Raw genomic sequence first — 72,089 nt, forward strand, 5'->3', positions numbered from 1 at the left:
TTTGGATAATTTTGATTTTTTATTTGAGAGTAAAGGGTGAGAAGTAAAAGTTTAGGGGGAAAATAAAAAGTTTTGGAGAATAAAAGTTTGAGGGAAAGTAAATAGGGAGAGTAAAATTTTGGAGGGAAAATATTTTAAAAAAAATTGGAGGGGGGAGGGTTTGGGGTAGATGAGAGGTGGGATGGGAAGAGAATAAAAGTTTTAGGGGAAAAGTGGGAGGGAGTAAAAATTTGGGGGGAAAATAAAAGGTTTTGAGGGTTTTTTGGAGTAAAATTTTGAGAAAAAGTAAATGGGAGAATAAAATTTGGTGGGAGATGGATTTTGGGTAGATTGGGGGGTTGGGAGGGAGGGGAGTAAAAGTTTTGGGGGGAAAGTGGGAAGAAGTAAAAGTTTTGAGGGAAAAGTAAAAAGGTTTAGGAGTTTGGGGTAAAAATGTAAAATATTATAGTTTGATATTCGAATTATTCGAATTATTTAAAGTTATTCAAATTCGAAAACTCAACTCGATTCGAACCCGAAATTTGAAAAAAAAATTCGAGTTGATTCGAATAACTCGATTAACTTAAATAACTCGATTCGTTTAACTCGAAATTCAATTTTTTTTTCAATTTTTTCGAGTCGAATCGAGTTTTGCTCACCCCTAACTTCGACCTCGAGTCAATGAGACATTGGGTGTCACTATATTTCTTCGGATAGATTCAATGAGGTACTGGGTACCAACTTACTTCGACTTGGCCGATGAGACACTGGGTGTCAGCTTTGCTTCGAACTATCCGATGAGGCACTGGGTGCCATTCTGGTGTGTTTGGTTGGATCCGTGTATCCGCCAAAGTCCGAGTCTTGTTAATAGGGGCAAATAATGGAATAGCAAAAATCGAATGAAAATGATCGACTTTATTCATGAAATGGAAAGTGAATTGAAATTGAGAAATGAGAATGAAAAGAATGAATCAAAGATTCATGAAGAGAATTATGTTCAAATGAAATGTTATATGATATTAAATTGATGAATAGCCAAATTGAGTTGTTATTGTTGAGAAATGAAAGTTAAGAATAAATTAGTTTATTTATGAATTAATTGTTATATAATTTGACATGTTTATTTGTTATTTTACTTAAATAATTTAAATTATAGTAATACCACTGAGTATGAAATACTTAGCGTACGGTTGTTTCCGTGCGCAGGTCGATAGAAGTCAAAGGTTCCGGTTTAGCATCCAGATCAATCCCGACTTCAACATAACTTCGGTGATGTATTTTTCCTTTTGGTAAATGTGGCATGTACTTATGTCTTATTAAAGAGTCTTGTAAGTTTTAGTTGTAAAGAATTGGTTTCTAATGTTTGAATGATAAACGAAACATTAAGTTATAAAATGGTATGTTCGGTACTAAAGTTGAAATGAGATGAACGAAGTTTATTAGTTAACTTTTATAAAGTATTATGAATATTGTTGATCAATTTGATAAGTAAATGTTTAGGCATGATTTAAACATGTTTGAGTGGGAAAATGTGTTGGTTTCTGTATTGATTGTAAATTGGTTGCGGTTGAATTTGCAAGGAATGTTAGATAATTATAAAGGGGTTATATTGAATTAAAAAAAAAAGAAATGAATGAAGTCAATTGGTAAAAAAACATATGAATTTATGGTTATATTTTAATATGTTTGTCACTTATTTAAGAATTATTTGTGAATTGTTTGATATGTTCGATAATGCCTCGTAACCCTGTTCCGGCGACAGTTTGGGGTTAGGGGGTGTTACAAAAAACATAAAAATAAATGTTTCCCAACAAATTGAAAATACATTAAAAAAAGTCTTTATACTTAAACAACACTAAGATTGTTACAATTTAGCAAACAAATGCTTCTAAAATAGTAGAAAAATTAATAATAAAATAAAAGTTATACAATATTCAAACAATAACAATAAAATAATAGTAATATAATAGCAAAATGACAATAAAACAACATCAAAATGGCAATAAACAATAGTGAAAAAAATATAGGCAAATTGAGGTCAGATCGAGCTCAAGCTAAAAAATCTTACCACAGGCCTGACCCATTTAGAAAACAAGACTTATTTTTTGTCCAAACTCATTTTTTAGGTTATATTTTTGTTTAAACCCCTTTACTTTTCAGACAAACCTTTAAGCCTGGACGAATGACCCGGCCATAATTAGTTGTAATAATAATCATAAAATAACTATATCACCTACTATCATTACAAATTTAAAGTTTAAAGAAACATTATAAATATCATATTTTTTAATAAGTAATATATATATATTCTTCTTATTCTCTCATTTCTTATTATGTAATTTTATAATAATAAGGATTAGTGTGACATTCGATCTCTGAAATTTATCCGAATAATGTGGTACTCGTATAAAAAGAGAGTGTAATTTAGTACTTTTGTGTGATACAATCCTCCCAAAGTCTTAACATGGTTAAAAACCTAGTTGATTTGGCTGTAGCCTATCACACGTATAGCTCTCTTTTTTTTTTTTTTTTTTTTTTATCTTTTTGCTTATATGTTCTACGCGTGAATAAACCTAAGAAAATTAATAAAAATAAAAGGTTAAATAGTGATTTTCTCCTGAACTGTGCTTGATTCCTCAATGTGGTATTTATGACTTTTTTTACTCCCAATTTGGTACCTGTAATTTTGTGTCATCTAACATATTACACCATATCATTACGGAAAAATGACATGACATTTAGTGGCCAATGATAATATGTGTGACATAATATTTAAAAATATAAATAAAACCATGAGAATTAAGTAAGATGATACCTTAACCAATAGTCGACGGTTCGTACATAAGTATAGAATAATTTTAAAATTTATGATCAACATCTACCCTTTATTTTTCTCTTCAAAATTATCTCACTTTCTTGGGAGCCAAACACTTCCATCCATCACTTGATTATTCTTTCAATGCCTTGTGTCAAGCAAATAAGGAGGTAATGGACTGGTGGCAAGGCTCCATGGAAGCAACTAACCACAAAGGCCCCGCTCGTAAATCAACTCCGGTAACCAACGAAGAGAAGAAGCCTCCTCGTATAGCAACATCGTCGCTGCTCACAGATCTGGTCTTATTAGAGTTTCGTGGCTTTTAAAAAGAATTTTAGAAATCCAAAAGTTTCTTAAGCAATGTCGTTAATGAAGGAAAGATCTGGTTTATCTCTCAAAGTTCTCCATAAATTTCTTAACAAACCCATTTTGAGAAACCCATACTTCAAACAGTTCTGGAAATTTCAATACCCATTAAAAAAGGAAAAGAAGGGATTTGGAGGGAACCGAGCCTTTAAAGCCACTGCCTACAAGTTATACTTCACGATTGTGGTCACTACTCCTGTCTTCTTCTTCAATTACTTTGTTTGAGTTTCAAGTTCGAATTATCGATATTGTCAGGGCTTGGTGAAGGGATGAAATTTAGTGTGATGGAGATGAGCAAGATGAATCATCGAAGTTGAGCGGTTAATCGAAAGGTGAAAGGAATCATAATCAGAATTTAAAAACGAAAAATAGCATTGCCGGAATCTGGGATTTATCGTCAGAATCTGGAAATTTATGAATTTTCCAGCAAAAATATGAAATTTTCGCTGGCCGGAGTTTATGTTCTACGAACAAGGAGAGAAAAATGATGAGTTATATTTTATGTGTTCCTGGAAAAACAAAGAAAATAAATGATCAATTTAAAAAATTTGAACTTTTTTTCTGAAATGATACGAAAAAAGGTAAAAACGTTTTATTGATTGTTTTCTTTTAGATATTATATATTTTTTACTTTAAGCAATGCTTTTAGTAGTAGTTTGGCTTTTTTATTATTATTATAAAAGGACCTAAAACTTTTAATTATTTATAAAAATGATTACTTTAAAAGTTATCTACGTAAATGACTCGTTTTGAATAGTAAATGTCAATGATGTCAATGCCGTGTCACCACCTCCAATCACTGCCTGTTTTTTTAATATATTGAATTGAAGTATTTATATGAAACATTCAATGACTTGATGAAGCAATTATCCTTTTAGATTGGATGAAAAAAAGTTAGAGGAATGCCGTTTTTTTACACAAATAATATAAAAAAATATTAATTTCGAAAATAGGTTTCCCCAAAATTATTTACGGGAATGGTATGGGTAACACGGTGGAGAGTGGTGGATGGGCGGCACAACTACCTTAAAATTGATAGTTTCAATTTTCTAATATGAAAAAAAAAATTAACCAAAGTTGAGCATATGGTAGGCAACACCGAAACAAAAAATACCCCCCATATAACTCCATTTTAAACCTGTTTTACCCGTATAACCCTTTTACCGCACAACTCGAGGAGAACTTGGTTAAGCCTGCCTGACAGGCGGCATCGGAAGTGTTTGTGCCTACTTGACAGGCGGCATCGGTCTGGAACTGAAAGGACTGATGCCTGCTGCTCTGCCGATGGGACGAGACCCTTAAGGATATTGTGAAAATGGATGATAAATGGTTTATCGAAATGTGTTTTTTTCAACAAACTAATTGAACTATTTGTTTAAAATTGCAAATATCGAAATGGGTTCTTTAATTAATAACGATGATCACATATCAAACACGATTAATAATATGGTAATAAATTGTTATTTGTTACTCACAAGTTCCCTTATAAAAAGTTCCACATCATTTACGAAATTAAATTATGACCTTATAAAAAGTTCCACGTCATTTACAAAATTAAATTATGTTATATTAACTATTTCTGTAATTTAATAGTGTCAGGGCCCGTACCGCGCATTGAGGGGTCGTTTGAATGGTTTAGGATATCTCTTGGATAAACGACTAATGCCATACTTGGAGTTAGCCGGATTCGGGTTAGCAGCATTGATCTGAACATTTGATTTGCGGTATGACTTAATATTTGCTTTGGTCAAACGGTGGTGCCCGGAGACCCACACTTTTCATTTGTCGTGTGGGGTGCACTATCACTCTAGAGGATGTAACTCGGGCCTCTAATCGACGGGAGTGCAGTAACGGGCATAAGTACAATCTCTGAGCCGACCACCCTTTGTGATAACCTATTAAGAGTCTCGCTTGGTGATACTAAGTCAAAATTTACAGGTTTGAGGTTTTAATGGCTGAAGGCCAATTTTGAGCATTTCCCAGATCCAATTTTGATATACTTGATTCAAGATCAACGATGACGTTTGATATCTTCAGCCCATTACCACCACAGTACTCCACTTCTCTCAGGTAAACGTTTGGGGCATACAATTTTTCTACTATGTTTAGCATACCTCTAGGTTCGAGTAAGGAGAACATTCATCGTCACAATCACCCACAACGTGAACGCCGACACCACAAAAATATACCTCTAGGACCACACCATCAAACCATCAATTTTAGGGGTTTCTATAATTTAAATAGTCAACTTTGTATTTGTTTAATTGATTCAAGATCAACGATGACGTTTGATATCTTCAGCCCATTACCACCACAGTACTCCACTTCTCTCAGGTAAACGTTTGGGGCATACAATTTTTCTACTATGTTTAGCATACCTCTAGGTTCGAGTAAGGAGAACATTCATCGTCACGATCACCCACAACGTGAACGCCGACACCACAAAAATATACCTCTAGGACCACACCATCAAACCATCAATTTTAGGGGTTTCTATAATTTAAATAGTCAACTTTGTATTTGTTTAATTGTAGTAAAAGATAAATGCAAAATTAGAAAGTTTGTAATTTTAAATGACATGTGTTGGAACAAATTTGGAACATATAAATTATCGACTTACATACATGCATAAATTAGATTCATTGCACCAAACTTTGTAACAAACTTGGAACAAAATTTGTAATATAAATTCGATACATTAGAGTACATTAGCTTAATTCCTACTCGATTGCGATGATTATCCAATATTATAGGTTCGCTGCAAGCATTTACTCCAATTATCCCCAACTATTCTGCATATGCCATAAAGCTTCCCATCGGTTTTCTCCCTAATGTCCATTTCATTATGGATTCTGATTGATTGCGGACAACCTTTCGAATTCCTATGCAACCCTTTGTCTGGGACAAGCTTGAAAGTCGTCGAATGCACCTCTCATGTAGACAAGTCAAGGAAGACGGGAAACTCATTCTCCCAGACATGCAACGTGTGCTCGAGAGTATACACCTCATCGATAAACTGTTCAACATTGAGCGAGGCACGAGCACAGGCTGCTATGACATGTGCATAGGGATAATGAAGTGTTTGGAACCTCCTGCAATCACACCGTATGTTTCTGAGATCAACTTCGTAGGACCTAAGTGGTATATCAGGTCGACGAACGATGGTCTCCGTAACTCGAAACATTTCAAAATGTTGTGAATATATTTCTACATTCATCGACCTCACCCTCCAACGGTTCGCAACTATTGCATCCCTGACATCTTTGACAAATACGTGTCCCACCTCCATCTGGTTGACTTGCTGCTACCCCATTCTTGGCGCTAAGGTAGCCAGCCTATAGAACGTAGCCTAGAACACAGATGAAATTGGAAGATGTTGTGTTTTCCTCAACACGGAGTTAACCCCCTCTTCCAAGTTGGTGGTAATATGATCATATTGAAACCTCTCGTTGAAACTTTAAGTCCATTGTCACAGCTTCATGGTACCCAACCACTGTCGGAAAGGTGAATTCGTTTCACCTTCCATGTCACTCTCAAGTCTAGTCATCCTTTGTCGGAAAAGGTGTGGCTCTAACTCGTACACTATGTATGTATTAAGATAAGGTAAGTTACATTCTCGAATTAAAACATTAAAACATATATTGAAAAATATAAGGCCATCATTTACCTATTTTCACAACTTGTCTTCGCCATTCTGCACTCTTATACTCACAGTGAAAGTTAGTTGCGACGTGCCGGATGCAGTAAGCAGATCTTCATAGTACACCAGAACACCTAATGGTGGCAATTATTCCCTTCCCTCTATCAGAGATGATACAGATATTATCGTCACTCACAGCATACCTCCACAAGTTCGTGAGGAAGAATTCCCATGATTCTATGTTCTCTTTATCTGAAATGGCAAACGCTACCAGGAGCAAGTTTTTGTTCCCGTCTTGAGCAACCGCAATAAGTAAGATCTACGTATATTTTTCATATAGTCAAGTCCCATCAACCTGTACAAATAGCTTGTAGTAGGGAAATGCTTGCACGTATGAATCAAACATTCAGAACATCCGTTAGAAAATTCTTTTTCCCAGTTGTAGTTGGTCATCCGGGCTGTAATAAGGTTGTGTCTCCAACTCAATGGCAATCCCTGACATGTACTCTCACATATCAACTATCCACCCCTGTAGCTCATTGTACAACGCATTGAAATCTCTGTACAACTGCTCCTTTGTCATATTTTTAGCTATCAGTGCTTTTCGGTATAATACTCAATACTAGAACCGTGCTTGCATTTCAATAATCAGTACTGAAACTTTAATGGTCGACATGTCCTTCACCATTGGCATGATGCATATACAAATAGTTTTGAAATCAAGTTTTCGGTAATATTCTGTCATACATGTTGAAGTGCATGTGTGAGGTCCAACAAATTTTCGTATCTCCCACATCTGCGACTTTTGGATAAATGCGGCTCGTACCTACCAATTGTAGCCTTTCGTCGACCTCCAACACTCTCCAACACAGTGACTTTGTAATCCACTGACACATTCATGCTATACCGTTTAATGGGAAATACGCACCTTTCCTTGCTTTTGAATTTCTGGCCCACGAACAACACCTCAGGATCAGAATCTACGGCCAGCAGGTGAGCAGGTAGTATATTAGGGTACTTTGAGAACTCGGCTGCATGCATCGCATCGGGGTTTATGAGCAACATGTGTGCCCCAGGATTATTGTGTATCACAATACGTCGAATCTGATTCTCGTTTGAAGACGCATTAACATTTCCATCATCATTCACGCTTTCATCGTCAATATCATCCAAGACTTCGTCCACATCGGGATCATTATCACTATCGACCTCGTGATCAAAAGGATCATTACTATCATATACATCATCAAAAACCACAGCCGTCTTGGGTGCAGCATTAAGATCGATGTCGGTGTGACGTACAGTCGATTGATTATCAATGTACGATATCGGAACCACCATACACGGCTCTTGAGCTCCATGTTCTTCGCCTAACGGAGTGAGATCTTTAGTTTGTTCCACATCAGATAACTCAGTAAATAACTGAATCGGTGCATTTTGGTCGTTCTGATTCCCACAATAAAGAGCGACCATTATCTCAACGTCTACAAGTTCCATCTCGGTGAATTTGATGGGATCTGTCAAAATTGGAAACTTGTAGAAAAGTTTCAAGATCCTTCTCCTATAACGTCTAACAATTTTTACACTAATATTTTCCTTCATATCATCAACCGATACATTTCTATTAACTTTCATTGCTATTTGTTGACAGCATTCAAATATACATCCAATTGTTATTATCAAAATTATTTCATCAAAATAAACGCATAGGAAAAACTGATTATTCATTTTCAATAATAAATATGTTAAAAAAGAATAAAAATTTTCAATACAAATTCGAATAGAAAAAAAATTACTTTAATAAAAAAAATGACCAGCATTATATCAGTATGCAAAACTTTTCATTCATAAGCTCAAACCTTTTAAGTTTTCATTTCGTACATGTACAACCATATTTACTCTTTTTTTTTCATATTATCTAATCTCTAACTTTTACTTTAACTTCACATTTAACCATATAAACTCATTTCTACGTTTTCTTCCATTTTTGATTTTGTATCTTCTTCCCTGAAATTCTCTATATTAAATTATGAATTCTCTTCAAATTCATCTTCTACAATCCAATTTGGAAATTTCTCAGGATCTTCTTCCTTTTCTATCTTTATAACGGGTATTGAATTTATAAATTATCTTGATAATTTCCTAACAATTAATTTATCCATCCATGGCATGTCAAAGACATTTTGCTTCCCAGTCAACTTTCACGAACCTACACTTTGTCTTGCTATTTTCCTTACTCTATAAGAGATTATAAACTTCACGTAGTATATAATTATATTTCAATAGGTTTGTGGTACCAATGTCTTCCAAAGTTGGTCTAAAATCATTTGATGCTCCCGTTCTATTAATATCCCTCTAAGGGTCAAGAATTGCACTTTATTCTTTCTAATCAGTTCATGACCCTTCCATAACATTTTTTGCATCTTTTGATTTACGGTAATAAGGTGTTGAATGATGTCTTCTTCTGGTTTCATTCTATAATTTTGCACTTCTCTCATCATCCTATCAACTTTCTCCCTTTCTGCTGAAGTTGTTATCTCATCAGGTAATATCAGACTTATTGCCATTTCTTTCTATATCTATGATAGGAAATATTTTTTTTTCAAATTTCAGTATTTATCTATTTTCCTCTAGTGTCATCACTAACTAACAATTAATTTAAAATAATTACTAACAAAATAACTTTAAAATAAATTAAAGACAACATAAAAAATTACATTTATAACAAATCACAATAAACATCAAACTAAACAAATTAGTAACAAAATAATTTCTAATCCCTTCTATTTAAAAAAAAACATACCTTCAACTTCCTCTTCTCTACTACCCTTTCTTTCTTTTTTTCTTTTTTTTTTTTTGCTTCTCATTTCTTTCTTTTAGCTATCTTCCAATATCTACTCTTTTTTTTTACCTTTCTTTCTTCTCCCTCTCTTCTTCTCTTTTGCTTTTTTTTAATTACTTCTCTTCTTCTCTATAAAGGGGGACCATGGTTATAAGGTCCTTCAAATCTGCTTCTCCGGTGTCGCCTATTGATATGACACCACCCTCAAATACATACTATACCCGTATATAAAAGCGGGTATATACTAAACCCAGGGGTGTCGCCTATCAACAAAACTTCACCTATTAAAATATTTTTTTAACTGTTTATGACAGTTGTCAGAAAATAGGGGTGGGGCCGCCTATGCACCACCCCATCTATACCATTTTGGTAATTAGTCCTACATCTATACCATTTTCAAATTTAATTTTTTATTTTATATTATCTGTGTAAAAAGCCGAGGAATGCTTTTAAAATACCAGTTAAGCTATTGGCATCATACTCTAGGAACATTCTGATGAAATTTACAAATTATTTTGCAACATTCTTAGAGAAATATCTCGGAGGGATATCAAGCACTTGAACCCAAAAGGAAGAAAAAATCAAAGGTACTTGCATCGGATCTTTGGCTTCCTTTAACCGATGAATCACTAGAAGATGGTTATTAAACGTCCATGGGGCACCATTAATCACTTGATCAGCATCGAGCCCATGGTAAAATTTAAACAAATAACGTTTCCCTCAAATCTGATATCAAAACCCTTCAAAAATTAACTTAGTCTTTATATTTTTATGAATTTATTAATCAATTCAAATAGTTAATATCATTAGCTTTTCGATTAAAATATTATGTGATTATATATAATAATTTGAAAGTGGGTTTTTAAATCTATGAAGTTAAGAGATTAAATTCTTGAAAATAAAAGTTGGAGGACTAAATTCCAAATATACAAAGTGTAGAGACTTAGAGTCGTGGTTATTTGAACCGACCAAGATACCTGTCTGAAGAGAGGCATCAAACCGGTTGACTCACGAACAAGTACGAGCCGGTAGAACTAGGTTAAAAAATCGATTGAATCGTTTTTATTAAATATTTTATTTGTATATTTTTTATGATTTATTTCATCAAATCATATGAACCAGTGATCTGACCAGTTTAATTATTGTTTTAATTTTAAAAATTTACGTAAAGTATATTTAACATTTAAATTTTTATTCTATAATTTAATACAAATAAATAATCAATTTAGCATAGAACGTTTCACTTCATTGCCTTCCATTTAGCACCATTCATATGATTACACATCAGCATTATATTATTTCTTCTTAGTTAAAACTAGTTTTCTTTGGCAGGAGTTAATCGTGTGTTATTCAATTCTTTTTTAATTTTTTTAATTAGTAATATGTTGAAAAAAATTCGACATATTATAAGTAAATAGATTCAAATGGATAAAAATTGTGTTTATATTTTATACAAAAATAATGATTGGAAATGTGATAACTTCATTTACAAAATGTTATTTAAATTTTTTTTATCAAAAAGTAATTGAATTATTTTAATTAGTAAAAAATGAAAATATAGAATCCTTTTAAACCTAAAATATTTAAAAGTATAAAAATAATGTGAGTAGATAGAATCAAGTTTTTTTCAATTTGAAGTACAATATTTTATTTAGCTCGGTATCAGCCCAACCAAAATTTTAGGCCTGTTTGTTAGCTTAGGGTTCAACTTGACCTGAAAAATAGGCCTAAAATTTTGTTCAAGTCCAACTCGGATAAAAATGTTAAAACTTGAGTCCAGCCCACCCATATTAATTTTTATATTATTTTTAAATATATATAATTCGTCAAAAATACTAAAAACATTAAAATAAATGTTTCTCAGCAAATTAATAAAATAAAAAAAATATGTACACTTAAATAACACTAATATAGGTGCAACTTAACAAGTAAATGTATCTGAAATAGTAACAAAATTAACAATAAAACAAAAGTCATACAATAACAACTTAATAGTAGCAACATAATAGTGAAATGGTAGCAAAATGGTAGCAAAAAAACAAGAAAGTAGCAACAAAACAGTAAAAAAAAAAGAAGCAAGAAAACAATATTTTTTTTGGCATATTCGGACCGAGTTAGGTTGGACCCAAGCTAAAAAGTTTACCCGAGGCCCAGCTCATTTTCAAAACAGGGAAAATGGACCTTATTTTTTTTACCCAAGCCCATTTTTGGGCCTATACTTTTACCCAAACCTTCTCATTTTTCGGGCGAGCTTTCGGGCCGGGCCGAATGATCTGGACCATGAATAGGTCTGAGAATAATGATTTAAAAGAATTTAATTAATACTTACTTATTGCAATTTAATGCAAATAAACTTCCACAATGAAACACTAATTTTTGGAAATTAAAATTATTTGGCACCACTTTTTTCAGCTAATAATTTTTTTAAGAAATCTAATGTGTCATAAAAAAATAAATCTCAAAACTATATATAAATTATGGTCTAATGTGTAATTTTATACATGAATTTTGATTTTATGCAATTTTATACATGAAATTTTGATTTGATCACAAATTGTTAACACAATTATTGATATAGCATCATTTTATGTTTATATATTTCATACACATAATTATATTTATCCAATATATAAATAAATTGAATATTTATTTCTTTAAATGTGTATGATTGAATCAAAATTAAAGTTTCATGTATGCATATGAATCACAATCAAAGTTATATGTATATGATTACATCAAATCAAAGTTCATGTATCAAATTGTACATTGAATCAAAGTTTATATATAAATTTGAGATTTATCCCTAAAAGAAAAAGTATGGGAGTTGTCAAAATTTAAAACTAACTCCAAAACTCAAATTGTGGCCCATTAAAATAAATAATTATAACTATTATCAATTGTAATATTATTCAATATTCCCGTAAAATTCAATTTATTAAGAGGAAGAACTTAATAAATTATATTATATTTTAAAATAATAATATTTTAATTATTAAAATTAAATTTAGTATAAATGTAAATATACAATATAAAAAAATGTTTTAAGTAATTACAATTATAACTAAAATACTATATTAGATTTAAAATAATATTTAAAAATTAATCCATTATTCGTAAAATTAAGTATAACTTTTATAATATATGTAATTAAAATTATTTATAATTTTTATAAATTAAAAACTACTGTTTTATTACGTTAATAAAAACTTACCAGGTATATCAAAGCATGGCATTTGGCATAATCAGAACTATGCCAACTAAGCAAAATTTTAATCTTTGTAACAAAACTTTCCTATAGAATATATATGTATGATATAGGATATGATTTTTTAATAATAATGATATTGTATTGGATATGATATAAGTTGTTGTATTAAAATTTTCCCTTACAATGTTTCGTTAAAGGGACAATTAGACATAATTAATAATGTCGAAAAACAAAAAATTTAGGTTGTCGACTTTAAAAAATAAAAATTGGGAGTCGCCACCAATCTTTCATTAAGGTGTGATTTGATCACCTAAAAAAATAGCTTTGGTCTACGAGTTTTAGAAAAACGGATTCGGGAGTCAGTTACGTTCGAGGAAGGATTAACACCCTCGTAACGCCCAAAAATTGGTACCTAGTTAATTAATTAATGTCTTAATGTCGAAAATTTGAAAAACATAATCCTTAGAAAAAACTCTTAAACGTTACGTATTAAGACCCTTATCATTTTAGAGAAAGAAAATGTCACACCCAATGCGTTAGGGCACGACATTCTAATTTTCTCAAAAATGAATTAGGCCAGAATACTTGTGTAATAAAAATTTAAAAGAATATCCATTTATTCAAGATTTAAGAAATCGCGGCCCAATACGTTAGGGCACAATTCCTCCAAAATCTCAAACTCGAAATATTTCCTTTATTATTTTTTAGAAAAAATTTTCATTTCGAGAAATCAATGCGTCACATCCAATACGTTAGGACACAACGTGTTGAATTCCCAATAATGAGTTCTTATTTTTTTGATTAAAGAGAAATGCTCGATTGTTAGATTTAACGAAGAAAATCGGAACCCAATACGTTAGGACTCAATTTCCTTGAAAATCCTAAATACAAGCATTATCTCAATTTTGAAATCGAGTGAAAAATGATGTGATGCTACATTAAATATACAATGCAATAATAAATATTACAATGGCATAGAAATAATATGAATAAATGAATAAACAAAATCGATAACAATAATCCATGACATGCAAAATATTAAATGTAAACTCAATTATATAACGAAATGAGGAAAGCCAACCAAATAAATGAAGAAAAGAATATATATAATATGAACATAGAAATTATGAAGATTAAAATATACATATGATTTAGAAATAAATTTTTGGGTTATGGAACGTATATATATATATGCAATACATAATATTTATGAATATAAAGAAAAATAGATAAACATATATAGATTATAAAATAGGTATTTAAAAATATATATATTTGAGCCCTTTTTTTAAAAAAGAATAAATATCCATATGGATATAAACAAAACATTTGTTAAAAATATATATACATATGTACATATAAAAAATAATGATAATAATGATTACATTATAGAAAATATACATATATATAGGAAGATAAATGGATACATAAAAAGTATATATATAAATATTAAATAATAATTACAATATTAAAAAATAAATATACGTACATACAAAAATATTTGTTTTAAAAAAATAAATAAATAAAAACAACAAATATATATAAATAAAAACTAATTAAAAAATAAAAGAAATAATTACATTATGGAAGTTAATTAATTTTAAAAAAGAAAAAAACTAAATTGAATTGAATATGAAAAATCTGGGGGAAAATCTGCAAATAAATAAAACCCAAAGGATTAAATTGAACACGCGAATTACATAGAGGGGGCTGGAAGGGAAATTTTCTCCTTTCCTCTAAAACGGCGTCGTTCCAGCTGGGCTAAATTGAAATTGTAAGCAAATTAAAGGGCTAATTCTAAAAAGATAAAAAAAAACTAATTGTAAAACATTAAAAAGGTGCGAATAACTCATAGGGCTCGAATGAGAAAATATCACCATCCTTTGAAACGCGTCACTTTATTAGGGCTAAATAAAATAAATAAATAAAATTCGCAACGGGTATCACATTCTCCCTTTTTTAAAATTGTAAATAAGTAAAAAATAATCGAAAAAGAAAAAAAAACAGTAAGCCACCTTTAAAAAACTGCCAATCGTTCTCCCTTTTTTTTATTGATTCCCTCTTTTCCTCCTTTACAATGAAGGGAGTGGCCTCTATTTATAGTTGAGCCTCCCCAAATCCAACGGTACAGATCAATTACATCAACGGCTAAGATTAAAGGGTATCTACAAACTAAATCTCTAAGATTACAAAATCATATCTTCTAAGATTACATATCATATCTAAGATTGCATACCATATCTAAGATTGCATATCCTCGAAGATTATGTTTCCATATGTGAGCCTGGGCTAAAATTGGGTATTACAGCTGCCCCTCTTTGCTCGTTGTCGTGTAATAGGAACGGAGCAAAGACTTTAGAAATGACCAATTTTTGCCCGGTCACGCTGGATCTTGGTGCTCTTCTTCTTCAAGCAGCCATATCCATCTTACTGCATCTTCAAAGGTATAGGAATTGGTGTCTCGATCCACTCCACTGCAACGTTGGAGAGATAGGATTGGTGACTCGTAACTTTTAATCTGCTTAACTGTAATTTCAGAGAGATAAAATCCATCACTCTAATCCACTCCACTACAACTTAGGAAGACAGGATTTGTTTATTTAGTATGCCCCACTGCAATTTCAGGGGGATAAGGCTTGCTTTCTTGAGTCTGCTCCACTGCAACTTCAGGGAGATAAGACTCGATATGATCTACTGTACTGCAACTTCAGAGAGATAATATCTGTGGTTTTAATCCGCTCCACTGCAACTTTAGGGAGACATGATTTGTTTATTTAGTATGCCCCACTGCAACTTCAGGGAGATAAGATTCGCCATCTTCAGTCTGCCTCACTGCAACTTCAGGAGGATAAGACTTGATTACTTAGTCTGCTCCACTGCAACTTCAGAGAGATAAGATCTAAGGTTTTAATCCACTCCACTACTACTTTAGGAAGATAGGATTATCGGCTTTAACTTGCTCCACTGCAACTTCAGGGAGATAAGATTTGTCATCTTCAGTCTGCCTCACTGCAACTTCAGGAGGATAAGACTTGATGCGATCTGCTCTCTGTAACTTCAGAGAGATAAGATCTAAAGTTTTAATCCACTCCACTGTAACTTCAGGAAGATAGGATTATTGGCTTTAACCTGTTCCACTGCAACTTCAGGGAGATAAGATTTTTCATCTTCAGTCTGCCTCACTGTAACTTCAGGAGGATAAGACTTGCTTGCTTAGTCTGCTCCATTGCAACTTCAGGGAGATAAGACTAGATACGATCTGCTCTCTACAACTTCAGAAAGATAAGATCTGTGATTTTAATCTGCTCCACTACAACTTCAAGGAGATAGGATTGTCGGCTTTAATCTGCTCCACTGCAACCTTAGGGAGATAAGATTTGCCATCTTCAGTCTGCCTCACTACAACTTCAGGAGGATAAGACTTGCTTACTTAGTTTGCTCTACTGCAACTTCAGGGAGATAAGACTAGATGCGATCTGCTCTCTGCAACTTCAGAGAGATAAGATCCAAGGTTTTAATCCGCTCCACTGCAACTTCAGGGAGATAAGGCTTGGTGGCTTGAATCTGCTTCCCTCTATCTTGGAAAGATATGATTTGCCGTCTTCGATCTGCTCCACTACTGCTTAGGGAGATAAGATCTACAATCTTCAACCTACTCTGCTGCTGCTCAGGGAGACAAGACTTGGTGGCTTAAATCTGCTTCCCACTATCTTGGAAAGATAAGATTTTTCGTCCTCGATCTTCTCCACTACTGTTTAGGGATATAAGATCTACAATCTTCAACCTACTCCGCTGCTGCTCAGGGAGACAAGGCTTGGTGGCTTAAATCTGCTTCCCACTATCTTGGAAAGATAAGATTTTTCGTCCTCGATCTACTCCACTACTACTTAGGGAGATAAGATCTATGATCCTCAACCTATTCCGCTGTTGCTCAGGGAGACAAGGCTTAGTGTTTCACCGGTTTGTTCTCTTGGGAACATGACCTGTATAATTCTTTTTATGAACCTATTCATGCCTAGTGATTAGGATGTCATGATCAGAATGAGTCAAATGCTCCTAACTAGGTATGTATGAATGATGTTTGCATGAATGCAGAATGTCATTTTTTTGACAACGATATTTCTTTATCGCTTAAGTTATCATTGCTCGACATTTATTAAGGTTTTATCATTGACACGCCATAACGCCTTCGCTCAGCTAGCATTTCCATTTAGTCAGATTGCCCCTACTGTAAACTTCAAAGTTCAATCCACTAGGACGCAAAAATTTGTACCATCATTCTCCCACTGTAACCCGAGGGAAGAAATATATGGATTTTTCTCCATCCACTCCTATCACAATTCAAGGATACAGAATGTAAAATTCTTTGGTCATTTACACCATGCCTAAGGTGTTGCACCAAAGGCTCATTTGCAAATGAAGGCTTTCTTCTCCGAGAAAACCTCTACCTATTGCCTGGTGATCATTGCTCGCTTGTTTATTTTAACTTTGTCACCAACCTGACATCTTATCATTTGGTTCAACCAATGTTTTTGACAACAAAATCCAAAGAGAAAGTCCTAGTTTAGACTCTTCCTTTTCAGATTTCCAACCTTTAAACCTGGTGCGTTCTAAATAATAGTCATGTTTCTGGCTCCTGTATTATTTAGAAACTTATAGAGTAATATGCAAAAATTCCCTTGTGAAAGTTTTATTAGTCCATTAATCATTATTCCAATGCAACATGCTTGCGAAAAAGGTCATAACAATGGATAAGAATAAAGTTAGCTCTGAGCATAGCTCGAAAGGAATAAATTATCAAAAATAGTAAAGAAGGATAAAGAAATTGATTGGGAATGCGTATCTTGGAAAAGAATGAAGTATTCTGAGAACAAAAAATTCAAAATAAATAGTATGGAGATGAGGTGCCCCAGATATCGCAGCTTGAACTTCTCTGTACAAACTTTCTGAAGACCCTTCTGAGTTTGATGTGTGTTTGAGAGATCTATAGTACTCTGTCGATGCCTCAAGATGTTGCCTACTATTTCCTGATAATTCAGGTATAGCAAGATTTCCACATGCCCCAATCTGGTTAAAATTTGAGTTGCTCTAATCACCTCGTGCCCCATTCTGATCAATATTTGAGCCGCCCTTTCTGGGTTTTCAACTCAAACCCTCTTTGGTCTCAAGGCGCCCTTTGCGGGTTTTCACTTTGGCCTGTCCATTTTCCTTTTCTTTTTCTTTTTCTCACTTTTCCTTCTTTTTTTCTTTTTTTTTTATATTTTGATTTTGACCCCTTTTTTTTTGAATCTGAACTCATAGGATTAGGCAAGTCCTCGTTATCCCTTTCGATCAGAACCAAATTTCTTTCATAGAGCCTTTTGGGGCTAAATTTAACTACGACGAAAACTTTGGATCTTCCCCTTTAATTAAGATGAAATCCAACAATGGAAAAATGGCAACTTGACTTCGACGGGCTAAACCATGATGAGCCAAAGAAGAAGGCATTGTCCCGGTAAAAAATCCTAAATGCATCGTTCATGATGTTAATCTTGAACATATTGTAAATTTTTGATATCGTATTGTTGTTCAGATTACAATGTCAGTGCTTACCCAAGCATATCCTGATATGACCATACGAAGACATCTTTGAACTCTTTGAAGTAACTCAACAAGGTTCTGCTTCATTTCTTCGGTTATGCACGTTCCCTTAAGGTCACAATCTCCATTGTCTCCTCATGAGGTAAGATTTCATTCCTGTTCTATCATCTTCAACAAGTCTGAAAATAGGCTACAATCTATGTCATCTTTAAAGTCATGAGATCCCTCTAAACACAGATCCCACTCAAAAGGAACTTCTGAGTCCGTAACAGCATCACACATGTCATTGATATCTGGGAACCCATAGTAGGTAACAAAGAATATACAAAAGAATGTATGAATAATCATTTGTACAATTATGAATGAAATAAAAGAATAATATGGAAGAAGATTCGAAAGACTGAAAGTATAATTATTCGAAAGGAATGAAAGAATATTGGCTTAAAAAAATGAATGCAAAGATGTATTTTATTAGAATAACGACATTCAGACATGAGCCTATTTCATAAAGGAATTCTTATTGCCTCTAGGCTGAAGGCAACAAGTGTGTTTTGAACATTACTTTGAGTAATCTCTAAATACTACAAGGATTTCTTCTGCAGTCTAATTATTTAGAACACTCCCAAGTCTATAAGGGCGAAAATCTGACAAGGTCCCTTCTTCAGTTGTTTCATCGTGAACACTTCTCGACACCCTTTCATATATTGCATTCAATCATGACTGGGTACTAGATGAGCCATCCATCTTGACAACACCCATGTTGACGAAATTTTCAACTAGCTTTTTGAAGGTAATGTAATTCTCTATAGAGTGTCCCGTAATTCTCGCATGATAATCGCATTGTGCACTTGCGTCGTACCTTTTGGGATACGAAGGCTGTGGAGGCTTCACATGTAAAGGTGAAACAACATGCGCATCGAATAAGCTTTGATACAGCTCCTTGTATGACATTGGAATTGGCGTGAACTGGAGTTTTTCAGTACCTTACTTCACATATGATTCGTGTCTTGATGAACCTTGCTGATTAGTAATCGATTTACTGTACGTGTTCACGTTGTTCACCTCTTTTTCTTTTTCTTTTGAGGCTTGCCTTCTGTTATTTCCTCCAGCATCAATCTTTCCGCTCATTATGGCGTTTTCAATCATTTCACAATTCATGATTATATTAGAAAAGCTTTTTGTGGCACTTCCTAACATATGTGTGATGAACGGAGCTTTCAATGTATTTATGAATAGCATTGTCATTTCCCTTTCCAGGAGCGGTGGCTGAACTTGGACGGCGACCTCCCTCCATCTCTGTGCGTACTACCTAAAGCTTTCATTTGATTTCTTTTCCAAATTCTGCAAGGTGATTCTATCAGGAACCATATCTGTCACATGACTGTATTGTTTTATGAATGCCTGCGCTAAATCCCTCCATGAACCAATCATGGTACGGCTCAATTGATTGTACCATTTAGATGCTGCCCCTACGAGGCTATCCTGGAAACAATGTATCAGTAGCTGGTCATTATTAACATACCTAGTCATCCTCCTACAAAACATAGTTATATGAGCTTCGGGGCTACTAGTTCTATTGTACTCCTCAAACTCAGGCATTTTGAACTTGTAAGGGAGCACTAAATCAGGAACCAAGCTCAATTCTTTAGCATCAACCTCATAATAGCTTTCAATATTTTCCATCACTCTAAATTTTTCTTCCAGCCATTTATACTTTTCTTCGAGCTGTTTTGGCAATTCACCATTCATTTTCTCCTTTCCAGCCGTTTCATCGAAGTCAGGGATAGCAGGATTAACAAGGTTGGCTCCGGGGTTAGAGCCTGATCTTAGCTGAAGATTTATTAGCGTTGCAGCGTCGTCCTGAAATTACTGAGGATTAATAGTAACAGAGGACCTACGCGGGTATATCTCAACTTGCTGGGGGGTAAAGTTTGGAGGATAGACAGGTCCCTCATTGTCTCCCTCTTCAACATTGAGCACAGAGCCTTTTCCTTTATCAGTTCCCTTGTTCAACCATTGAGTTAATTAAGCCATCATACTCCCTTGAGATTCCATCATTTTGTCTATCATTTTTTGCTGCTCATTCATTTGCTGTTGAAGCTGCTCCTGCATTTCCTTTTGGAACTGTTCTAGCCTTTCCATCCTTTGATCCATGTCCCTAGTTTTTGATCGAGTACCGTAGCGGTGTGTGGTGGGTTGGTTGGTTTCCAGATTAACTGAGGAATGATTTATATCAATTAGAGTCTCTTAGTGGACTTTAATGCTATGATATCATGTAATGCGAATGCATGAAATGAATGCATAAAGAGACGTTGATTCTGATTCAATTCCATTTAGAGAACTTTATTAGAAAAAAATCTATTTACATAAAATGAATATTTATACGGCCTTGCCCTCATAGGCGAAGACATTCGATCCTCTTATTCATTCGAGCGTTAAGATAAATCTCACAAACTTTTCAAAAAGAACGTCTCTTCTATCTCCTTTTTGCTCGATCCAGGCCGTAACTCATTGCTCACTTATTCTCGTGATGCTCGTTGGCTTCTCTTTAAGAAAGTTCAGCGGCTCTCAAATAATCTTTGTCATCTTAAATCTTTGGGCAACGAGCCATAATCGTGTAGTCCTCCATTAAATTATCATCATTCTCTTATCATGTGTTCTTGGACCATATTCGGACAACCATATTGTCATCCACTTTATCAAAAAACTCATTTCCTTATGACAAGCTCTATTTAGCAACTGAACGTGAATCAACACCTCTTTTTTTATGATGAAATGAAATGTCATGTCGTGCAATCAAAATAAAACACAAAAAGTCAGTATCATAAAATATAATCAAGAAATAGTAAAACAACTAATCGGATATCTACTAGGGTTCAGTATAGTTCTACCTAAGGTGGATTCCTAAGGTTCATTATATGAGGTTTGGCTTCTAGAGCAAGGGTACTCGAACTAGCAGATTCCTCAATCCTCACCCTTTATAGGCTCATATGGATCGAGTTCAGTTCAGGGGAATACATTTCCCTATGGCTGCACGGAGATGAAAATCTCACGAAGACATAGGTACGGATGTATCCCGGAAGCAATCCATTATCCTGCACGGAGGTGAAAACCTCACGAAGGACTAGTTTCTCGCTCCCACTTAAAGGGTAAAATCATTCAACTCATGAAATGTGTAGTGCAAACAATACTTAAATACATTCAGCAAGAAGATAATGAATGCAAAAAAAATATCATGAATTTTTAAAAAATTACTTTCCCGACCATAAGACAAAAATTAATCAACTTTGTGGCTCGACTCTTTTTTTTAAAAAAAAGTCCCCAATGGAGTCGTCAAGCTGTCGAAATCACTTTTTTGAAAAACAAAAAATTTAGGTTGTCGACTTTAAAAAATGAAAATTGGGAGTAGCCACCAATCTTTTATTAAGGTGTGATTGGATCACCTAAAAAATAGCTTTGGTCTACGAGTTTTAGAAAAACGGATTCGGGAGTCAGTTACGTTCGAGGAAGGATTAGCATCATCGTAATGCCCAAAAATTGGTACCTAGTTAATTAATTAATGTCTTAATGTCGAAAATTTGAAAAATATAATCCTTAGCAAAAACTCTTAAACATTACGTATTAAGACCCTTATCATTTCAAAGAAAGAAAATGCCACACCCAATGCGTTAGGGCACGACATTCTAATTTCCTCAAAAATGAATTAGGCCAGAATACTTGTGTAATAAAAATTTAAAAGACTATCCATTTATTCAAGATTTAAGAAATCGTGACCCAATACGTTAGGGCACAATTCCTCCAAAATCTCAAACTCGAAATATTTCCTTTATTATTTTTTAGAAAAAATTTTCATTTCGAGAAATCAATGCGTCACATCCAATACGTTAGGACACAACGTGTTGAATTCCCAGTAATGAGTTCTTATTTTTTTGATTAAAGAGAAATGCTCAATTGTTAGATTTAACGAAGAAAATCGGAACCCAATACGTTAGGGCTCAATATCCTTGAAAACCCTAAATACGAGCATTATCTCAATTTTGAAATCGAGTGAAAAATGATGTGATGCTACATTAAATATACAATGCAATAATAAATATTATGATGGCATAGAAATAATATGAATAAATGAATAAACAAAACCGATAACAATAATCCATGACATGCAAAATATTAAATGTAAACTCAATTATATAATGAAAGGAGGAAAGCCAACCAAATAAATGAAGAAAAGAATATATATAATATGAAAATAGAAATTATGGAGATTAAAATATACATATGATTTAGAAATAAATTTTTGGGTTATAGAACGTGTATATATATGCAATACATAATATTTATGAATAGAAAGAAAAATAGATAAACATATATAGATTATAAAATAGGTATTTAAAAAAATATATATTTGAGCCCCTTTTTAAAAAAAAAGAATAAATATCCATATGGATATAAACAAAACATTTGTTAAAAATATATATACATATGTACATATAAAAAATAATGATAATAATAATTACATTATAGAAAATATACATATATATAGGAAGATAAATGGATACATAAAAAGTATATATATAAAAATATTAAATAATAATTACAATATTAAAAAATAAATATACGTACATATAAAAATATTTTTTTTAAAATAAATAAATAAATAAAAACAACAAATATATATAAATAAAAACTAATTAAAAAATAAAAGAAATAATTACATTATGGAAGTTAATTAATTTTAAAAAAAGAAAAAAATTAAATTGAACTGAATATGAAAAATCTGGGGGAAAATCTACAAATAAATAAAACCCAAAGGATTAAATTGAACACGCGAATTACATAGAGGGGGCTGGAAGGGAAATTTTCTCCTCTCCTCTAATACGACGTCGTTCCAGCGGGGCTAAATTGAAATTGAAAGCAAATTAAAGGGCTAATTCTAAAAAGATAAAAAAAACTAATTATAAAACATTAAAAAGGTGCGAATAACTCATAGGGCTCGAATGGGAAAATATCTCCATCCTTTGAAACGCGTCTCTTTATTACGGCTAAATAAAATAAATAAATAAAATTCGCAGCGGTATCACCTTCTCCCTTTTTTAAAATCGTAAATAAGTAAAAAATAATCGAAAAAGAAAAAAACAGTAAGCCACCTTTAAAAAACTGCCAATTGTTCTCCCTTTTTTTATTGATTCTCTCTTTTCCTCCTTTACAATGAAGGGAGTGGCCTCTATTTATAGTTGAGCCTCCCCAAATCTAACGGTACAGATCAATTACATCAACGACTAAGATTAAAAGCTATCTACAAATTAAATCTCTATGATTACAACATCATATTTTTTAAGATTACATATCATATCTAAGATTGCATATATCATATCTAAGATTGCATATCATAACTAAGATTGCATATCCTCGAAGATTATATTTCCATATGTGAGCCCGGGCTAAAATTGGGTATTACAAATAAAACTCATATTACATGCATAACTTTGTGATAAATTTATATTGTTATCATATCCATAATTTTTTCATAAATTCATACTTTTATCTTCATGTAAAACTTTTGGAAATTAAAATATCAATCAATTAAAAATTACTAACAGCTTGTGTTTATGTATTTATTACGAATTTGACTGACTTTAATTTTAGTCAAATTATTACCAAATGCATGTTGAGAGTTAATATCTTTTAAATATAGAAAAAATATATATAAAGGGTGTTGGAGATAAATCTGGTTTAAGCAACGAACAAATAAAATAACGAAAGAATTGAAAAGATCGAACACAAATATTTTATGTGAAAAATCCTCCTCTGAAGAGTACAAAAAACCACGAGTAAAGATAATTTCACTAAAACGGCAAAAGCGAAGAGTACTAAAGCTGGATATGTTTTAAACCTCAAAACCCGAAATAAGAACTCTCAAAATGTAAACACAAAATTCTCTAAAGGGTTGTAAAAAGCTAATACCTAAATGTGTAATGGGTTATCTTTCTAGGGTGGAAAAATGACCTATTTATAGGCTACATTTGTTGGTCAAATAATATTAAAATAACCTACACTAATCATATTTTAAGTGAGAAACTAATATTAAAATAGCCTACACTAATAAGAGTTTAAGTGGAAAACTTAAAACAGAGTTTAACTAGGAGAAGAAAACTCAAAAAATAAGATGCATAACTCCACAAATCTCCACATTGACTCGTATTTCCACAATGCCTTCTTTTCCAAAGCCCACCACGGGCTTATCTCAAACTATGTAGGATATTAACTGAGTCGAAGTTGTGGTTAGAAGTTGGAAGATTTCTAATTTTTGACTTGTGCATTATCGAATCAAAAATGACCCGGGTCTAATTTTTGGGAACACAGTGCCCTATTTTTCAAAACTTGCATCCAAAATGAACCTCTCTTATGCGAAACAATTATACTTTTTTCCCTCCTATGACCAAGTTGTCTCCGCTTCAAACAAGTCGACTTCGACTTCTTAACAGACTAGGGACGTCCTGTTTCACAAATCACCGTTGATCCTTCCACAACAAAAAGACTACCAATCTTTTTACCCTTCATCAAAAGGAGAGTCCCACGAGATACCTTAATGCTGCTTGACTCAATGTTAATTCTACAACTCTTCAAGTCCAAAATTCCCAAGGAGGTAAGATTTTTCTTTAAGTTAGGCACATGCTTAACATTTAACAATGTCCTAATTGTCCCATCGTACATCTTAATATGAATAGCACCAATACCGGTTACCTTACTAGGTGAACCTTTCCTATGCGCCCAACTCCGCCTTCAATTAAACTGTATGTGGAGAACCATTTCTTGTTGGGATGCATGTGGAAAGAACACCTCGAATCCAGGATCCACTCGGATATAAGCTCGGAGCTTTCACTTGTTGACACTAACAAGAAATATTCACCCTTGTCATTGGCCAAATTAGCACCAGCTAAATCTTCTTCGCTGCTCTTAGCAACCTTTTTATTTTGCAATTTGTAACAATCTACCTTGACGTGACCTATCTTCTTACAATAGCAACATCTCTTGTCTCGTTTCCTTGATGCTACCAAAATCAAGGCTTGCCTATTTGACTTGCTATCTGAACCAAATTCATTGTCGAGTTTGTCTTTGCTCAACAGATGAATTTACATCCTCGAATGAGAGATTATTTATACCATAAATCAGGGTCTCCCTGAAAGACTTGTATGAAGAGGGTAAAGAGCAAAATGATAGCATAGTCTAATCTTCATTGTCAATCTAAACCTTAACATATTTAAAATAATTCAAAAGAGTAATAAATTGATTGATGTGATCTCTAAGGTGCTCACCTTCATTCATGCGGAACATGTAAAACTGTTGTTTCAACACTAATCGGTTAGCTAGAGACTTTGTCGCGTAAAGGGTTTCAAAGCCTTTTTATCTAACCTATCTCATTTTGATTTATCCATGTCTGCAGACTTGTTCTCTATAAGGACCTTTTCAAGATCACCTTGAATCAAAATTATCGTCATCCAAACTTGCCACAGATTGAAATTTATGATATCATCGAACTTGCTAATATCAAATCTTGTTGCTGCAATCTTTGAATGGGTTTATTGAGGAAATTGAACCAGCTCTTGGTACCAGTTTTTTGGGGATAAACCCAATTTAAGCAACGAACAAGTAGAATAACGAAGAAATTAAAAAGATCGAACACAGATATTCTATGTGGAAAAACTCTTCTGAAGAGGATAAAAAACTACGAGTAAAGATAATTTCACTAAAACGGAAAAAACAAAGAGTACAAAAGATGAAGATAAAACTAAACCCCAAAACCCAAAAAAAGAACCCTCAAAACATAAACACAATAAAAGCTTGAAAAAAGCTAATACCTAAATGTGTAATGAGTTATCTTTCTAACCCTTCAAGTCTAAAATTCCTAAGAATGTGAGATTTTTCTTTAAGTTAGGCACATGTCTTAATTTTCCCATTGTGCATCATGATTTGAACAGTACCAATATCGCTTACCTTATTCGGTGAACCATTCCCTATGTGCACAACTCCGCCTTCAATTGAACGACATGTGAAGAACTAGTCCCTATTGGGATACATGTGGAAAAAACATCTCAAATCCAGGATCCACTCGGATGTAAACTCGGAGCTTTCACTTGTTGACACCAACAAGAAATCAACATCCTTGTCACTGGCCAAATTAGAACCAACTAAATCTTCCTTGTTGCTCTTAGCAGCTGTGACACCCCAAACTCGACCGGGACGGACCGGACCGAATTTGAAGCATTTCATTAGCCACCTAAGTGACTCTCCGGCTAAGAACCACCCAAGACACACCTCGACCTTATAACACCTCAATCTTATCTAATTATTAGTTATTTATTAATGTGAAAGCAAACTATGAGCCAATTTTAAACTTTTCCTAAGTAATTCAACTTAAGGGCATTTTGTCATTTTACCACCTATTGTAAAACTAACCCAATTTTAGATCTAAGTGTTTATCAACCTTATTTTAGTCAAATTATGCATGCCTAAAAAAATTCAGCTTAATTTGAGTTCGTTTACTATGTTTAATTCAAGTTTTTTTATTAGATACTAAATTGTAACAAACACAAACTATTAGGACCTATTCTGAATTATAAATTAAGTGCGTTCCTATCGAATTTTAATCATTATGAGACCAATCCTAAAATTTTACCAAGTTTCCTTATCATCTAAGACTCTAATTAGACTAATCAATTTTCAGAACTAAATTGTAACTTAAACAAATTAGAATATCAATTTAAAAAGACAAAAATTCAAACCCCCAAAACCCACACAGCCATGTCCCCCACACCGTGTTTCATTAAACAACCATGTTCCCATCGTGAAAAACTTTTAGGCCGATCGCACACGTCCGTCTGTGATAGCTCCAATCTCCACACGCCTATGTGCAACCCCTCACACGCCCGTGTGGATAGGCACACACCCGCGTGAAAGCTAGTGCACCTATTTTTGCGAAAAATCATTTTAAAACCCGATTTTGCATATTTTAATGGCCAATTAAACCCGATTTAACTACGATTAACTAACATACAAATACATACACCTTCAATTGAACTTATTAACATCAATTAAGCCTTAATTATATAGAACTAGGCAATCAATTTCAAGCATAACAAACACCAAATAAATCAATCAAGTGGCGTACCTTAGTCTCTAGTAACCCACTTTATGGAAGCTTCATTTATACAATCGTCAGTATAAATTTCATACCTCACACACTACGTTATCAATCACCGTGTTATCAAGCAATAATACACCGTAAATCATTCAATAATTAAACTCAAACATGCCTCAAAATTATTATAAAACCATCTAAAATAAATGTCCAATGTCCAATTACAACCAAAATTAAACTAATTCCTGGGAGTTCCACAGTGCTTGATCACAATCTCTAAAACGTATAATAAAGTCTCTACCAAGCCTAAATCTCTTGGAACTCTCTTGCTCGGCTCCTCAGCTCCTCAAGCCCGACGATTATCTGCACGAATTGTGAGGGTGTGAGCTTTAAAAAGCTCAGTGAATGTTAATAAAAATGACTAGTAAATCAACATCCAAATCATGTTTAAATCACATCCAATCAATCACCAATTATTAACCATAATAATGAAACATGTCAATTTAATTTTCATATGCTTTAACAATATCAAGAATAAATTAATCATGGCTTACAAAAATCGAATGATATAACAATAATCACACATATATATATTGACATACACTTCGCATGGCTTAATCGAGTGATCATACATAAGAGAAATGAATCTTCGAACTCCCACAAATATCAAATACATCCACCGAGTTGAGCGGGATAAAGCACACGCTCCCTTATAGCGCCTCAAATAACCCAATGAGTGGAGACTCATGCTTAACACTCCCTTATTTACTCCAAACAAATTAGTTCACCTAGAGCCATATGCTCACAATGTCACAAATAAAGGTGAGTACTCACAAATCCTATGGCATGCCAGCTATATCCAACGGATCCACCATGCATGTTGCCAATATATTCAGTCAAAGATAGCATATAAATCAGTCATTATTGTACTCAATTTAATGTGACAAAATACTTATGTGTAACATGTAACATAGCTATTCAACATTCAATTAAATCAAGCATTTCATTTGTCATTTTCCAACATTCAATTACCAATTGTAACACCAATATATCATGATAAAAAAACTCCAATAAACATGTTTTAATCATCAATATAGTTAACCTAATTAAATTGCACAAAACCACCTAAATGCTTACTTACCATTATTCAATAAAAATTCAACTCTTGTAAATATAATATCAATTTTGCAAAAATCAGCCATTCAACCATAATTAACCAATTGAAATAATAAATTAAGCTACTAATTAAACATAAATGAAGGTCAATTTACCAAATCATCCTTAGAATCACTCACCACCCAATTTATTCTACCACAAACAAGTGATCAACTAAGCAAATCCAAGCTTCAATTCTGGTTAGCTCAATCCTCTTCAAGATTCGGAGCTTTAACAGAGACAAAATAGATATTACCACCTTTCCAATGCTATAATAAACACGAATTTTAATTAACTATACTAATCGAAATCCTCTCACAAATATACCTTATCGAATTTGTAACATCAAGTCGAAAACTCGATTCCTCACAAAATCGATCTCTCTAGCCCCACTAAACACTTTTAATCATCAATACTAGACCAAATACACTTATCCTAAGTATCAATTTCATTTTTTAAATTAATTTCAAAAAATTTCAGAAATTCGGTTCATGAAGATGATGAAATTTGGATTTCTTTAAATTACCTCACAAATCATGTTTAATCTTGATCAATAAGATCAAAAACCTTTTAATAGATCCATTTTGAGTTGGAACATCCATTGATTTACGGATTTCCTCTCAAAATTCAAGATCCACCATTAAAGAACAATGTGTTCTTGGAAGTAGATGACTTTGATAAAAATCTTTTAATTAACTCTAAAATCATGTAAAAATGTTTCTAATAATCATAAAAACAAGTTTAGTATTGAAGATTACATTTGATTCGCTCTAAATTTGTTAGATTGAAAATCTTGATTCAAGAAACTTGAGAAATTTCAGAATATTTTTGGCTCATTTTGAGAATAATTTCAGGCGAATTGAGAGAATATTTTGAGAAGGAAATTGGTTGGATCTATTTTTTGATGAGAGATCTTTAAAATCATGCAAAGAAAATAAATTTTAAAGCTCTTTAATCTGATGTAGAATGTGTGAAAAGTGGGTTAGATACATTAGTTTTAAAATTAAAACCACCCACCATAAATTTAAAAATTGAGAAATTTGCCTAATAGCCATTCCCACATTTCCCTTACCTTACCATTTAATCATTTCCCTCCAAAATTCTGAATTTTAAGGTTTATTTGCCATATAAATACTTTAAATTTTCCCTTGTTTTACAATTAAATCCTATTTAATTAATATTTAAATTTTACTCAAATTACCCCCCAATAAAAATTATTTTAAAATTCTTTTTCAACCCAAATTTATTATTTTCACTAATAATTATTTAAAATCTTTAAATTAATTTTTTGAAAATATTTTTTTAATTTTCCAGATTATTGTTTAATCGATTTTAGATGAAATTAACCTCCTAAATTAAATTAAATTTACTAGAAACCTTATAAATTCCTAGTTTCACACTTGAAACTCGAAAAATATACCCAAAATTACTAGACTCGGTTTAGGGATATTACAACAACCTTTTTATTTCCCAGTTTGTAACAATCTGCCTTGACGTGACTTATCTTCTTACAATAGCGACATCTTTTGTCTCGCTTCCTTGATGCTACCAAAATCGAGGCTTGTTTATTTTACTTGCTATCTGAACCAAACTTATTGTAGAGTTTGTCTTTGCTTAACAGATGTCTCTTCACATACTCGAATGAGAGATTATCTCTACCATAAATCTGGGTCTCCCTGAAAGACTTGTATTAATGAGGTAAAGAGCAACATAGCCTGATTTTCATCATCAATCTGAACCTTAACGTTATTTAAATCATTCAAAAGAGTAATAAATTGACTGATGTGATCTCTAAGGTGCTCACCTTTGTTCATGCGGAACATGTAAAATCGCTATTTCAGCACTAATCGATTAACCAGAGACTTTGTCGCATAAAGAGCTTCTAACCTTTTCCATAAGGTGAATGTCGTTTTCTCCATCAAAACCTCATGCAACACATTATTTGTTAACCATAATTGAATCGTGAATAGAGCCTTTTTATTTAACCTATCTCATTTTGATTTATCCATGTTTGCATGCTTCTTCTCTGTAAGGACCTTCTCAAGATCACTCTAAATTAAAATTGTCGTCATCCGAACTTGCCATAAATTGAAATTTGTAATGCCATTGAGCTTACCAATATCAAACCTTGTTGTTGCCATCTTTGAACAGATTTATTGAGGAAATTGAACTAGCTCTTGATATCAGATTGTTGGGGATAAACTCGGTTTAAGCAACGAACAAGTAAAATAACGAAGAAATTTAAAACATCGAACACAAATATTTTACGTGAAAAAACTCCTCCGAAGAGGATAAAAAACCACAGGTAAAAATAATTTCACTAAAACAGAAAAAACGAAGAGTACAAAAGATGAAGATAAAACTAAACCCCAAAACCCAAAATACGAACCTTCAAAACGTAAACACAAATTTCTTTTAAAGCTTGTAAAAATCTAATGCCTGAATGTGTAATGGGTTATCTTTCTAAGGTTATTAAAATGGTCTGTTTATAGGCTAAATTTGTAGGTCAAATAATATTAAAATAACCTACATTGACCAGAGTTTAAGTGAGAAACTAATACTAAAATAACCTACACTAATCAGAGTTTAAGTGAGAAACTAAAAATAGAGTTTAACTGGGAGAAGAAAAGCCGAAAATACGACGCATAACTCCATAAAGGGTTTTATTTTATTACCGATTTAATATTAAATGAATTATAATTGATTGATTCAATTAATTAGATTTTACAAATAATATTAGTTAAGCTAATTTCAATAAAAAGTTTTAAGGGAGATGAGGGACTTGAATGAGAAATAAATCATTAGAAAAATTAAATACATCGTGAAGTGAGTAATTTCAATATAAAATGAAAGGGTATATACGCAAAAAAAAAAAAAGAATTATATTAGATTGCATTGGGAGGTGAAGGTCCAGCATATTTACCGACAGGGTGGATGCGTTGGCTGCACATGCTTTCCACCGACCGATTGGATATTATGGATTGCTGCAACCACTGGCTGTGGTATTGCCAGTTGTACATAAAAAATTTGGATGAAATAGAGAGGTCACGTCTGGTTATTGTATCTTCTCATTTTCACCAAAGAAAAAAAAAATTAAGTTTCATTATTAAATAATGTATTAGAATCATCAATTCTTTGTAGTTGGAAACTGAAACACTATAAGGTTGTATAAATTTTTTTTGTAATTTAATATTTTCATGCTATTTTAATTTATATAATTTATAGATTGTATTTTTTATAATTTATTTAACTTAATTATAGATAAATAATGCCAAAAGATTATTATAACAGTCAATAATAACATAAAAATGAACTCAAATACCATTTCTTGGATTCCAAAAACCCTTATTTAGCATCCAGTATGCGTTTTTAACTGAAAAGACACCGGACATAGTACGAGACTATGATTTGAAATTCGGACCAGAAGAAGCCATAGGTGGTGGAACACTAATGATGCGTTAGATGACATCTTCTAGCAACCATACCTGAAAAAAAAAATCAAGATTCCAAGTACCATTTCCTAATACCATCTCATTCACCTTACAATCAAAGTTAATATTTGCATGGTCTAGGATATGTTTGGTTAAAGGTCCTACATTAGGAACCCAAGTGTCATACCAAACACAAACAATACATCCATCACCCATTGGCCAAATCATATTATCTCGTAATAGAGGCTACACCTTAGCAATGGATTTTCACATAAAGGAGCTTCTACTCCTTATGATACACACTGGCAAACTCTCGTTCATTCCATACTTCGCTTTAAGGACCTTAACCCATAAGGCATCAACCTTAGTGACAATATTGTAGCTGAGTTTCGTCATGAAGGCTTTATTTTGGTTGCTCAGACAACAAATCCCAAGACCTCCACATGATCTCGGTTGAAAAATGTTGTCCCACCCAACTAACGACATTTTCCTTTTCCCCTCAAAAGTACCCCAAATAAAATGCCTTGCCATTTCTTCTATTGTGTCACAAACTCCTTTTGGGATCATTATTGACTGCATGAGATAACTTGGAATAGATAACAAGACTGATTGTGCTAGAGTGACCCTCCCCACAAATGAGAGTTTTTTTTTTGGGCATCCCAACTAGAGAGTTTATTGCGAACTTTTTCCACCAAAAAAATTTAAAGTACTTTTAGTTACCCTTTGGTGGAAAAGAAGAACTCTCAAATAGTGGCCCAAATCATGAACTTTTTGAAAGCTAAGGATGAAGCTAATCTTCCCTCTTAAATCCTCCTTAACATTGGAAAAGTAAAAAAGATTTGTTTTCCTAGCATTAACCTTATGTTTCGAGAGGTCACAAAAATTACCCAAAAAATATTAGAAGACCACTGTGCTTCAAATCAGCTTTTTTTAAAAATCACTAAATCATCTGCAAATATTAAGTGTTAAAGATCTAGAGTTCATCGTGATAACCGAATAGGATTCCACTCCCTTGATGAGATGGCAGAATGAAAACAATGTCCCTGCCATTCCATGCACAGAACGAAAAGATATGGAGATAAGGGAAAACCTTTACGAATTCCCGTTACATGTTTGAATTTAGTAGTCGAAACTCCATTCCACAAAACCTGCATAGAAGACGTCGAGATGGCAAACATAATAATCTGTATTAAAATGTTAGGGATATTTACCGCTTTGAGTGAGGCCTCTACAAAGCCCCAACGCACCCTATCATAAGCTTTCTCCAAGTCTATCTTAATAGCCATCCATTGGAGAGTCTTCTTGGTTTTCATAGAATGCAAAACTTCCTGCGCAATTACAACATTATCAATAATACTTCTTCCCGTTATGAAACCCACTTGCTATTGACTTATAATCTTTGGGGAAAATACTCTTGAACTGGTTTGCAATAACCTTCATAACTAGCTTATATAATACTGAGCAGAGGCTAATTGGTCTAAATTGCATGAGATTTTCAGAATTCAAAACTTTAGGTATTAAGACGATAAGGGTATTATTGAATTCTGAATCTATAATACCTCCCTAAAAGATCTTCCTGACCCATTCACAAATGGCTTCTCCAATATTTTCCCACTACTTTTGAAAAAGCAATGCATGAAGCCATCACTTCTTAACACTTTCAGTGGAGCCATATTAAAGAGAGCATTCTTGATTTCTTCATTTGAAGTAGATCTTCCAAGAAATTCTACGTCTTCGAGATCAAGTCGCGGTAAAGCATTTGAAGGCAAGTTACCTAGTGGGCCTAGTACTTCTCCGTACAATCTTTAAAAGAAGTTAACCGCTTCAGATTTAAGGTCCTCAGGTTTGAAAACCCACTCACTATTTGAATTTCGCAAAGTAGTTATTTGATTGAAGTTTCTTCTCTGGATCGTACACCTACGAAAGTATTTTGTGTTTCGATCCCTAATCTCAACCACTCGCATCTTGATTTTTGTTTCCAAAGCATTTCCTCATGGTAAAGGACATTCTCAAGCTCCTCCCGAATCTTCAGTTCGAGATGGGCTAGAGAGTTAGATCCAGAAGTGTCCACGACCTGTTGTATACTGGAAAGCTAATTAATTAACTACTTTTTATGATTGTTAATATGTCCATAAACACACTTATTCCAATCCTTGAGTCTATTAGCGAAACAAGCAATCATATTAGACATATCACCATCAAAGCTCCAGCTATTCGTCACAAACTCTAAAAAATTCGAATGCTTCAACCACCCAACTAAGAATCGAAAGGGTCAACCCTTTAAAAAAGTGGACTCCGACTATAAATTAAAAAGAAGTGGTTGATGATCCGATTTAATTCTTGGAAGATTGGTTACCAAATAGTTAGGAAAAGACTCCACCTAAGCTTCATTCCCCAATGCCTGATCCAGTCTCTCAAAAAGATTGCCCCGATGCCACGTAAAAGGAGGTCCCTTAAACCCTAGGTCATGAAGTTAAGCCTTATCCACAAACTCGCCAAAAAAAGGACATCTCTGCCCTCTCACATGACCATTTATTTTATCATCGACGAGAGCATGACATTAAAATCCCCGATGGCCATCCATGGAAAACACCCTGACAGAATAGACAAACTTAAATCCCTTTAGAGTAAACTTCTTTTCTGTCTATCAGGACTACAATACACAAAGGCGTTAAAGATCACTTGTGATTGGAGAATGGAACAAATGCAGATCAGAATAAATTGGGAATGATTTCCAACTACCTCTACATTAATTAATTCTTTCCAACCTAACTAGATACCTCCAAAAAAGCCAATGGCTTCCACTCAATGAGATTTTCTCAGACTCAAATTTGCAATAATAACATCAGCTTTAGCCTCACTAACTCTTAGCTTAAGAAGGCTAACTATATCCAGTTTGTATTCTGTATTGTACTCACAAAAAATTCTTAGGAATTTTACATTCGGGCACCCTTGCACATTCCAAGATAAAATTGATAAATTCATAATAAATTGAAAAAGAGAAGGAATTAACTTACTACCGACTAGTGACAACATTTTCTGGTCGCTCCCTTTCTTCCTTTGGCAAGTTCTTAATAACTTGCCCATCCAATTCTGAAGAAATAAGGTCCGCTACCATTTTCATGGATTCAGCAAAGGAAACCCGAGAACTTCTGGATGCCTTGAACCTATTACCTAGACATTTTAGAGTTTTATTAATTTTCCACCCTTCTTTTGAGCCGAAAGCTTTGAATCCACTCCCTCTACCATTAACTGTAAGGAATGATTTTTTGAGATGGCCAAACTGTCTCCAACAGCCTCTCTTGATAAATTCAAGTGGGTATTCTCTTTAAATACTACCGCCATGTGATTTTTAGCATCCAAAATCCCTTCATTCACAGCCACATCAACTTCCATCACCTCCTCAGAAGTTGGATTAAAATGTAAAAAATTATCATTTTGGAAGTCGATAGGGATTGAATGAAATATATCCACGCCATCTGTGACAATTATAATCGTAGAAATAGATGAAGAAGAAGAAAAAATTGTAACAGATTTACTTGAAAACTAGAGCGAGCTTACTCAAAGCATTGGACGGCCTAGTGCCATGATCATTGACAGCCTTGGCCTTTGTTAAAAATTTAATAGTTGGCTCCAACCCATTATTACGTTCAACAAATAACTGGCCCTTAAGAGAACTTTTGAATTTGGGTTTTCGAACCTGGCTGAGATTTTGAGCCCCCATCAATTGGCCTAAATTTTCTTTCCTCAAACATTCAACTACTGAAGATTGTTTCGTTGGATGCTACCCTAAATTTCCATTAGTAATTTCTTTCCCATACCTCTTCAGATATGGCGGGATTTCTTTCCCTAGATTTTCCTCCAACATTTCAAAATATAGATTTATTAAAGATGAAACCTCGATCTCGATGATTTCTCTTCAAATCCAGACTTTCCTAATTTGTTAAGCTCCCGAGAAGTGCATTTGGTTCTCCTCTCCACCTGCATCTAGGGGTCGAACTCCCCTTTCCTAGCCGCCGTATTTTCCTGTATGGTTTTAGCTGACGAAACCACTCCTCCAGGAAGCTGATGTTTTTAGACTATGTGGACAAGAATCCTTGTTATGCCCATAATTCCCATACGAGAAACACACCACTGGTAGGCTCTCATACTCAATTCTTTGAGTATTTCCGTTGATTATAACTTTTAAGATCAAGGGTTTATCTAGATTTGCATAAACTGCCATATGCGCATACCATCCTCTCGCCCTACTGTTTGTGTTAAAGTCCAACTTAGTCACTTTGCCAACCATCCCCCCAATATCCCATAAAACCTCCTTCTTATAAAGGTAATTAGGAAGACCTGAGAACCTAACCCAAGTGAGAACCTTATTGGGGTATGGTATCACTGGATTAAAGTCGATTGACTAAGGTTGGATTGTTAAATATTGCCCAAAAATGAGCCAAGGTCCTTGTGTTAATATTTTCTCATAGTCATCAAGACTTTGGAATTTAGCTAAGAAATAGCCATTTTCAATGTCCATCAATTGAAAAGGCTTGGATGGTCTCCCAATTCCATAGAGTTTGTTTTGCAAAGCCACAAACCCAATATTTCTTCCAAGCAACTTGAAAACTACTGAAATGGACATTTCATTGACAAGAAGTTGATGTATTCTTTTCGAGAATTCAATTAAAGGAATACCATTAACCACTGACTTCTTAACATCCCCTTCAAGGAGAGAAAATTCCCCATCAGCATGTTCAACTCCACTCACTCCGTACTATTCAAGAGAACCTTTCCCTGATACCATATCCTTCCAAGACAAGGTTGGTGTTGGCGTTCAATCCACAACCATCACATCCTCTGAATTGGCTGCCGATTCCTTAAAATAGACCTTCTTGGTACTTGGATCATCAGGAGGGCTATCTCCTTCACCATTGCTATCGCAGAGAGAATTTAGATTTACCATTGCTTAACTATCACCTGATCGACATTGTTAATCTATCCTTAATTAACATGAAATTATCGTTGATAGTCAATGAAATTTTATTTTAATAAGGGATCTTCAACTAAAAAGGGTTATTGTGATTGAAATATATATGTGCACATATTAGTTTATGTGATTTAAGTTGATTACTAACTACTATTTAATTTAAATTAAAATAAAATTATGTTGCATAAAAAAAATTTAAAGTGTGTTGGAGGTTGAGCATTATATATTTAGATGGAAAAGTTTTCGAACAATGGAAAATACTTATCCAAATATTAAAAAATATAAGATTTGTTTTACATGAAACAATGCACCCTACATTTAGTTCTACCTTACACCATTAATAGAAATGCATGCTCTCATATTTACTATAACATAATTTTGTTAATAATTTTTTTAAATGATTAATAGTTTATACATCAAGTTTTAGTATTTTATTAAAGGGAAAGGTTTCACTTTAATTATTTAAATTTGATTAATTTTACACCATTTTATAATCATTAAATCAATATGAATATATCAAATTAAAATCTTTAATTTACATTAAAACCTTTTATTAAACATTTACCATTATTTTCCCCATTTCCTCTCCACGGTAAACCAAAACTTATGGATATCAATCACTATGTTGATATACTCCTAAATTGCATTATTTTCTCTGATTAAAAATATATATAGTACACCTTTTCCTTGCAAATATACGACTAAATTAGCTATATATGTCAAAACAAAAATTATTGGCTAAATAGGTCGATTTTTGAAAAATTAGGGAAATAGACCATTTTTAGGTTGAGTAAAAAAGTGCGCCTAGTTGGACGTGTTTTCTCTTTAAATTGTATTTTCTGAATTTTTTAATATAATTAGTTCCTTTAGTTAGATGGTTAAATGCTAGTGGAAACCCACGGTCCGAATCCATTAGTATGGAACATTTTCTTTTCCAAGTGAAATCCTCTAGTATATGAAAGAGTGAAAAAGTGCTTTCGTGAATGTAGGACAGCTATTTGAATGCTCGCTTGGTTTTTTTTTTTTAGTCTCAAGTTCAATTCCTCTCTCACTTACATTTATTTATTTTTATTTCATTTTGTTTTAAGCTTTTTATATTTTTAATTAATGTTTTTAACATGTTAGCTCCTTTGGTGAAATGATTAAATAATAATAATCTCATCCTTAAGACTCAAGTTCAATTCTCCTTTTCTAAATACATTTGTAATTTTTATTTCATGGTATTTCAAGCTTTTTTTAATTTTTAATTAATAAATATATTATTTTCAAATTTTTTATTTTTAATTAATAACTCTTTTATACATAAAATCAAATAATAAATATGAATATTATTATTTTTAATAAATATAATTTTTATATGTGTAATATTTATTTTTCAATCTATATCATGAGTGTAGTAAATTTTAGTATTATATATTATTGCATGTGTATTTAAAATATTTCACATATAAAAATATCTGAAATACCATACCAAAAATGTAGATGAAAAAATAATGATATTTGAAATATTTTACATATAAAAATAACAATTATATTTGAAATAATGACTTCATTTTATAAAATTAAAAATCATCATACCCACAATATGTGTAGAAAATAAATATTTGACATATAAAGAAAAATATATAAAAAAATTAGTTGATGCTTATATTATATATAAAGGAGTTATTAATTTCAAATATTTTTAACATAATGATATATGTAAAATATATTTATTATTTGATTTTATTAGTTAAAAAGACTAATTAAAAATAAAAAAATTGAAAATAATATATTTATTAATTAAAAAAAGTTGAAAATAATATGAAATAAAAATTAGAAATGTGTTTATAAAAGGGGAATTGAATTTGGTTGTCAAGGATGAAATTATTATTATTTAATTATTTAACTAAAGGAGCTGATATGTTAAAAATATTAATTAAAAATATAAAAATCTTAAAATAAAATGAAATAAAAAAATATAAATATGAGTGAGAGAAGAATTGAACATGAGACTTGAGGACAAAACCATCTAACCAAAAGAAAATAATTATATTAAAAAAAAGCTAGAAAATGCAGCTAGTGTTTTCCATAATTGAATATATTTTTACATATATATGACTAATTACGAAAAAAACATTTGCTACGCTAATAATATAAAATGCATCAAAAACGTTATAACACGTGGGAAAATCTTGTCGGAGATGGGACAGTGTCGTTCTCACCACACCTAACACTTCATAACTTAGGGTTCTAAAGAGATCCCCTTCTTGGAATTTTCTCATCCATTTGTTACTCTTCCAAACACCTCCAAAATATACAATTTCTTCTCTCTCCACGCTCCACACATTCTCTTCAATTTCAATAAATTAAATCTTTTATGAAATGTTTCTCTTCTTCTTCTTCTTCCATACTTCCTTTCCCTTCATCATCCTCCTCCGGCCTAGTACTTCCCAAAAACATGTCTCCGATTTCAACTCTTTCCCACCCTCTAGTCTTCAAATTCAATCTTAATTCTTCACCTAAGCTTCTTAAATCGTTTGACCCAGAGTTTTTCCTCCATCTCCGAACCCGCAAAACAAGTTCTCTTGGAGGAATTTTGACCGACAAAACTGGGGTGCGCGACTCTTCAAGAACTATGATTAAAACTTCTGTGTTAAAGGAGTCTAGGGACAGAGACGATGGGATTCAAGCGCTTGAACAAGAAGTAGAAGGTTTCATTGACGGATCAATGCGGGTTCAAGGTTTCGAGTCCACTTTGAATCGTCTGGTGAGTCTATTTGTTTCTATATATTTGGATATATTTATTTGGGCGTGTAATACTTTCCATGTTTACTGAGATGGAGGTTTTGGGTTTGTTGGGTGATAGAGCAAGTGGTTGGTGTCAGCTTTGTTTGGTGGGGTGATACTTTGGAGGCATGACGCGGAGGCTTTATGGATGGCGATGGGGTCGATTGTGAATGCGGTGCTCTCAGTTGGACTGAAACGGTTGCTGAATCAGGAGCGGCCAGTGGCCGGCCTTAAGTCCGACCCTGGGATGCCATCTTCTCATGCCCAATCCATATTCTTCACTGTCGTCTTCGCTATAGCTTCATGTGAGTAGGCCCTTGCTTTCACTTTCGCTTTAGACTGCCAAAACTGAGCGTAAGTTTTTAACGTAGTTCTGTATTTGGTATTTCACAGTATTGGAATGGCTAGGAAATAATGCACTTTCAGTGGGCATTTCCGTTCTGGCTCTGGCATTTGGTTCATATCTTGTAAGTAAAAATTCTGAAAACTATATTAAAAAGATTAGTCTTGGTTGTTTTAGCAGTAGAAAAAAGCTTTGATTTCTGAAGCTTGTGAAAATTGCATCTAATCTAGTTGCTGGTTTACAGTCATGGCTTCGAGTGTCACAAAAGCTTCATACGATGAATCAAATTCTTGTGGGTGCTGTGGTGGGTTCCATTTTCTCAGTTTTATGGTACCTGTCATGGGATGCTGTTGTTTTGGAAGCATTTAGCTCCTCGCTGTGGGTAAGGGTCATTGTTCTTTTGGCTTGTGCTGGATTTGGCCTAGGCTTTCTTACATATGTGATACAATATTGGCTCCAGGATGAAAGATAGACTATGTATTTGCGTTGTAAACCAGTTTTATTAATACAAGTCATTTGATTCCATCTCAACAGTTTCAAACTGTCAGAAATGCTTAGTCATCACAAGCTCTGGCATAAGAAAACAATGTATTTGGAACTATTGACACTATTTGTCTTTACAGAGCACAAAAGAGAAACATAAACATGAATTCCTTGAACCCCAAATATCATTGACTGGTTAATGCAATTATGTTTGGGGCTTACTTTATAATCTTTAAGCTGCATTTAGTCATTTTAACTGAAATGCTTTGGAAGCATGAGCGGCTTCTAACGAGCTCTTTGTCATCGTCTCCATCGCAAACAAGTATACTGCTTTGTTTGCACACAAATCAAGTAGTAATTGTTGTATGCTCAACGCAACGCCCTTATCATCCTCAATCCATTCTCCATTTGCTTCTTATAGCATTACAGCTCCAGTAAATGGTGTTGCCAAATTTTCATGTTCCTTGAAGTTTATCCCCTTGTGAACTCCTAGAAGTTGCCGTCCAGCTGTCTTTTACCATCTTGTCACATTCCTTATCCAGCATCTATCTTGAAGTTCTTCCACCGTTTTTTCTTCTTAGTCTTGGGAAATAAAAGGATTGGACAGTGTTTGATGCAATAGTTGGTTCCACAAAATCAATTCCTGATGGGAAAAGATTGCTCCATGCTTCATTGAAGAAACATCTGTCAGGTGTTTCTTATATGAACTCATCGTTGAAACCACAGTTTGACCAGCGTTTGATGCAATAGTTGGTTCCGCAAAATCAACTCCTCATGCGAAACGATTTCTCCATGCTTCATTGAAGAGACATCTATTAGGTGTTTCTTATATGAACTTATCATTGAAACCATAGTTTGACCACGTAAGGAACCTCCTCAAAGATCGCATTCCATGATTTTACAGTCATCAGTAAGGCTGTTGGAATCACCGAAGATGAAAGAACAAAACCATCTTTAATCATGCTCCCATTCCACGTGTGCGCGGATAATGTTTTTTGAAGGAGTAAAGCTCGTCACATTAGCTGACCACCATAGACCCAAGCCTCTACACGCTACAACCGAAACAACATACAATTAATCTTAAACCACATTTTATTCCTAATTTTCAACACCTTCGATCGTTTATGTTTGGTCTCCATCCGAAACACAATGGAGGGACTATTCTTTTTCCGAGGCTCTCGTAGAGCTAGAATTGCCAAAGTTTGTCCAAGCCTTTCACAATTCCATGCCATGATACTCGCACGATCCATGGGCTCTTCCCCCGTAGTCTTTTTCAGAAACCCTCACGGTTCAAAACAACTTGAGAATTCAGCAGAGCACAACCAGAGTGTGAGACAAGTCCAGCCTAGTTGCTGCTGTTAAATACAGCTTTCAACAAGAAACAATTCGGCTTATGCTTATGTATATAGAAATAAATACGGAAATCAAAGTACTGTTGATAAATGGGAAGGTAATCCAAAGCATTTCTAGGGTATCACTGTGTCTAAGCGTGGAATTTACATATAAGGAAATACGACTTTTTTCCTTTAAAGGGAAAGAAAAATCCAGACATCTTTGAGAATTTAGAATTGCTAGCAAAAATTACATTTGTTATTTTGTAGAGAAAGGAGTTACTTCAAAATCTCAAATCACTTATATTTAGAACTGAATTGGCCCCGAAGCTAATCCATTTTTATAACTCCATTTTACTTTTGAAAGATCGTACATTTGCCGGAACATCCCAAACAAAATTTCATTCAATCAACAGGTTAATAATTTCACACATGCCGTGCTTTTATCACTGATGAGTCTTGCAAGAAAAGATTAATGCCTGAAACGATTAGAGACCTAAAAGCAAATCCATGAAGGTTTTACGTGCGTAACGCACACAATAGGCCAAAATTGGGTTAAACAAAGACCACATGAAAATGTATCGACTCACAGACTGCCAAGGAACAGAACAATTAGTAGTACTCAAAAACTATTATTGATGGTACTGCACATCCTCCGATCGCTCATGGCAGTTTGGACCGCTATTCACAGGAATGAATGTAAGCATATCTTATTTTCTCTCCAACGATGACAGATTCTCGTAGCTCTACTGATTGAATAGTAATCACTTAGCTGCATCATCAGGATTAGAGGCCTGAGGAACATTACCCGAAGATGATCCTTTACCTGTTGGGAGGTAAGACCAAGCCAAGGCTGCTGTCCCAAGGGTAATTGCAGTGGCAATTGAACCCCATACCCATCTCTGCCTTCTTTTCTTCTTTTGTCTCTCTCGCCGTGCCATCTCTGTACAAAACAATGAAACAGAACAAAATAAGGTAAACATACTGCATCATATTCTTAAGTAAATCCACAGCTTGCTGCATATTTCAACAGAGAGAATCAGACTAAAGAAACTAGTTGAAAAAGAAGTCCTGCATTCTTTTTTCCCAAACAACTGGTTATGCAACTTTAAGAAATAAGGATATAGCACTCACCTACAGCCTCCTGGTTCCTCTGAGACATTTCCTGATTAACAGCCTCATAGTAGTGTAGTCGGTCCAACAATCGGGCGATTTCAAAGTTTTTTGAGTCAATTTGAGCTTCCATTTCCATTTCCATCTCCATCTCTGCCCTTGCAATTCCCCTTCCAACGGTTAATGATACAAACCGTGCAACATCTGCTTGCTGCCTCAGTTCTTCAGCTTGATTCACCAGCTCATCATCTGTCACATCAATAGGATCTGCAGGCAGTGACAATCCCACAACAGCTAACTCTTGGCCGATTCTTTTCCACATATGTAGCATCTTATTTAGAGCTTCTTCTGCCTGCTTCCTCTTCTCTATTTCCATGAGTAAGCTGAGTCTTATTTCACGTGCTTCAGCTTCAGTGTCACGATGAATGGATTGTGATCCACTCTCAGAGGATAATTCTGAGTGAAACAAGAGATCCAAGTAAAAATTCTATAAAGCCACAAAAATCATTGCACTCAGCCCTTTTCTAAATGAAGCACTACCTATGGTAAAGTTTTTCATATTTCTCAATATTTCAACAAAAATGTTCAGGTTCCAGGCAAGCTGGGATACACAAATATGCACACATGAACATAGAAATATCCAAAATAACATGACTTTCACTGTTAAGTCATTAGTTATCATGTAATCAAGAGACAAGGCATTTAAAGAAAGGCTAGCACAATCATACTATCACAGCCTGAGTTACATCATATTTAAAAAAAATAAGCGCAACCATGCAAAAAAATTAATTTCTAGCAAAAAATCCAAGCACCTATATTTAAATATATGCAGTTATACGTGATCACATTCAGATGAAAACAAAACTCTACATACCGTCCCAAGCATCAAAAAACTCTACCCCTGATGTAGCAAGCCTCGCAGCAATTTCTGCCCCAATATCATCATCTACATCGGTATTAGTTGTGGCACTCATTGATTCCTTTGGATCAAAGAAATCTTCACTTTCATCATATCTGTCCAAGTTCAACAAATGAAGCTTTACCTTGGCAATATCACTGGGCATACCATTATTCATTTGGCTCTTTCCAACTTTCTCATTACTGCTCCCAAATCCAACATCATGGACACCATTCCTGCGTTCATCTTGAATGGAGCCAGAATGGACACCATTCGCCTGTTCTACTTTAATAGGACCATTATTGACACCATTCCCATGCCCCTCTTCATCAGGTTCATGAATGCTAAAATTAAAAGAACCATCGTTAGATAGATCAACAGACTTGGTTTCTGTCAGCTTCGCCTTCCCATTAACCTCACTTTCTTCAATGGTTTTCTTCTGAGATGATACATTGTTTTCAGAAAAGCTCTTCAGAAGGCGAGGCCCACGACGCTTGTGATTGATGATGTAAGGTGAAGGGGGAAAAGAAGATGGTGAATCGGGTAGTGGAGTTGCCTCAGGAGTAGCATAGAGGGCAGGTGACGATATTTGGGGATGATTAATCTTCCTTTCAGTTACTGATGTACTATTCATCCTCTCCAGCTTTGAATTGGGTATAAGCTTTGGCTTGGGAATAGTTGGTTTCATATTAGGACCAGATTTGTCAACAGATTTCGAAGCTCCAGGTTCTATTAACCTATCCAAAGCTATAGCAGTAAAAGTCGGCATGGCTCTGCATAATAATAATAAAAAGAAGATGAAGTCAACAAACCCGTATCTATCATTTTCTTAGGAAACAGAAGGGAAGAAGAAAATCTCATTGTTGCTACAAGTGATAACATTCTAATTTCAATGAAATGGAGAAGATCCACTCAATTAAACTTGTGGTTGCTAACTTTTTGTTGTATCAAACCAGCTAGAAACCCCAATATTTTACGCCTGCCCCTAATTGGAGCTGGGACCTAAGTACAACCACCCAAACCCTAAATCCATACGTGAGCCAAAATTAGTGTGATCCCTCTGCCAATCACTCAAATCAACAACCAGGATAATTGTAAAAGGGAAAAAAAGAAGAAGAAGAAGAGTAAAACAGACCAAACAATCTTAAATTCAAATACACACATTTATTCAGCACTTCAGCTATACTGCTACAAAAAGATTTTTTTTTTCCTTTTAAGTAAAACCAAAACCTATATGCTGATTTTGAATAAGAAAGCATATAGCTAAATTAAATATGAAATTGTGTAGATAAATTAAAGCCCCCATATAAGTATAACTAATTGAAAAATTGAAACCAAAACAAAGCTACCAGACACATGAGAATTCCACCTAATTTAACAGCAACCGAACATAACGAAAAGGAGAAAAAGGATATCTTCTAAATTGACAATTGTCAATCATCTACTTTGACTATTTGATGAATTAAAAAGGGATATCTACGTTAACGATGCAAAACTCGATTACTTTGCGAAGGCTCCGTTTGGAAGCAGAGAAAAGTTAAAACAAATGAACGAGAAAAACCGCAATGGATCCCTAATATAACATAGGTACACCAGCTAATTCAAAAACTGGAAAAAAAAAGATGAAAATTAACGAAAAACCTCAAAAGAAATAAAAGAAATCATTAAAGAAAAGCGAAAAAGGAAAAGAAAAGAGAGCTTTATTACCTACTAGGATGCTAAGAAAAATATAATCCTTCAAGAAGAAACCCTAGGCGCAAGCGGCGGAGGATTCGGTGGCGCGAGGAGAGGGAATAGGAGAGATCAGATTAGAGCGCGTGAAGTGAAGACATAAAACGGGGATTTCATTATCATGTACTTCAAATTTTCTGTTTCTATTTATACAGAAAAATAAAAAAGAAAATATAAATCTGCTTCTGTGATCTTCTGGAACTCGCAGAAAACCTGTTCCCCAAGTTATTATCTTCGCCTCCACTTCTCTCCGCAAAAAAATTCAAAAGGCTGGGGGTTTGGGGAAATGTCGGGTTTGACCTTGATTGGGGATGTAGGGTTCAGTTTGGAATGTATTTATGTTGGGAGAGGGTTCCAAAGTGTTAGGAAATGTTTTTGTTTCGTGGGCTCACACGACATCGTTTTCACGGGATTTCTACCTTTTTGTTTCTTGATACACAGTGCAAAATTATGAAAAGAGTGGGGGGCGTGGGGTCAGCAAATGAATTCACTGACCGCGGCAAAATTAAGCAACGGACATACCCCCTTTTCTCTCTTTATGTTTTTATTTATTTATTTTTAGTTGTTGATATTTCAAATTCCAACCAGAATCTTGTGATGATTTGATGTAATCATAAATAAATAAAGAGGAACTTTTGGAATCTAGAAAATGTCATCCTCCACAATTCTATCGAATCAACTACTAAATTGGGCTCATCACCATTCTACGGACCATGGGTTTAAGATTTCAACAGCCCGGGCATGGGAACAAAGGCCCAACATACGTATAAGTGGCCAGGCCGGGCCAAGTAAAAACATTTAGACTCATTTTTTAGACTTGGGCCTAGCCTGTTGTATTAAATTTTTTTATATAAAAATAAATTTAAAAAATATAATACTTTAAATATGCTAACAACAATAATAAAACAAGATTTATATAATATCCAAACAATAACAACAAAAAAGTAACAATATAATACCAAAATGATAGCAAAACAATGAAAAAACAGTAGCAAAACAATTAGAAAAACAACAGCAGTTTTTTTTTTTACAAATTTGGGTTGGGCCAAGCCCGAGTAAAAAAATTACTCGAGGCTTGGCCCGTTTAGAAAACGGGTCTTATTTCTTTGTTTAAGCCTATTTTTTGAGTTTATACTTTTGCCCAAACTCTTCCACTTTTCGAACAGGTTTGACCCGACCCATGGACAAGTCTATAAGTTATAACCTATATTTATATCTTTACTATACTAACTTTTTTTCCCAAGACTAACTCAATTGATAAAATACAATAATATAAAAATTATTAATTTATTAATTTTAACTTTATCATTTCAACTGAAGTCATATTTATGATACGCTTGAAAGGAGTATTTTTTTTACACGTGTTTTGATATATATGTTAGTAATATATTAATTCAATTGGTAATATTTAGCCACTCCCATAACTTAATTTTAGCAAATAAAAGAAAAGGTTTTTGTTTATTTTGAAGATGTCTTTTTTTTTACAAGATTTTTTACTCATATTTCTACTTTTTCAGATTTTAAAATTTAGATCCAACTGTTAACATTGATCTATTTTTTAATTCAAGTTAATTACAATATCATTTTTTAATTACATGGCTGTCAAGTGATTTGTTTTATTTCAAAAATATCATAGCAAAAAAATTAATAAAAAAAAATTTAACAATGTTAACAGTTGGACCTGAATTTTGAAATAAAAAAAGTGGAAGAACAAAATTTTATGAAATAAAAGTACAGGGACTAAATTCTCAATTTTCAAAAAGTACAATGACTTATAGTTAAAAAAACTTTTGAACTGACGAAAAAACTCTTTATTTTTCATCATATTACTAAATTTACTTTTTAAAATAAATATAATATTTAATTAATAATTATTAGTTAAAAAAGTTGAAGTAAAATAAAAGTTGTGATAATTATACATTTAAAAGTAATTATAATTTAATAAAAGTTGTGATAATTACACATCTAAAAATAATTATAATTTAATTTACAATAAAAAAGTTGTTAAAATTATTAATTACAATTTTTTACGTAAAAAAAGTTAGATCAAATTCTAAGTACGTTAATTGTCACCTAATTAAATATTAGAGTTAATTATGTTAATTAGTTATTATTTTGAATAATGCTACTTTACATTAATTACATAAAGTAAATTTATATTATATGTTGAGCATGTTAAAAATGTTTTAATTATGATTTAAAAATTTTCTATTATAATATTTGAATTGATAAGTTAATCTATTTTAATTATTTAATAATTTAAATAAAATATATTATTTTATGTTAATTATTGTAATTAAAAATATAAAATTAAAAAATTAATTAAATAATAAATGCATAAAATCACATACAAGGCATGTTACATTAGAAGCTAGTATGAAATAAATAAAATTTCCCCTCATGTTATTACATTAGTAACCAAACAACACATATATCAATTTTTTTTAAAAAAATAATTTATTACGTAAATTTCACATATATTGTGAATGTGTCATAATCTAATTATAATAAGTTTTTTTAATGAATTTGATGTTATGCCTTCAACTCAATAAAAATTTATAAAAATAAAATAAATAAATAAACAAAAATATACCTATAACAAAAATAATTTTAATGTATTAAATAAAATACCTTAAAAAAAAGGATGTCAAGTGAATTGAACAAGTTTGACATTTTGTGAGTCCAATTTAAGAAAGTAAATTATTCTAACTCTAAGGGTGGGTTTGGATGGACGGTGCATTTACTTGCAGTTAGTGTTAAAATAGCGGTGGTGGTGAGATTAAGTATTTACCTACATTGTAGTGTGAGACAAAAAGCAAACTAAATGCATCACACTGTACTCTACCACTCATCCAAACCCACTCTAGTTAGACTTGAGGTGACCGTACTTTAAGGCTTTGCTTTGTACCATGGAAATAAAATAAAAGAAATTGAAAATTGAAAGGGTGAAAAGTTAGAATGATGGAAAATATAATTTCTGTTTTCATAGGTATGTTTGATAGGAGGGATGGAAAAATTAAATTATATTTTCTTTCCACCCAATTTTTGGTAGAGTTAAAATAATATGAAAGAAAATAAAACATTGGGAAAAATACATAATTTTAAATTAACATACACATCTCTCTCGTTTTCTCTCCTCTCATCATTCCAATTTGGATTAATATTTGGTATACTGACAGTGTACTTTTTTTTATTCCACAAGCAAACTTAAAAAATTATCATGCATCACTTTTTAAAAATATTTATTTTTTAAATAAATTATTATACCTTTATAAGACACTTGTCAATCGCTGACTTTACTTGTGAAGCCTAAAAACTCCACTGATTGCATCAAATATTTTTCCAAAATTTAAAATTGTTGCAAGTTATACTTTTTAAAAATCAATAAATATATAAATGCCATAATGACTTATTTGGCCCTCCAACTTTACAAAAGAATTTATTTTAGCCATCTATTTGATTTTTCACATTTTAGCCCTTAAACTTGTAATTTTTGTCAAATCACCTCAAAATGGATAGAAAAATTAACATTTTTTTAAGTTTGCTGATGTAGCATACATGCGGATTGTCACTTGAATGACACGTCAGCATTTAATTAGTTTTTTAATACTTAAAAATTTCAAAAAAAATTTAAAATTTAAAAAGTATAAAATTATAAAAAAATATATTTTAAATTATTTTAATTTTAAAAAAATTAATTAATACTAACATGTCATCCACGTGTATGCCACCACATCAGTAAAGTTAATAAGCATTAACTTTTCAATCCACTTTGGAATGATCTGACGAAAAAAATATAAGTTCAAGGACTAAAAGAGGCAAAAAATTAAATGGAGGGCTAAAATGACTTATTTTATAAAGTTGGAGGACGTATAAATCATTATACCTAAATAAATTAATTGATTTAAAACGTGATTCTTTTACTTGTAAATTTTGTTTTTTTTTTTACTTTTTAAACTGGTGTCAATTAAAGAAAACATCTACCATGTAATTTATTATATTATACAATACTATATCATTTGAACAAAAAAAATATTATACTATATCATAAAAATTAACATACATATATAGTCAACTTTATTATATTATATTATATTGTATTAATCATTTTTAAATGTAAGATATTCATATATTTTCTTGAGGGTAAATTTTAGGTGTAACAGCTCGTCTGGCGTAAATCATATGATATGTTGTTGGCGTATAATTGAGTAAGCCAGGGTAGAAAATGGGTGAATTATCCGTTAAATGTTTAAATGGCATATTGCGTGAACTTGACAGTAAGCCCTTTTGGGGGACACCTTGCTGAATTTTCATTTGGCGAACTTTAAGGTTTGACGAACTTTAAGGGTTTAGCAGACTCTTTTATGAGACGATCGCCAACCCCAAATGTTTTGGGCAAACTGGTTAGTTTGCGGAGCGATAGAATTGTTTTACGTGGAAATGATAGTTTAGTGAGTATCTTTAGAGTTTAGGTGAAACCTAGTTGGAATTGAACTAGAGTACTATAGATGATAGATTTATGTGTTTAGGTGGTTGCTTAAGTGTACAAACAATGTTTTACCACTTTAATTAGTGGTAGTAGTTATGTTTGGTAAAATATTAGACTTCAAATTCTGTTAGACAAGTTTAGTCTCAGATTTCAAGGTGATATTGGGATTTCTAACCTTCCCACTAAGCTTATTTTTTGTTGTCTGTACTATAAAAGGATGCCTATAGTCGACATGTTTCACATTTGTCTTCTCTCTGTGTTCTTCCCTACGTCTCTAAGAATTTTTAAGTTATCTTTGCCAGAAGAGACGAGGAAGGTTCTTAGAAGCTTATAAAAATGCCATTGATAAGTACCAGCTGACCGGTAATTTCCTGGAAAACCCCTAGGTTGATGACAAGGGGATTTATGTATTTGCATTAATGCATTTATCATCAAATTTTAATAGATAAATAGTCTGATAGTTATGATTCTTTCTTATTTAGCTTAAGAAACTAGTGAAAGGTCCAAGTAATCAAGGCAAAGGACCAGTAGAGTAGATTGACTTGAAGTTTCTGGTGAGTTCCTTCTTACTTCCTTTGAGTTATGAAAATTCTATGATTTGTGGGTTATGTAAGGTAAGTTGTTTTTATTGAAGATGGATCGATGTGTTGTGAATTGACGTGTGAATAATAAACCAGTGTTGTATATGTGAGCATAGCTATGGTGGAGGTAAAAATACCCACATTGTGTGCGATCCCAGTACCAAACTATTTGTGACATGTGGAAATGTGGAATGAAGCTTTATTTGCGATGTCTCTGATAAGGTAGCTTTATTGCAAAATAGATTAGCAGATCATGGCCAGACCTTGCGGGAGAACATATGTTCAATTGAACAAGAAATATGAATATAAATGTGATTATGGTGATTGCGATTTTGATTTCTGAAATATGGGTCTGAGGCTAGCATAAGGTTGGGTTATAAGTAAACACATACATAATTAAGAGAAGTATGCATAAGTTGGCGGTATGTATCCGCCAGGGGTACTGTGTGCGTTATATTAGTGAAGTGTTGTCGTTAGAGAACTGTACTAGTAACTTGACATAATGTGTCTGTAAGACTGAGTCTCAAAATTTTCTTATTTTTGGGTTTATTATCAGTAACCTGATAATCATTTTGCGCCTATTTGGAACTCACTAAGTTCAATTGAAATTACTCCATTACTTTTCTTTCTCAGGTTTTTTAGTAGTAAAAAAAGATCAGTAGAAAGGGACTATGCCAGAGCTGTGTTTGCAAGTAAGCCAGTTATTAATTTTTGTATCATGTATGGCTACGTTGGCGGGTGGAACATAAATCTGTTTTGTAATTCACTTTTTCGTTTGTATTGTTCCATTTTTAAAAGAGAATTTACCTTTATTATAGAAGTGTAAGCGAAACTTTCTTGATTTGCAACTTATGATCTCTTTTATATGTTATCACCATTGATGGCAGTGAATGATTAATAGGCTGATTTTTATGACCCCTACATTTTTCTCCTTTAAAGATGCGCTACCAATTTAGAGAAAAAAATAATGGTTTGTAACTAAAGAGGGAACATTCATAACTATTTTCTCAAAGATTTAAGTAAAACCAAAGAATTTTTGAATCTATTACTAACAACCCAGTTTGTTGGGCAGTATGTTTGGTTGAATGATGTACATCAAGTTTTCTTGATGGGCTAAGGGATGTTACATTAGTATATGCCAATTTTAGAAAATATTTAGGGTCTGGATGCATTTTCTATTTCTCTTTCAATTTTTGTGTGTGTAAGTGTTGAGAATTTGGGGAGAAAGATTTATTTGTATTTGTGTTTGAGGTAGACATTATGATAGTTTTAAGGTATATTTGAGTTCACGGTGATGCGATAGAGCTCGAAGACCCACATATTTCATCTATCATGTCAGGATGGGACCATCACCTTAGAAGCCCATCGTATTGCAACTTAGGCTCCGAGTTTGTGGTGTAACACCCAAAAATTGGACATAGAAGTTTTGAGGGTATTTTAGGGATTTCAGCTTTAGTCCTTGGCTCATTTTTGTATGTATTGTTGTGTAAATTATTGTGTTGAAGCTTCCCATTCGCTAGAACCATTTACGAGTTAGGAAAAGCTAGTTTGAGTCTTTGGCTTTTCGGTAAAAGCGTTATTGGTAAGTGTTTGAAATAATTGCTTGTGGACATGATTCAATGCATTATTTGGGAATTTAGTTGTAACCTAAACTCTTACTTTAAATTTCGAGTTTAAGTTCTTTCATGCTCATGATTAACTTACGTATTATGTGCTTGTGTATAGTAAAAACATGAACATGTATGAGATGCTATGATATGTGTTATAAGTTGAGATGACTATTGTGAAAGTGAATTTGTTGGTATGCTATTCATGCCATGTGATAGTAAATATGTGGGTATGTTTTCATACTATGTGACAGTGGTTATAATGTGCTAATGATGTGTATATGTAGTGAACATGTGCAAAAAATCGATAAGTAATATGTGTGTTTAATAACGACTATTTTGGCCTTGTGATACTTGAGAGCATTAGATATATTTGGCATGCTATAGGATAGTGAGTACTCACCTATATGTATAGTGGTTTTGGGTATTGAGGCCGTAGGACATGTTGGAGAGATAAAGGAATGTGAGCTAAGCTTCATTCAACAGGACATGTGAGGGGAAATAAGGAGAGTGTTTGCTTTATGCTTCACTTTCGGGACATGTTTGACTCTATGAGTCTATGTGGTGTGTTGGAGATCCGTGTATCCAATGAGTAATGATAGAGCTCACTTTTATGTTTCATAGCTCAAGTGCCAAATTATCTCAACTATATTAAAATATGAATATGTATGCATTGTGATATGTGTTTATAAGATATGTGACTATTATGGAAATTAACTACAACTATGCTTGTATGTATTGTGATGTATATGTGAAAGTGCATGCAATGACTTAGTAAATAAACTGTTAAAAGTACGCGTGTAAGTGGAATATGTCAATAAAAGTTGTGATTATTCTAACCATGCCATGTGTGTGTGTTCTACTAATGCTTGATGACATGTTTGCACAGTAGTTGTTCTAGGCATTTACTGAGCTTGTTAAGCTCACCCACTCCTTTTTAACCCTTACAGATTAGTTGTGTGCTGATGTGAGCGATGTGGTTTCGAGAGGTGATCCAAACATGTCTATTTTCCTGTTTTCATAGGTGTTATTGTTATTTGTTTACGTTTTGGGAATAAGGCAATGTGGTAGACTCTTATACTAATTTTTGCCATGATGTTATGGTTGTTGTTATAGCTTAATTATTTATAAAAGTTATGAGACTTTGTGCTTGTGATACCGAATGCTTAGTCGAACATGTTTTCGATGTTTTGGACTGATAATGTAGTTATTTTGATGATTCTTAGATAGCAAATAGTTGCATGATGTTTTGGCATAAGTTAAAATTATCTAAATGCTTAAATGTGTTATATTTTTATGGTTTAGAGCAAAGGTATTGATATGTAGGTTTCAAAAACGATACCTCTATGATTTTCGAAAGTGCTAGAAACAAATTTGTAATTTGGTATCGATATTTTTTCTTGAGTATCGATACTCAGGGCAAAATTATCCATTCATTATCAATGGTACCGATAATTTCGAAAGCTTGGTTTTTAAATGAGAAACATAATGCTAGTTTAATATCGACTTTCCAGGTGGTATCAATACCACTTAAAGAAAATATCGATACCCTAGGGTCAATATAGATACATATGTAGTCAGTTTTGAGATTTTTCTAAATGGAACTTATGCCTGTTTAATTATTATTATTATAAGACTATTTGATGTATGTTAGCATGTAACGATGATAATTAAGGAGTATTGTTGACTTAAAACCTATATGAATACTAAAATAATAAACGTGTCGTTTAGAATGAGCTTTTACTTGTTGCATATGACATAAGACAGTGGCATGTCATTCTGATATTCGGGCTTGGCGACCAAGCCAAGTATAGGGTGTTACATATGGTGCTTATACGGTCACGGGTTGAAGTATAACTAGGGCTCTTAGTTGACGATGGTTATGCAGTCACGGGTTCAAGTTTCATGATACTAGAAGAGCATGGTTTATAAACTCGATACATAAGTTTGAAACCATAATCATTGGGAAAAATGGGCTTTATAGTATAATCAACTTATTTTTCTTCTCCATCTCTACTAAAAGCAATATCCTTAACCTAATTGTTCGAAACATGTGACAAAGTTGGATGCAAAAGGACTTTTAGGGGGGAGTGACTGTGGTGGTGGAGAGAAGATAAAACTCGAGTTGGGGTGGCAGCGATTTTGTTATTAATGAGTTATGTAATCACAAAAACAGTTGTTGGTCTGAATGGACTTTCATCTTTTCTCCGTCGACACAGTCGCTCTTCCTTCTGAAAGTCCTTTTCCCCCCAACTCTGTCACAGGTTTCAAATAGGGAGGTTAAGAATATTGTTTGGTCGAGATGGAGAAAAAGAATAAGTTGATTATACCGGAAATCCCCTTAATTTTTCCCTATAATTATGGTCTCAAACTTATGTATGAGATTTATAAAGCATCCTCTTCGGGTGGTATGAAACTTGAACCTGTGACCATATAACCACCATCAACTGGGCTCCCTAGTTATACTCTAACCCGTGATCAGATAACCACCGTCAATCGACTTTTTTATTTATACATCAACCCGTGACCGTATAACCATTGTAAACTAGAGCACGAGTTGCAATGTGATGGGCTTCTAAGGTGATGGTTCGATCTCCACACTGTAGATGAAATGTGAGTCTCTGAGTGCCACCACATCATCGTGAACTCAAACTCACCTTACAATTATCACACTGTCTCCATCAAACAAAAACACAAATAAATCTTTTCATTCAAAAATTTAAACACCCAACAAAAAAAAACAATTTAAGAGAGAATTTTTTTTTATTTTGTAAGGGACGGTGGCCAAGAGAGTTGATAGAGTAATGGAGAGCAAAACCCCCTTTTTATATAGGCAATCGGGGGAAAATTGAATAAAAATAGTAAACAATGTGGGAATGCAATCTTAAAATTATCTCGAGATTCGCGAGTTTTGAAATTTTTTCACAAGTTAGGGTTAGGGTTGAAAATGGGAGGGGAAAAATGCGCACTGTAGGAAGCATTTTTAGTTGAGGTGGCATAAGGTTCACTAAAAGCGCACCCTATAATACGCACTTTCAGCTTACATGGCAGCCAAGTCAGTTGAAAATGCGTCCTACAGGGTGCCGTTTCAATATCTTTTTTTTTGGATTAGCTGAAAACACATCCTACAAGACACATTTTTAAAAACTACTGAGACTTTTAATAAAAATGTGCCTTGTTAGAAACATTTTTCAAACTTGTTATGTCCAATCCTTTCCAATATTTTGAAGTTATGTTTAATATTTTGGGGTAGTATTTGCTATAAAATAATCCACCATTATATTGGAGAACTTACATACTGAAATTTCGAGCAAATTGTTTTCATAAGGAGATTTGCATAATGAGAAGATTGTTTATGTTAAAAACCTGAATTTCAAAAATTGACGCAACAAAGTAAATTAGTTCAGGTCCGTTTCGTTGCTAGCCTTTATAATTTGTACTCTTTTTCTACATAATGTTTTTCTTTTAAATATGTGAAACAGGTTATTTGGTTGAAGATAAGTAGACGAATTAGAGCAGTTATTTATTATGACGTTCAAATTTGTGACACCGAAATTGGGGTTGTTTTTGCATCAGTCCAATCTATACAATTTGCTTTCAACTGGAGTATAAAATTACACGAGCTTCAGTCAAGAATTAGGAGGAAAGAGGTGAGTTCAAGCCGGAGAAGAATTTCAAGCTTAAAATATAGATATCTAACGTCATTGAATCCCACTAGATATGATATATTTAAGTTCAGATGCGGTATAAAGGTTGGGGCGATGCTCGATTCTGATTTCTCTAGCGGATCACCTCTACTAGTTTTGTATGCCCACTTTGTTGATGTCGATGACGATGGTTTGATTTCGACAATAGTTTCAATTAATACAGGAATGAAACAAGAAGTAAAAAGTCTAGGTTGTGCGGTGGGTCCACAACATTGCCACTAAGGTCCTATCATAAAATCTCAGAATCATCAATGGGAAGGCATTCATCAGTTTCATCCATCGATTTCAACTTTGGTGCACAATCCGTCCAACAGTTGGGGTTTGTCAGTACCCAAACTTTGACACCCTGACACGATATTTTATGAGTACTTTTGATTTTAATTTCTAAACGTCAACGTTCTATGTTAGAAACACTTATATGGGTATGCCATCAAGTTACATCGATGGGCAATCCGCAAGTGATTTTGGTTTTAACGTATGGTATACAAGAACGGATGATGTACTCCCTACAACCTATATCAGTGAAGGGACATCCAACCTTAGGCATGTAACTGGGGTTGATAACAAACAAAGAGCTAATAATAAAGAAGCTGAAAATAAAGAGGGATCTGAATATGATAATTATCCAATCCAAGTGTTTGGGTCAGATGGTTCAAAAATTGTAACTTTTCTAAACCAGAACCAATTCCAACAGAACCAGAAGAGAGTGGTTCTGACAATGAAGGTCTAGACAATGCTAGAGGAACCCATCTAGATTTCATACCATTTGCACCTCCTCCCTACATGTATAATGTCGATCTCAATGATGAAGGTGGGTTAGAATTTCCAAAACTTCTCACAGAAGACCAAGCCATGCTAGGTCTTTGTTAAATGTCGGCAATTTTCAAGTTGGAGTGAAGTTTTCCTTGAAAGGTGCTTTTGTTACTGCAGTGAAGTGGTACATCATAAAGCATGGGGTTAACTACTTTGTTACATAATCCCGATCAGAAAAATTTGACGGCCAAGTGCGCAATGTATGACAACAAATGTTTATGAAAAATTATGACATCTGTGAGAAAGAAGATGAGGTTCTGGACAATTAAAAAAATATAATTCTCAACATACTTATGTTGTCGTAGGTATGTCATATGGTCATCCGAGATTCGATTCTGACCTCATCTTTGAGATTGTGTTACTCATGTTGAAATATTCGTGTTATTGCATGTATGACACAGGATCTCCCCAAATTAGATTCTAACATGATCTCTGACATTATCTTACCTATGGTGAAAGTGAGTTGTAGGATTCTTATGCTAGTTTTGATTGCCAATATTCGTAGTCAGTATGATTACATTGTGTCATACTACAAGGCATGAGTCACAAAATAGAAAGTTATGCAAAAGATGCATAACGTATGAGATAAATCATATAATGATTTGTGGCAACGGTGTCAGGTACTAAATTGGTACGTCCTAGGTTCCATAACCGATCTACAAATGGAGACTGCACATTTTTGTAATTATTTGGTCCAAAGGAAAAGAGTTTTCCATCATTTTTTTAGATACTCAAGCAAAGCATCGTAACATTTTGGTACTGCAAGTCATTAGTACAAATTGATGGCACATTTATGTATGGGAGATATGAGCATCACTTGTTGTTGGTTATTGTACAGGATGGTAATCGAAAAATCCTGCCAATAGCTTTCGTAATAACAGGAAGAAAATTTTTTGATGATTGAAGATTTCTTCTTAACTAACATGAGAAAACATGTTGTATTGTAATCCAATACATGCGTCATTTCCAATAAGAAACCTGGAATACAATTCACAATTGAACGACATGTAAGCCTTTGGGATCATACATGCCATAGGTATTGTATACGACATAATAGAGTTTAACTACATGGACCGATATCATTTGGATGCTACACGACAACAAGTTATTAACATGGGTATGTAGTTGCCACTATTTCTATATCATTCTTTAACATATATAGTGTTTTCATTCATGGATAAACTATTTATTTTCTTCGACAGGGTACGATCTTGTCCAACATCGTTTCCATAAAATGTTGGAGAACTTGCGGACTATAACAAAGCTAATGTGGAATACCTTGACGGGATACCTAATGAGTAATGGACTTAATCATATGATGGAGGTCTACGATATGAGCACATGACAACGAACTTAAAAAAATGCATAAATTCCATATTGAAGGGGACGCACCGTTTACCAATAACTTCAGTGGTCAAAGAAACACATTTTCGCTTAGCAACCTTATTCCCAAAGCGAGTGAAAAAATATGTTGGACAAATAAAGGGCAGTCACGTTTGGTGTAAGGATATGATGAAAGAAATTAGAGAAAATGCAGAAAAAGCAAACTCTATGTTTGTAGTGTCACTTGTGCCCAAATCAAACATTTTGGATTATGAAGTTCTATAGACCCGATGAAGGTATTATCGGGGGGATTTTACCGTGTATACATGATACGAAAGACCTGCGATTGTAGGAGATTTCAAGGAATTCATTTTTTGTGTGCACATGCAATTGCTACATGTACCTCGACATGTTTGGATTGCATGATCTAATAACATGTAGTTGCGAAGATGAAGATGATAACTCTAACTACGAAGAAGATGAGGAGGTACTGCACCCATCGATGCCTCGTGTTGAGTTGGAGTTGATGAAGACTCCATCAAGGCATGTACTATCAACCTAGGATTGATGCAATGTCGTCTTGGCCTCTTCCTACGATGTTGCCTACTCATTTCCTTCTTCGAAAGTAGATATGACTTATCGCGATGTCTAAACCATGTCATGTAATCTGGAGAGATCGCCAAACCCGATGCAAAAATTAGTTCGCACATAAGTATGAAATTTTACTTATGCTCCCAAATGTAGATATATCTCTCGTGGAATTTTTCCCAATCTTTGTCGTTTATCTCCAACAAATCAACTTTGTGTAATTCTTCGATATCTTGAGGTGGCAGCGAAATACTTTGCTAAACTTGAACTAGCGTATCACTCGATCAGATTCATGGATCTCAATCGTCGTGAAAACTATCAATGGCACCTTGACGTGCCAGATATTGCGATTGGCTAAAAATTCAACCGAAATGCATTCTTGAATTCTCGGATCAACGTATGACATCCATTCAAACTATAGTATGAAATTATAAATTTTATTAAGTACCTAATATTAAATTTCAAATCCTTACATAAATATTATATAATTAACAAAATTTAAAAACTAACATCGGCTTCCGATTGTTGATTTTACTGCTCGTTTGTTATACCCACACGACTTGCCTAATTCTTCCTCCTATTCAAATAATATGATATTTTAAAAATATAACAATGAAAAAAATATTATGATAACTATATTATCAAATAAATTTTACCTTATTACGAGTGGAAAAGAATAAGAGGCATTTACTTAGGGACGTAAAAATGATAGTCAGTACCATACCCATGACTGCAGAAGGAGTATGCAACCACTGGTTTTAATTTTTTATGGTTGCATCACCCAACACATCTCTCGATATAATGTTGCCAACACAACTGATCCCCAACTGAGTCGCCCTGCTTCTTCCAAGTCGACGAGTTGTAGTAGCCACCTTAAATGTACCAGATTTTGAGATTTATCAAGCATTAGAAGACCCCCAATTAACCTTAGGATAAATGCTCGAGCATATTGTTCTCTTCCAACGACACTCGTGGAGTTGTCAATATAATTTAAAAATTTTTTCCAACCATTTTATCTCTATCCGGCCACCAAAAATCTTGTCTGACACCTTGCCTAATAGTTGCTCGCAAATGTCGCTCCAATCGCTAATAACCACTGCCCCTGTAACAACTGGCCCATCCATCGGTAGACTGAGTTGTAAAGCTACGTCCTTGAGTGTAATTGTACACTCACCACACGAAAAATAGAATGTGTGTGTCTCAGGTCTCCATTTTTCCACCAAAGTGTTGATAAGTGTGGGATCCAATTTAGTCCCCCTGAATATACGAGACACATGCAAGAATCCCATCTCTTGCAAGTGTTGTTCAATAACACACAGTGCTCTCGCAGTTAAATTGTGTATATACGTCTCTAAAATCTAATATAAATATAAAAAGAAATTATAAAATTAGAAATATTAACAACTCAATAACGAACTTAATTAAAATTAAAAATTTTAATATTATTTTCTTACCATTTGCAAGTAGGCAACGGTTATCCAAACAAATAAGCTGAATTGACATTATAAAAATCAATTAAAAACGAGGAAACAATGAAATATAAAATTAAAGCAACAGGATTTTGAGAGAAATTGAATGAAAAAATTGAAAACTAAAAACTTACAGAGAATTGAGAGAATAAATGAATTGAGAAATTGAAAGAATTATGAGAATGAGATTTGAATGCAAAAAGAAGAAAATGACTTAGGTTTATATAGAAATTAAACTAACCGTTTTTAGCCGTTGGAAAAAGTTATCGTTGGCTGAAAACACTTCCTACGTTTTTTTTTTGTTTTTTCTCCAAAAATTTGGCCTAAAACCCCAAATATTATTTAAAATTAGCATATAACTAAAATATGCATTGTTTTCTTGTCATATAAAAAATGTTTAAATGAAAAATTCTCCTATATAATGCTTTTCCCATTTTAGTATTTAAACTTGTTTTTTTATATAATAAGTGATATCTAAACTATGATTTTGTTACACAATTGCCCCACCCGTTTGCTTCATTAAAAGAAACTTGTAACGAATTATATTACAACACGTGGCACATTTATTTATTTTTCTTTATGATTTTAAAATTTTCTTTCGTTCTTTTTTTTTCTCAATAGTCTGAATAGTAATAGTTGAAAGATATTGATCGTCTCCCTATGGATGAGTTGTAGAACTCCTTGCTGGTTCATGAGCAGAAGTTTTGAAGAAATAATGGTGAAGAACAAGTTTTGAAGGTTACAGGTGAAGAAGTGCTTGGAGGAAAAGGTCGTGGAAGTCATATAGGTAGAGAAAGAGGACAAGGAAGACAATCTTTCAACAAAGCCACTATTGAATGCTTTAAGTGTCACAAGCTAGGACACTTTCAATATGAGTGTCCTTATTGGGACAAGAATGCCAACTATGCTGAAGTAGATGAAGAAATATTTCTCATGTCCTATATTGATATAGATGATCCCAAAAGAGACTAGAAGTGGTTTTTAGACTTCGAATGCAGGAATCATATGACTGGTGACAAGAAGTGGTTTATTAAGCTTGACGAGTCCTTCAGAGAAACGGTAAAGTTGGGAAACAACTTGAGAATGGATGTCAAAGGAAAGAGGAATATCATAATTCAGATTCATGAAATAACTTAGGTGATCGCAGAGGTATGAAACAACTTCAAGAAAAAGGTCTGGCTATTACTATTCAATATGGTGTATGCAAGGTTTATCATCCAATAAGAGGGTTATTTATGCAAACTGACATGACAACAAATAAAATGTTTGTAATGCCTACTTCTGTACCTACTCACACACCACAGAAATTCTGTTTTCAAACAACATCTAAAGGCACAGAAGCACATTTGTGGCATAGGAGATTTGGACACTTGAACATGAAATGGCTAAGAATGTTGGCATACAGAAAGCTGGTGAAGGGTTTGCCAATTCTAAAAGCTTATCCCAAGCTTTTCATTGATTGTGTTGCTGGCAAGCAGCATCGTGAACCATTTCCCAAGAAAATTTTGTGGAGAACCTCTTGACCATTGCAACTTGTACATTTAGACATTTGTGGGACAGTTACTCCTAAATCGAATGGTCACAAGAGAAATATAATCACTTTCATTAATGATTATAGTCGTAAGATATGGACTTAATTTTTGCATACAAAGTCTAATTTTTGCATACAAAGTCAAAGGCATTTACTATGTTTAAAAATTTTAAAAACATGGTAGAAAAAGAAACAGGGAATAATATATGCTGCTTACGCATTGATCGTGTAACACCCCGAACCCGAGACCGACACCGGAGTCGGACACGAGATGTTAACAAACTTTGAAAAATTTTTCCAGACACTGCCCAGTCTGAGTACTAGTCGCTTCAAAAATCATATCTTGAGTTTCACAACTCAAAAATCAGTTTTGTGATTTTTCCCTGAAACTAGACTCATGTCCCCACCTATGGATTTTTTTCTAGAATTTTTGGTCGGGCCAATTAGTACAGTTTATTAGTCAAAGTCTCCCATGTTACAGGGGTCGACTACACTGACCTTTTCCCATTACGACTGGGATATCTCTCTGCACAGAGCTTCAATACTGATGCCGTTTGTTTCTATGGAAACTAGACTCAGAGAGGAATCCATACATATATGGTATGACCCCTAATTATCTCTGGTCAATTTATAGTGAATTTCCAAAGGCGGAACAGTGAATCCAGAAACTGTTCTGGCCCTGTTACACAAGAACCCGAATATCTCTTTCTGTACTGTTCCTATAATTGTTTCGTTACTTCCATATGAAAGTAGATTCATCAAGGTTCGATTACATAATTTATTCACTATTTAATTCCACTCCTACGAATTCTTGTGATTTTTCCAATCCACACCACTGCTGCTATCAGCTTCTGTTTTCAAAGTGAACCTTACCTAATTTGGGGTTTCATGGACCAACTAGGGCCTTGTCATACATAAGCCCACATATGATCATACTTAGCCATTCTAGTGGCTGATCATTTGCTCAACACTTCCATTCCAACATAGTTACATCATGAAACCATCTATACATTCATAAATACGAATGGTCTAATGCCATACTCCACTTCTACAAGCCATTTTCGCATGGCTGTACACTTATACATTTCATAAAGTACTCGAAAGACAACAATGGGTAGTCCTATACATGCCATATCAAAATTCAACCAAAATAGTACCCAAAAGAGCCTTTGATAGTGTGGGCGACTTCGACTTCAAGATCCCGAGTCCGATAGCTGGAGAACCAAAAATCTATAAAACAGAGGAGCAATGTAACGAGTAAGCAATTTATGCTTAGTAAGTTTGAGCAAGGAATTCCAGCATGCACAAAGAATAGCACACATTTAGCTAAACGGAATATTTCATAATACGCAATTTACCGATATCAAACTTGCTTCACAACATTAATAACCCTTATGTACATACACAATAAACTAACTTGGCCGAAGGCCGGTAGCTCGTTTATCAACTGAGCGAACATTTATTGTAAGGGCTCGATTAAATTCAACACATACGTAACATATCCCCATATTGGGATGTTTTTCGAGTATTCGCTGGAATTTTACAGCAAGCTCATTCATTACCAAATCACGTACCTTCGGGATTTAACCGGATATAGCTCCTCGTTCAAATGCCTTCGGGACATAGCCCGGTTTTAGTAACTCACACAATGCCTTCGGGACATAACCCGGATTTAACAACTCGCACGAATGCCTTCGGGACTTAACCCGGATTTAACAACTCGCACGAATGCCTTCGGGACTTAACCCGGATTTAATAACTCGCACGAATGCCTTCGGGACTTAACCCGGATTTAATAACTCGCACGAATGCCTTCGGGACTTAACCCGGATTTAGTATCTCGCACAAAGGCCTTCGGATCTTAATCCGGATATATTCACTTAGCACAAAGCCTTCGGGACTTAGCCCGGACAGCATTCAATTAATCATGCACATCTAACAATAATTCATAGCACATTCATATTTCATTTTCGTTTACGAAACTCAAACACAAGGCACATATTGTCCTTGCACATTCGGCTCAATAGCCACACATAGAGCATGATTTAATCACATCGAAATTTAAGATCTCTTACTCAAGAACTTACCTCGGGTGTTGTCGAACGATTCCGCTAGCTATTCAACCACTTTTTCCTTCCCTTTATCGGTTTTATTTCCCCTTTGCTCTTGAGCTTAATCAAACAAATAAATTGATTTCATCATTTTAGGCATCAAAAGATGAACACAAGGCACTTAGCCCATATTTATACATTAGACATTAAAGTCTCATACATGCAAAAATCATGCATCAACACAACATATTAGCTAATTTCATTCCCCTTGGCCGAATATGCATGTCCATTTTTGGGGTCGATTTCAACACTTAATACACACATATACACACTAGTAAAGCATCCTCCCCCTTTTCATCGATTTAACACATGCATTGCTCATCAACATGCAAAGTTACATTCGGCCTTAGCACACATCTTGCTAGCCGATTCTTCTCCCTTTAGCAACCAATGCACATATGTGCTCACACAAAAATGCTAAAAAGGAGGTTCAAGAATCATCAAGCCATCATCACATGCATCATTAACAAGCTTCATATTTTGCATGCAATGGCATTAACACAACCTCCACCTAGGCCGAATCTTAACTTATCCTCATGCCTCATCACCACAACATCAAACACCAACCAAGAATGATGCATCCATGGTCAAGTGCCATTTCCATCACATAGCAAGATTTAGACCATGGGCTAGGTAGAACTCAAGCTAACAACTAAAACATGCATGCATCTCATGGAACATCATTAAACATACCTTGGCCTAGCTACATGCATGGCCGAATCTCTTCACCTTTCTTCTTCTTTCCTCCTTAAAATTTTTGGCCAAGGATGAACCAAAGGATGAGAAATTTTTTTCTTTGTTTTTCTTTCTAATTTAGGCTAAAATGGAGGTGAGAAAGGATGAACACAAACTTTTCTCCTTTCTTCTCTTGAGCTCACGGCAATGGGGGGAACAAACACCACACACACATTTTTTTTTCTTTTGTTTTCCATTTCTTTATTACCCATACTCCTTATTTTATTCTTCCACTAACAAAACATGTTTCATGACATGTTTTGCCCATCCTTCCTTGTCATGGCCGGCCACTACTCATTAGGGGGGGAAATTTGACATGCAAGTCCCCCCCTTTGTCCACATGCACTAGTAGGTCCTCACACATTGACCTATCACATTTTAGAATTTTCTCACATAAGTCCTATTGACTAAATTCACATGAAATCAACCCAATTGAAGCTTGAAATTTTCACACATTCATAATTACATATTCTACACAATAAGTATCACATTCAAACATTTCGGTGACTCGGTTTAGCGGTCCCGAAACCACTTCCCGACTAGGGTCAACTTTGGGCTGTCACAACTCTCCCCCACTTAAGAAATTTTCGTCCCCGAAAATCTTACCGGTAAATAGGTTTGGGTATCGTTCTTTCATCGAGCTCTCGGTCTCCCAAGTAGCTTCCTCGATCCCGAGTTTGAGCCATAACACCTTTACTAGCGGAACTCTTTTGTTTCGCAACTCCTTCACTTCACTAGCTAGGATACGCATCGGTTCTTCTTCATAGCTCATGTCGACTTGAATTTCAACCTCTGATGGGCTAATTATATGCGATGGATCAGATCGATAGCGTCGAAGCATCGAAACATGAAAGACATCATGAATCTTTTCAAGCTCCGGGGGCAAAATCAATCTATACGCAACCGGACCAACTCGTTCAGAGATTTCGTACGGCCCAATGAATCTTGGGCTCAACTTGCCCTTACGGCCGAACCTGAGTATCTTTTTCCAAGGTGAAACCTTAAGGAACACTTTGTCTCCCACCTGATACTCGATGTCTTTTCGTTTCAAATCTGCGTACGATTTCTGACGATCCGTGGATACCTTCAGACTTTCACGGATTACCTTTACTTTCTGTTCAGCATCTCTAATCAAATCAACTCCGAAAATTTTGCTTTCACCGAGCTCGGTCCAAAACAATGGTGTACGGCATTTACGACCGTACAAAGCCTCATAAGGTGCCATCTTAATACTTGATTGAAAACTATTGTTGTAAGCGAATTCAATCAAAGGTAAATACCGTTCCCATGAACTACTGAACTCGAGGATGCAACATCTCAACATATCCTCAAGTATCTGAATTATCCGCTCGGATTGACCATCGGTTTGGGGGTGAAAAGCAGTGCTAAAATGCAACTTGGTACCCAGAGCTTCTTGCAATTTCTTCCAAAATCGTGAGGTGAATCTCGGATCTCTATCCGACACGATAGAAACAGGTACCCCGTGTAATCTCACAATTTGATAAACGTACAATTCAGCTAGTTTATCCAATGAAAAATCCGTACGTACGGGGATGAAATGAGCCGACTTAGTCAGTCTATCAACAATAACCCATATCGCATCCTTCTTACTTGCTGACAAAGGCAGTCCGGACACAAAGTCCATTGTGACTCGATCCCATTTCCACTCGGGTATCATGATCGGCTGGAGTAATCCTGAAGACACTTGATGTTCCGTGTTCACTTGTTGACATATTAAACATCTCGAAACAAAGTCAGAGATGTCCCGTTTCATACCATGCCACCAAAATTGACGTTTCAAATCGTTGTACATTTTCGTACTCCCCGGGTGAATTGACATTCGGCTACAATGGGCTTCGTTCAGAATCATCGAAATGAGTTCCGAATTCCTTGGAACACACAAATGATTTCTGAACCTCAAACAATCATCATCATCAATTTGAAATTCCGATTCCTCGTTCGGAAAACACTTAGACCGTTTTGCAACCAATTCATCATCGACTTTCTGAGCTTCACGAATTTGGTGAGTCAATAATGGTTTAGCTTTTAATTCAGCTACTAACACACTGTCTGGTAAAACAGACAAATGCACGTTCATCGCTCGTAAAGCAAACAATGACTTCCGGCTTAAGGCGTCCGCAACCACGTTAGTCTTTCCCGGGTGGTAATCAATGACAAGCTCATAATCTTTCAACAACTCAAGCCAACGTCTTTGTCGCAGATTCAAGTCTAGTTGAGTCATCAAATATTTGAGACTTTTGTGATCCGAAAATACATGGCACTTCTCACCAAACAGATAATGTCGCCATATTTTTAAAGCAAACACGATGGCAGCTAGTTCGAGATCATGGGTCGGATAATTCCTCTCGTGTGGCTTCAATTGTCTCGACGCATAGGCCACGACTCGACCTTCTTGCATCAATACGCGACCCAACCCAAGTAGGGATGCGTCACTATAAATGACAAACTCTTTACCTGATTCGGGTTGCACCAAAATTGGAGCTTCAGTCAAATGAGTTTTCAGTTGGTTGAAACTTTTCTGACATTTCTCCGTCCACTCGAACTTAACATCCTTTTGAAGTAGCTTCGTCATTGGTGTGGCTATCATCGAGAAACCTTTCACAAATCGTCGGTAATAACCGGCGAGCCCCAAAAAGCTCCGAACTTCAGTAATATTTCTCGGAGGTTTCCAGTCAAGTATGGCTGAAATTTTGTTCGGGTCAACTCGAATACCCGACGCGGATACCACATGACCCAAGAAGCTAACCTCTCTTAACCAGAACTCACACTTACTGAACTTAGCATATAACTGCTTATCCCGCAAAATTTGCAGCACTAGCCTCAGATGCTCAGCATGTTCGGTCTCATCTCTTGAATAGACCAAAATGTCATCAATGAACACAACTACGAACTGATCCGAATACGGTCTGAAGATCCGATTCATCAAATCCATAAATACCGCAGGGGCATTAGTGAGCCCAAACGGCATCACTAAGAATTCGTAGTGACCATATCTCGTTCTGAAGGCAGTTTTGGGAATATCTGGATCTCGAATTCGCAACTGATAATAGCCCGATCTCAAATCTATTTTTGAGAACACTGAGGCTCCCTTCAGTTGGTCGAACAAATCATCGATGCGCGGCAACGGATATTTGTTCTTTATCGTCACTTTATTCAGCTGACGATAGTCAATGCACAACCTCATGGTTCCGTCCTTCTTTTTCACGAACAATACTGGTGCACCCCAAGGTGAGAAACTTGGTCGAGCGAAACCTCTCTCCGTCAGTTCTTGCAACTGAGCTTTCAACTCCTTTAACTCGGTTGGTGCCATACGATACGGAGCTATCGAAATCGGCGTAGTCCCAGGTACAAGCTCAAAACCAAACTCTACCTCCCGAACATGTGGTAAACCCGGTAATTCTTCCGGAAAAACATCCGGGTATTCACAAACCACCGGCACAGATTCGGGTTTCTTTTCTAATTCTTTGTCATCAAGCACATATGCAAGGTATGCTTCGCACCCTTTTCTTACATATTTCTGTGCCAACATTGCTGATATTACAGCTGGCATCCCCTCCAAGTCCTCAGACTCAATTCGGACTACTTCGTTATTTGCGCACCTCAAATCAATAGTCTTGCTCTTGCAATTCACAATCGCATCATGCGCAGTCAACCAATCCAACCCAAGGATAACATCAAATTCATCAAACGGCAAAAGCGTCAAGTCCGCTGGAAAATAGGAACCTCGAATTTTCCAGGGGACATTTCTTACACACTTTGTCGACAAGCACGTAACGACCCAAGGGATTTGACACCCGAATTACAAACTCAGTAGACTCAATAGATAAAGTCTTACTGGATGCTAAGGTTTCACATATGTAAGAATGGGTAGAACCGGGGTCAATCAAAGCAATTACATTAGTATCAAAGAGGGTGAATGTACCGGTAATAACATCAGGCGAAGAAGCATCCTCGCGGGCACGTATAGCATAAGCTCTAGCAGGCGCACGGGCTTCGGATCTGGTTATATCATCTCTAGATCCTCTCTGACCACCACCAGCATTGCCCATATTTCCAGATGGTCTACCTCGAGCAGTGGTAGCACCCGGTCTCCCACTCTGATTTGCATTCTGTCCCGACAACCTCGGGCAATCTTTAATGAAGTGGTCCACTGATCCGCATTTGTAACAGGAGCGGTCAGGAAATCTACAACTCCCCGAATGCCATTTACCGCAATATCGGCATTTCGTCCTGTCTCGACGTTCATTCCCAACACTGGCGACCGAAGTGCCTCGTGTACCCACAGGGGGTCGATCACGATCTCGTCCAAAAAGGCCCGAAGTGCCTCTAAACTGGCCTGCATCATCTCGAAATCTCTTCGATGTCTGTTGAAGAGACCTTCCCGAGGATGTTTTACGAAACTCTCCAGTTCCCTCATCAACTCTTTGCTTTTCTTTTCTAAGCTCTTCGGCTTTACAAGCTCGTTCAACAAGTACCACGAACTCTTGTATTTCAAGAACGCCAACGAACATTTTTATATCTTCATTCAGCCCATCCTCGAAGCGTTTACACATAACAGCTTCGGACGAAACACATTCCCGAGCGTATTTGCTAAGTCTAACAAATTTTCGCTCGTAATCAGTAACCGACATGGAGTCTTGCTTAAGCTCAAGAAATTCCTTCCGTTTTTGATCAACAAATCTCTGACTGATATACTTTTTCCGAAACTCAGTTTGGAAAAACTCCCAAGTTACTTGCTCTCGGGGCACAATAGAAGTCAGAGTACTCCACCAATAGTAGGCAGAATCACGTAGCAAGGAGATAGCACACTTTAGGCATTCATCGGGTGTACAAGATAGCTCATCGAGTACCCGGATAGTGTTGTCCAGCCAAAATTCAGCTTGCTCGGCATCATCGCTATCCATAGCCTTAAATTCAGTAGCCCCATGTTTTCGGATTCTGTCAACTGGGGCTTATGTGACCTTATTTGGTCCGTTACCGGCGGTATTGTAGGTGCGGGGGTAGTATTTGTTCGGGAATGGAGGTTGTGGAACAGCCATATTAGTTCGAATGTATTGGTTAAACCAATCATTCATCACGCTATAGAATGCTTGTCTAGCTTCATCATTCTGATTACTAGCATTAGGTTGAGAGTTTGCCGGCACTGTCCCTTGTACGGGAGCAGGCGCTACACTCTCAAGATCATCAGCTACCTCTCGGTCACGATCGGGATCCATTACTATAAATAAACACATTTACAATTGTCGGAAATCACCACACTATCAAGTAATCACATAAAATGGCATGTATAGCTAGACCCAAAACATTACGGTAGTCCTAGAATCGACTAAACCGTAGCTCTGATACCAATAAAATGTAACACCCCGAACCCGAGACCGACACCGGAGTCGGACACGAGATGTTAACAAACTTTGAAAAATTTTTCCAGACACTGCCCAGTCTGAGTACTAGTCGCTTCAAAAATCATATCTTGAGTTTCACAACTCAAAAATCAGTTTTGTGATTTTTCCCTGAAACTAGACTCATGTCCCCACCTATGGATTTTTTTCTAGAATTTTTGGTCGGGCCAATTAGTACAGTTTATTAGTCAAAGTCTCCCATGTTACAGGGGTCGACTACACTGACCTTTTCCCATTACGACTGGGATATCTCTCTGCACAGAGCTTCAATACTGATGCCGTTTGTTTCTATGGAAACTAGACTCAGAGAGGAATCCATACATATATGGTATGACCCCTAATTATCTCTGGTCAATTTATAGTGAATTTCCAAAGGCGGAACAGTGAATCCAGAAACTGTTCTGGCCCTGTTACACAAGAACCCGAATATCTCTTTCTGTACTGTTCCTATAATTGTTTCGTTACTTCCATATGAAAGTAGATTCATCAAGGTTCGATTACATAATTTATTCACTATTTAATTCCACTCCTACGAATTCTTGTGATTTTTCCAATCCACACCACTGCTGCTATCAGCTTCTGTTTTCAAAGTGAACCTTACCTAATTTGGGGTTTCATGGACCAACTAGGGCCTTGTCATACATAAGCCCACATATGATCATACTTAGCCATTCTAGTGGCTGATCATTTGCTCAACACTTCCATTCCAACATAGTTACATCATGAAACCATCTATACATTCATAAATACGAATGGTCTAATGCCATACTCCACTTCTACAAGCCATTTTCGCATGGCTGTACACTTATACATTTCATAAAGTACTCGAAAGACAACAATGGGTAGTCCTATACATGCCATATCAAAATTCAACCAAAATAGTACCCAAAAGAGCCTTTGATAGTGTGGGCGACTTCGACTTCAAGATCCCGAGTCCGATAGCTGGAGAACCAAAAATCTATAAAACAGAGGAGCAATGTAACGAGTAAGCAATTTATGCTTAGTAAGTTTGAGCAAGGAATTCCAGCATGCACAAAGAATAGCACACATTTAGCTAAACGGAATATTTCATAATACGCAATTTACCGATATCAAACTTGCTTCACAACATTAATAACCCTTATGTACATACACAATAAACTAACTTGGCCGAAGGCCGGTAGCTCGTTTATCAACTGAGCGAACATTTATTGTAAGGGCTCGATTAAATTCAACACATACGTAACATATCCCCATATTGGGATGTTTTTCGAGTATTCGCTGGAATTTTACAGCAAGCTCATTCATTACCAAATCACGTACCTTCGGGATTTAACCGGATATAGCTCCTCGTTCAAATGCCTTCGGGACATAGCCCGGTTTTAGTAACTCACACAATGCCTTCGGGACATAACCCGGATTTAACAACTCGCACGAATGCCTTCGGGACTTAACCCGGATTTAACAACTCGCACGAATGCCTTCGGGACTTAACCCGGATTTAATAACTCGCACGAATGCCTTCGGGACTTAACCCGGATTTAATAACTCGCACGAATGCCTTCGGGACTTAACCCGGATTTAGTATCTCGCACAAAGGCCTTCGGATCTTAATCCGGATATATTCACTTAGCACAAAGCCTTCGGGACTTAGCCCGGACAGCATTCAATTAATCATGCACATCTAACAATAATTCATAGCACATTCATATTTCATTTTCGTTTACGAAACTCAAACACAAGGCACATATTGTCCTTGCACATTCGGCTCAATAGCCACACATAGAGCATGATTTAATCACATCGAAATTTAAGATCTCTTACTCAAGAACTTACCTCGGGTGTTGTCGAACGATTCCGCTAGCTATTCAACCACTTTTTCCTTCCCTTTATCGGTTTTATTTCCCCTTTGCTCTTGAGCTTAATCAAACAAATAAATTG

The 72,089-nt window shown here is 34.5% G+C and overlaps 2 protein-coding genes across 2 annotated transcripts; one reads left to right on the forward strand and one right to left on the reverse strand.

The window, feature by feature from the left end:
- The first annotated feature begins 39,296 nt into the window (after positions 1–39,296).
- Positions 39,297–40,764, forward strand: LOC107889782 (lipid phosphate phosphatase epsilon 2, chloroplastic). Its single transcript, XM_016814342.2, has 4 exons — positions 39,297–39,876; positions 39,976–40,201; positions 40,290–40,363; positions 40,484–40,764. The coding sequence occupies exons 1-4, from the start codon at positions 39,487–39,489 to the stop codon at positions 40,709–40,711; spliced, it is 918 nt and encodes a 305-aa protein (XP_016669831.2). The 5' UTR covers positions 39,297–39,486; the 3' UTR covers positions 40,712–40,764.
- On the reverse strand, positions 40,737–46,139 carry LOC107889781 (uncharacterized). The gene is made up of 4 exons (XM_016814341.2): positions 45,772–46,139; positions 44,041–44,837; positions 43,188–43,622; positions 40,737–42,996 (listed from the first exon to the last, which is right to left on the reverse strand). The coding sequence occupies exons 2-4, from the start codon at positions 44,831–44,833 to the stop codon at positions 42,818–42,820; spliced, it is 1,407 nt and encodes a 468-aa protein (XP_016669830.1). The 5' UTR covers positions 44,834–44,837; positions 45,772–46,139; the 3' UTR covers positions 40,737–42,817.
- Positions 46,140–72,089: the final 25,950 nt, after the last annotated feature.

This window comes from Gossypium hirsutum, chromosome D12 (genome assembly GCF_007990345.1).
Source record: "Gossypium hirsutum isolate 1008001.06 chromosome D12, Gossypium_hirsutum_v2.1, whole genome shotgun sequence".
NCBI lineage: Eukaryota > Viridiplantae > Streptophyta > Magnoliopsida > Malvales > Malvaceae > Gossypium > Gossypium hirsutum.

Coding starts and splice junctions, on each gene's coding strand:
- LOC107889782 (XM_016814342.2), top strand. CDS start 39,487: ATGAAATGTTTCTCTTCTTCTTCTTCTTCCATACTTCCTTTCCCTTCA. Junction 39,877..39,975: donor AGTCCACTTTGAATCGTCTG/GTGAGTCTATTT, acceptor GTTGGGTGATAG/AGCAAGTGGTTGGTGTCAGC. Junction 40,364..40,483: donor TGGCATTTGGTTCATATCTT/GTAAGTAAAAAT, acceptor GCTGGTTTACAG/TCATGGCTTCGAGTGTCACA.
- LOC107889781 (XM_016814341.2), bottom strand. CDS start 44,833: ATGCCGACTTTTACTGCTATAGCTTTGGATAGGTTAATAGAACCTGGA. Junction 43,623..44,040: donor GTTTTTTGATGCTTGGGACG/GTATGTAGAGTT, acceptor TGTTTCACTCAG/AATTATCCTCTGAGAGTGGA. Junction 42,997..43,187: donor GAGGAACCAGGAGGCTGTAG/GTGAGTGCTATA, acceptor TGTTTTGTACAG/AGATGGCACGGCGAGAGAGA.